We start from the raw sequence: 63,306 nt of genomic DNA, 5'->3' as shown, positions 1-63,306 counted from the left end.
GCCCCCCCCCCCCCCCCCCCGATGAGCAGAGAGCCCGACGCGGGACTTGATCCCAGGACCCCGGGTCATGACCTGAGCCGAAGGCAGACGCTTCACCACTTCACCAGCTGAGCCCCCCAGGCGCCCCCAAACCATGTTCTTACAGCAGGAGGGAGAGCGGGTCGGCAGCCTGACGGGTCCCCATGGGTCCACGCCGTCTGGCCTCCCGCATGGCCTGTCAAAGGCGCAGCTCACAGCCAGCTGCTCCCAGATCGCACACCCCTCTCCCACGTGCTACGCCCTGAAACCTGAGAGGTTTTTGCTTAATTCCAACATACACTTCAGGAGCGAGTCCTGTTGGTTTTACCTAGAAAATTCCCTCTGTCTGACCCCTGTTAGCGTCTGCACTGCTGTTTCCCTGGTCGGTGCCGTCTGCGTCTCCGCCCTGTCTGCGGAAGGAAATGGTGGCCTTCCTGCGGGGCCTCAGATTTGCCCGGCCCCTTCCTCCCACCGCCTGCTCCCTCGGCCTCAAACGAGGGGCCTCCACGGCGCGGCATAAAGATCCCCTGCTCAGGGAGTCGTCTCCCTAAACAGGGTTGGGAACACGCGCCCCGGCCCCCGCACTATACCCTCTTCCCTGCTTTGCTTGCTCTCCTCAGAGGAAGCTCAGTATCTTTCATTACACCTAGAACGTTCTCTGGAATAGTGACTGTCTCCATCAGAAGAGGGTGTTCCTTGGGGGCAGAAGCTCCCACGGGAACACAGCGGCACCGAGGTGTGGTCAGCATAGAGTAAATGCTTCGCACAGTTTCTGAACGGCCGGAGAGTGACCGCGGAGGGTGGAGAAGGTGGGTGGCCGGGTCCCTCAGGAAGGCTGAAGGGATCATTCATGGAGATAAAGCTATTTTAGGGAACAGATGGAATCTTTCCAAAGCAACTGCTGGTCACACCACCGACTTCCAGAAACTGGCCATTCGCACGGGGAACCATCCACGGTGCGGAAGCGAGGCCGCCACCCATCAGCAGGTCACGGGACAGGCTCGCGTGGGACTCCTGCCGCCCGGGCCTCGGGAGCTGCGCACACATCTCCCGCTACCCCAGAAGCTCACGCTGTTTGTCGTTGCTCTACAGGCCGGGGATGTTCTAAGGACAAACAAATGGCTACTTCTGCAGACGTGCTTTCTTCCCCTCCCACTGCAGATGATCTAAAATGGATTTATAGGTTACATTTCTCAATGGTCTCCGCAAATGTTTTCTTACCGAGTTGCTCTGGTCTTTCTCCCGGCTCGTCTCTCCTCCCACTCTTCCCGGGACAACACACTGTGCTGCGGAACAGATGTTTACTTTCCTCCCCAACCTTTTGAAGTGATGCCCTGAATTAAAGGAGAGGACGCACGGTGGAGAGATGAAGGACGTGTGCGTTACATGAAGCCTCATTCGGAGCCGGGACATTCACTGATTTCCTGGGATAACTACTCACTAGCAGTCTTCCCGGGTCTGTTCTTAGTTCAATGACGAGTGTGTAGGTGGCGGGAGCAAGGACCGTGGCATTATGGGTACAGCAGGACGGGCTTTCGTCCGGTCATGCCCACAAGCCCCTTGGGGTTGGGGATGGCATCAAGGACAGGCTCAGCAGAGGGACGTGATTTATTGGTTTATAGGGGCGACAGACAGAAAATCTTTGGGACTGTCCTCTGCTCTGTATGAGAATCTAAAATTCCAACCTGCTGACCCGCACCGCGCGCTTCTCCTCAAGCGGCGCTCACTCCCACGGGCGATTTTAGCTGTGAGTATTCACAGCCCCCGCCCCCATCATCGTCTATGAGGGAAATGGCTGAAGGCAAGAAGAAGACGACACCGGATAATGCAGAAACGAAAGCACTTGAAGGTGCTGGGATAACTGAAAAACGTATCGAGCAGAAAACCTGCGTAGTCCGTTTGCCACGTGTCCCCCGAGAGGGCGGTCTGAGGCGATTCCAAATGACCACGTGGAAGAGAAGCGAGGACCGGCCGGAGCCGGGTCTGCCGTTTCACAGCAGGCTAAGTGGAAGCGAGTTTGGGGCCAGCCACGGAACACTCAGGGCAGAGCTGCTGGGGAAGCGCCCCCTGGGTGGGTGCCCTTGTCCTTAGCAGCCCCCCGGGGGCTTTCCCAGAGCTTCCATGTGGGGCTGCCCAGAAATAGTCACCCCCGGGGTTAACAGGACAATGACCGATGTCACCGGAAATAAAACTCTGTTCTGCTTACTTGCGACCCCAAGAAGAGCAGTTGAACTACACCGTGTCCGACTGTGACTGAACAACGTGTTTGCCCTCAGTCACTCTGAAGCCAGGTGACGAAGAGATGTTTTAAATTATTTGGACACAAACCTGTTTCAGGCGAGCACAGAAATGTTCCAAGTGAGTTCTAACACAAACACAGTCCGTGGAGAGCCTGCCTTTCCAGAACACAGACAGCAGTGTCTGGGAGCCAGAAGTTCTCTTACTCAAGAAAGGAATAATACTGGGACGCCTGGGTGGCTCAGTTGGTTAAGCGCCTACCTTCGGCTCAGGTCATGATCCTGGAGTCCCAGGATCGAGTCCTGCATCAGGCTCCCTGCTCGGTGGGGAGTCCGCTTCTCCCTCTGACCCTCCCTCTCCTCATGCTCTCTTTCTCTTTTAAATAAAAAAAAAAAAAAAAAGATAAAAGGGGTGCCAGGGTGGCTCAGTGGGTTAAAGCCTCTGCCTTCAGCTTGGATCATGGTCTCAGGGTCCTGGGATCGAGCCCCACGTTGGGCTCTCTGCTCAGCGGGGAGCCTGCTTCCTCCTCTCTCTCTGCCGGCCTCTCTGCCTACTTGTGATCTCTGTCTGTCAAATAAATAAATAAAATCTTTTTTTTTAAAGAAAATTTTAAGAATTATTCTTGGGGGGAAGGGAGATAGCAACAGTCAGTACATTATTTTTGGAGTTTGGAAAGGAAAATTTCAGGCCACGGGTTACCAAGCCTCGTGACGCCGTACAATGTCTTCAGTTATCTCGAGGGACATATACAAATTCTCCAAAGTGTCTCAAAGCACACTTATTTCTAATGGCTTCCACACAGCAATTACAGAGCCCCTCTAGAGCACCTGTCACTGTCTAAGGGCTTTGTAATATTTTGACTTAATGTACTTAAGCCTTTACATATCTCTAGGACGTAAGGATATTCCATTCTAATCTTAGGAAAGAAGAAAACGACACTGAGATTGAGGCTAAAATAACAGATCTGGGTTGAAGGCAGTCAGACCTCAGAGCCCATGATCTTTTGTGCCCAGCAACACTCGTTTATTTAGGGAAGGGTCTGCCCGGTGCATGTCCCCAGGGGAGCCCCGGGCAGCGGCAGGACCTGTGGCTGGTGGGGCTCGGCCCCGGATGTCTTCAGGCTAACGCATCCCTGCTGTGGGTCCCTGCCCCAGCCGGCCAGGGCGCCCTGCAGAGACCACCTCGTAACCTGGAGCTCCTTGCTTATGGTCATTATGAGGACAATAGGTTTACTGAGAGGCAGTTCACATCGGATGTATCCCCTCAAAATGTACAATTCAATGGCTTTCCGTGTGCTCACAGAGCCGTGCGACCCTCACCATCACCACTTCTAGAACATTTTCATCACCCCACAAAGAAACCCCGACGCCTAGCCTAGGTCACCCTCCGTCGCCCCTCCCCCAACTCCTGGCAAGCACGTGTCCGCTTTCCGTGTCTGTGATTTTCTTCTTCCGAACATCTCGTAGGAACAGAATCCTAGAGCCGGTGGCCTTGTGTGCCTGGTTTCTCAGTGTACTGCGTTCAGACTTATCCACACCGGAGCGGGTCCGTCAGCCTCACGGGTGTGCGCCCAGGAGTGGAATCGCTCGCTGGTGGCTAACTCTGTGTTGAGCCTTCGGGGAGCGGCCAGGCGGCCTCGACCCCTTGCCCCTTGCCGTCGTGCTCTCCTCCTCCGCTGGCTGTTTTGCAAACGCAACTTTGCTTCCTCAATAAGGCAGGCGCTCTAGACGTTGTCTTCAGCTGTCAGAGACTCAACATCTGCTTGGCTATCAATGGCCACTTTCAGTAACAACCACCGAGTGGGAGGCTGGGAGTCGCCTCCAGGAACGGCCCCGGCCCTTCTTCGCCCCGTGACACCAGTTCGGTCAGTGAAGGGGATGGTCACAGCGAACGTGTCGAGCACTGGGCTGTTCCAGACGGCCTGGGGAGTGTGCTAAATGTATTCACCCCTAACTTTAGACTCAGTCTTCAGAATCCTTGCGTTCTAGAGGGTGAGGTTAAAAGAGGTCACAAGGAGGACAAACAGCTGTGTTTTCCCTGAACTGATGAGTAGGTAAGAAAGAGAAAAGGTTTAGCTTGAAGTAAGAAAAACTAAAGAGAGAGCCTCCCCCAGATGGAAAACCCCTGCCAAGAGGCGCCCTTGGACGGGGTGAAGGCGGCTCACGGGGGTGTTGTACTGCCGGGAAGCCAGCAGAGGAGCGAGCGACTGTCGCTTCTCCTGGGGCTGCTCACAGTTCTGAGCTTCCGCAAGGTACAAAGGGGGTTGCCAAACAAAGTGTGATGGAAGCTAGTCAATATTAACTGAAAAGAGAAATGAGGAACTGTTCTTAGACAACATTTTTATTGGCTTTTGTTAAAAGATTTCTTCTCGCCAAGTGTCCATCTCTTGCCTAGCGTGAAAACTCATTCGAATAGGTTTGCCCTCTACGACCTACTTCAAAGGCCAGTGATTGCACGGAGCTCGTTCTCCAATGACGAGAAATAAGACTCACATGGTATTTTGTTTGTGCCGGGTTCAAGGTACAGATGGACAAATGTCTACTTATCACAACGAATGCAGGGGCCGCAAACGCCACTGCTGGTAAGGAGTAATGATCATTTGTACGGCAATGACGTTTCCTGTTAAAGAGAGTTATAATATGTGTCAGGGAATCCACAAATATGCTTCTTCTTGGAAATAAAAACCAAATTTATCAATTTGCTTCCGTATATTAGGTAAGGAGAGAAAAGGCGGTGGGTGTCTAGTGGAAGACAGCATGGTTTCAATTCTGATTTTACGTGACGCTGACCCTAGAGAAATTGTCCATTTAGATTAGAATTATGAATCTGCAACCATGAAAAACTTGAGAAGCGTAATGATTTCCAATGAAGTCTAAGCGCCCTCAGGATCGAAGGCTGCGGGAAGACCCCGATCCTACATTCTGCCTCAGTCCTTGCGGTCCCGGGACCAGCTGCTGGTGGTCGTGCTCACTCCCCAGAAAACACGAGACCTTCCTGTTTAGCAGCCGATCCAGGAGCTGGATTTCAGCACACTGACCACGTCCTCCTTCTCTGTATCATACTTGTATGCTTTGGGTCCTGAAAAGAAGTAAATGTAGCCTAAAAGAGACAAGGTTGAAAATGTCGTTACTGAAAATGACTGGCAGAGCCACAAAGGGAGGGTTTGGAGGCAGCCCCAGATGGGGGCTTGGGACGCACCAGGGGCAGCTGCCGTCCGGCGCCGTTTCTCCTGGAGCCCTCGGACCCAGCGCTTCTGGTCTGTCTGGCCCCGCTCACCGTTCTCCCAGGGGCACTTACCCAGCAGGTGGGTCTCAGCCGTGTTGGTGCCTCCACTCACCTCCAGGGAACCCCTCCTCTCCTCTCCCTACCCAAACCTCTAGCCAGTCCCTAAAACTCCGCTGACGTCCCGTCGTGCAAACTCCGAGTGCAGATGTGGGTTCTCATCTTCCCTTTCTCCGCTCGCCTCTCGCAGTCGCTGCGAGGTCCGCACTCAGTACCGAGTCACTGACCCCCCGGTTTCCTCGCACTGGTGTCTGTGAGGCGCGGCATTTCCCGGGGTTGGACCTCTCTCTGGGTTTCTGACCAGAGCCCAGCCCTGTGCTCCAGACTCGGAAGGTGCCGACTGGTCTGCGAGATTCAGCCGCGTTTCCTCAACCCTGTGCGGTTCAGATCGGCTGCCCTGCTCCATTCTAAATTGCAGGATGGGGTAAGGGGGTGGGGAAAGGCCCTGGGAAGGTCGACAGGATGTGCATTTTCAAGAGGAAAGAGGCAGTTTTGACTGGGTGGGCTTGGAGGCGTACCCGACTTACGGACGAAGCCATCCATCTAGAACTTTCTATCTACAAACAGAGAGTCTTGGTGGCGGACATTCTGTACTCTTTCTCTACGTCGGTCTGGTCAGCTAGACTGGTAAGGGACTCTGGACCAAGGACTCCCATGCGGAAGCCTGTTTTTCCTCATGTCAGGGCAGAGCCCACATCTCCCACTACCTGTTTCCTCTGAGAGCGCCCTTGGCGGAGATGCTCACCGTTCAGTTCCACAGCAGCGTCGATTTGGCCGTTGACCCCCGAGAATTCCTCCTCCGTGTTCTTCGGGTAGTCCTTCTCCATCTTCCGTTTTCGCTCATCGTAGCTGGAGGAAGCGTCATTCCACAAAACATGTCAGTAAGCGGTCTTTACTGCGGGGAGGGGGCACGGCGCTCGTCGGTCGTCGTGAGCCAGGCCCGACTGAGGACTCACTCTAGATGCATGTCTGTGCCTCTCTGAGCCTCTCTTCGCCACACACGTCCGCACACACACACACAGACACACAGACACACTACCTCATTGCTCTCCCAAGTTCCTTAGATTCTAGGATGGCTCGTTTGCTCTAGTCTGTAAATAGATATATTCTTAGAACTAGTCTTAGAATTATTCCATATATTGTAGCAACATGTTCCTATAATTAAAAAAAGAAATGTTGGGCGCCTGGGTGGCTCAGTGGGTTAAGCCTCTGCCTTCGGCTCAGGTCACGATCTCAGGGTCCTGGGATCAAGCCCCACATCAGGGTCTCTGCTCAGCAGGGAGCCTGCTTCTCCCTCCCTCTCTGCCTGCGTCTCTGCCTACTTGTGATCTCTGTCAAATAAATAAATAAAATCTTAAAAAAAAAGAATTAAGGAAAGAAAATCATTATTAAAAAATAGGTATGTTGCCTTCCCAAAGGAACTCAGCATGTACTGTTACTGCGTTATTTACTGACGCAACGACCCCCCACCCCACTCCGTGTAAGAATTTCTGGGCTTGGATTCTTGTCCAAGAATCAGTTGAAAGCCCTTCCTGGGGGCTTTTATTCACGGGCCCCTTTGCTCCGTGTCTGTGGAGGAGCGACCGGACCAACGGCGCACAGCGAGTGAACAAACACATGGGCAGTCACCAGGTGACATTCAGGAGCAAGAAAATCTCGGATAACTGAGCCTCTGCCTTGAAACCAGGTGAACGGCATTAAATTGCTTTTGTTTCCTGGAGACATTACACACGGACCAAATACTAGATTAGGCTTCTCTTGCCGGGTCAGTAGCCACGGCGCAGTGACTGCTCGGAAGAATGTCTCATGCCCGTCTTTGTGACCCACGCCGCCCCTCGAACAGAAGATGGGGACTTGTGTGAATCAGCCTGCCTGGTAAGGGCTGACCGCATAGGCAGTCAGGCGGCCCTTGTCTCCACGGTGAGACAGTTCCTTCTTCTCGGCACAGAGCCCCCAGCGGGGACATTCCCAGGTGGACGCCCCACTCGTTTCCCACCGAAAGGTCAGCCACTTTCTGCTGGTGCCTGGAGCGCTGAGCCGTGTCCTGCAGCCACAGACACCCACCACCTCTCACACGGCTGTGACCGCACCGGCTGGGGGCAGATCCCTCTTGACCCTCAGCAGGACTGCACGTTGGCCAAGACTTACTCAGGCCTGCGTGACTAGCGGGTTGAGCTGTTTGGGGGTGTGTGGCGGACAGGAGTGGACGCTGACTGTCCCAGATGCCCTTTTCGGGAGGGTCATCAGAACCTCCCAGTGGGGCGAGGGGAAAACCGGGCTCTGTGAGTCACTGTGGCAGAGACAGAGATGGAAATCATTTCCTGTGTTTTACTGTCATCAGAAATGCCAGTGCGGCCTGTGGGATGGGCCCCTGGTCATCCGGGGACTGTGAGGTCTCAGGACTGGAGTCGGGAAAAACGGGTCGGAAAAAAAAAGGAACAGCCCGGGCACAGTGGGTGCTCCGTGGCCCGAGTCTCTCATGCTCGCCTCCTCCCAGCGTCTGAAATCTGGAGCCCCTTATTAAGGACTGTTTACACATGAACCTTTGATGGCTAGACTGCTTTCTTCTCTCACCTCCCGGAGACACTGTGGAGAGGAAACGGTGCTTTGGCGGGAGAGAGTGAGGACGATAATTCTGAAGCTTCAGTATTTGGGGAGGGACGCAGGGGAGAGGGCAGAGCGACGGTGGGATTGCAGGCATGGAGGACAGCGCGGAGGGAGAGGCTGGAGCCCGGGCTCAGGGAGTGTGGACGTCCAGCTTCCAGGTGTCCATCCTCCTCTGTCTGCTCTGAAGCTGAGCTTTTAAACCAAGGCTGTGCCTTGCCTTTGTGCATGGTAAGCAAACATCTGGGAGGGATTCTGAGAATGTAACCACCATTTATACTGTTTTATGGCAAAATGTGTTCTCAGTTCCGAGTGAGTGACTGATTAGAGATGCTCTGTAGGGAGACTATTCCAAGTGGGGGTCTGCAGTCTTCTCCTTGAATTAGATGGGGCGGACTGGAAAGGATCAAAGGACAGAGCAAATCTCTTTTTCTCAAGAACAGAGCAACAGTTTAGACTGTTTTAAAGAGAGAAGAGTGACTCTTAATCCAATAGGAAGATATGGAAGAAAGGTCTTTCTCTTTTATCTGTCTGCATAGGTCACTAAGGTGGGAGGTAACACCCAAAATGTTATATGTACCTCTTTAGAGGATAACAGAGGTAAAAATATTATATATACAAAATGCTTCAAGGGGCGCCTGGGTGGCCCAGTCAGTCAAGCCCTGGACTTGCAGTCATGACCTCAGGGTCTTGAGATCGAGCCCTGAGTCGGGCTCCGTGCTGGTGGGACCCGTGCTGGGGAGTTTCTCCCTCTGCCCCTCCCCCAACTCATGCTCTCTCTCTAAAATAAAATAAATAAAATTAAAAAAAAATTTTTTTTCAGGAGAACTTTTAGAGACGTTCTAAATGTTGAGCTGGGAATTTAAATTCACAATCACATTTACAAAAACCCAGGCAAAATGCTTGGGGATATTATGAAATCACTGTTTCTTTCCCCTGCTCCTACCACTTAACGTGTTTAACAGACCCATGCCCTGTGGGCTTGATCCTCTGCCTTTTGCTTATCCAGTAACTGCTTTCTAAAGAGCGTTACTCTTAACACAGTCGTTTCAAAATACCGGCCTGAAACACAAATCACCATTGTGGGCTTGGCTGATAACATGTAAATATTTCATCTGGACCCTTCTGGTAGACGTTAAGTGGATGGGACCTACAAAGTTACCATAGAGTTCCCTACTTTTCATGGTACCAAGTAAGGACATTACCATCAAGTCATCAAAAAAAAAAATAACCACCTATTTTCATTATCATTTCACAAAGGAAAGAAACTTTAACACCAAAGAGGCAGAAAGGACATAATCTCAGCCTAAAAGATGGTTCTTGCCAATAACGTGTCTTTATACTGACCCACACCATACCCTCTCCATTTACAATATTGCTCTGTTCTTGTTTTGCTGTGGATTGGTGGGAACTTTGTGATGATCTAGCCCTCGTTTGTGGACAGATATGTGAGGATTTCTGTTGTAGAGGAAAGAGTATACCATCAGACAGCCTGGGACCAGGGAAAAGTGCTCCCAGCTCCCGTTTCCTTATCTGGAAAACGGTGGCGAGAGGGTGAATGAATTTACACACATGCAAACACACACACGGCACACAGACACACCCAGGGGCCCAAGAACCATTGACAGACTGGCCAGCATGAGTGTGAGTAAAGCTCGTGATGTGATCTGAGCTCTTCAGTCATCGAGAAGTTGAATCTTCACCTAATCTTCCAACACCGCCTCTGGAGACCATTCTGTAATAGAGGCGAGGCTGAGACGAGGTGGGGAGAGAAGACGGCGTGGACGGAGTCCAGAGACGCAGCCAGGAAGGAATTAGGCTTGAGAAGGTCTACCGTTCTGTTGCAGATTTTGCAGAAAATCACAGAAAAGGAAGTTTGAAGACAGAGTGAGAATCACGAGTGTGAGTATCTGATGGGCAGGAAAACGAGGTGAAGAGAAGGAAGAAGATGGCACGGTGGATAGCGAGGGCTCCGGGTGCAGACCCGGTGTGAAACGCAGCTGCAGGGGGACCACGGAGGTCACTGGGGGACCCGAGCTAACGACATAGCTCTCTGAGATGCAACGTTTCTGTTTCACGGAGATGGGAATGCCTGCTCTTCCAGACCGCCGACCGGGCAGATGGGAGGACGAGAGAACGTGAGCAGATTCCCAGCACGTGATCATCCGACTGCGTGATAAGCCATGAACATAGACGAGCTGGATTGCAAGGTTAAGGAAAGACATGCATTTTCCTTGTGCACCTACTGTGTACTAGCGACCTGCGGAAGTCACTGCACACGTTTTCTCATGGCCGAGGCCTTGTTTGTGAAGCCCAAATACCAAGTAAACATGATTGACCTGTAACTGTTTCCTTTGTGGGCTGTTTCCCCATTGCCGATTAATGGGCATAGATACCACAGAAATCACCCCTGGCCGTGACCCTGCACTGGCGACGTCACGGACCCATAGATGTGGCGTGTTTTTTCAACTATATTATCCTACTCTCTGCCTTGGTCATCTGAATGTTTGGGGACAGTTTTGGTAAAGTGCCTGCATGTTGTGTAATCTTATGCTTTGAATTTCGATTTGTTAGGAATTTCTGACGATTTCCAGCATACATCCGTGCCAAAACTGACCCTGCCCTGCGACCTCTGAAGTAGCGAGTGGGGAGTTGTGTCTGCGGAAGGATGCTTATGGAAAATGTGAGCAAGGGTGGCCAAAAGGGGAATTTATGGATAAGGTGTCTAAAATACAGGTTTTCAGGAAGTCTCTTCAAGGAGGCCTTTCTAGGTAAATGGAAACCCAGAATCCTCTTTGAAAGTCATTCTCCATGCCCAGCTAGGAATGACAAGGCTTTCGGGGAGGACAGGGACTCTGTGATCTACACTAGAGAAGCAGAATGGTCAAGGATGGAGAGGAGAGGGAGAAGCGGCCACGGACCATCCCAGATGTGGGGTAGGGACTCTGCCTGCGAGGATTTAGAATCAAGACTATGTAACCACGCTGGAAAATAGCGACGGCCTCAGTCAACCCCAGACTCTTTGAGGAAGTGCACGTCTGCATTACTAGCCTGAATTCTGAGTTCAAGCCCTGTACACGGAAGGCTCTTCTGGACACTTCCGTTCTTGTGTTTCACCAGCGTGTCAGACTGCATGTGTACAAATCTCCTGTGTGTTCCTTATGTCTTCTCTTCCCTTCTTTTGTTCTTTCCCCATTGAGCGGCCCTAGCGTCCTTGTCAGCAACCAGCTGAGCATAGATCTGTGGGTCTATTTCTGCGCTGACAGTTTTGTTCCAGCGGTCTGTACGTCTATCCTCATGCTCGTGTCATGCTGTCTTGATTATTCTTGCTTTGTAGTGAGTTTTGAAATTGGGAATTCTGACTCCTCCAAATTGGTCTCCTCCTTTTTCAAGATATTTTGGTTATTCTGGGTCCTATGAGTTTCCATATGAATTTGAGATCAGTGTGTCATTTTCTACAAAGAAACCAGTGATATTCTGATAGGGATTATGTTAAGTCCTGCAGATCAATTTGGGGAGTGTTGTCATTTAAAAAATATTAAGTCTTGGGGCACCTGGGTGGCTCGGTCAGGTAAGTGTCTGCCTTCGGCTCAGGTCATGATCCCAGGGTTCTGGAACTGAGCCCTGCATCGGACTCCCTGCTCAGTGGGAGTCTGCTTCTCCCTTTCCGTCTGCTGCTCCCCATGTTCATGCTCTCTCTCTCTCAAATAAATTTTAAAAAAATTAAGGTTTGTAATCCATGGACAAGGGATCTTTCCCTTTAGATTGTTTAATTTTCATGCTATAAGTTTTCTACTTCTTATGTTAAATTTATTTCAAAATATTAATTTCTATTATTTATAATATATAATTATTAAAATTATCATTTCTTTGGATATTGTTGTAAGTGGAATTGTTTTCTTCGTTTTTGGATTATTCATTGGAAAGGATGAAAACCTGTCTGGAGCTCCCGTTGGATTTTGCACGCTGAACTCCACCCTGCGCACCTGCTGAACTTAGTTCTAACAGGTGTTTTGGGAGGATTCCTAAGGCTTTTCTATATAAAAGATCACAAGACATAGAAATAGTTGTTCTTCCTTTCCACTCTGAATGCCCTTTATCTTATTCATTCTTGCTCAATTGTCCCGGCTGGAACCTCTAGTACAATGTTGAAAAGAAGTGGTGAGAGTGAAAACTTTCGTCTTGTTCCCGGTGTTAGGGGGAAGACATCCAGGCTTCCTCCACGGAGCCTGAGGTCAGCTGTGGGCTCTCACAGACACCTTTTGTCAGGCTGAGAAACTGTCCTGTTTCTGGTTCGCAGAGTAGTTTTTATTTTGCAACAGGGTTGGATTTTGTCAAATGCTTTTTCTGCCTTTGGTGAGGTGATCATAGGGCTTTTGTTTTTTATTCTAGTGATATGGTGTATTACATTAATAGGTTTTCAGAAGTTAAACCAACCTTGCATTCCTGGGAAAAAAATCCCACTTGGTCATGGTGTGTAATTCTTTTTATAGGCTGCTGGATTTGGTTTGCTATTTTTGGAGGATTTTTGTATCCATATTCACAAAAGATACTGATCTGAAGTTTTATTTCCTTGTGATGCCTTCGTCCGGTTTTGGTATCAGGGTAATCCTGCCCTTGTACAATGAGCTGGGGAACGACCCCTCCTCTTCTATTTTTTAGAGGAGTTCATGAAAAGTTGGCATTGATTCCTCTTTAAATGTTTTGGTAGAATTCACTACTGACACATGTAGTCCTGGGCTTTTCTTTGTGGATAATCTTTTGATTATGAATTAAATCTCTTCAATTGTTACAGGTTAATTCAGGCTATTTCTTCTTGACTCAGCTTCTTCATTTTGCATCTTTCCCAGAATTTGTCACTGCAGCTCAGTTATCAAATTTACTAGCATACAGTTATTCATAGGGGTCCTTTATCATCCATTTACTTTCTGTAAGATTGGTAGTCGTGTTCCCTTTTTCATTTCTGATTTTAGTAATTTGAGTCTTCTCTTTTGAATGAGGCCAGTCCAGGGAGAAATCTGTCACTTTTGTGGATCTTTTCAAAGATCCACAAACTTAGGTTTGTTGATTTCCTCAAATTGCTTGTAACATTCTCTACTTATTTCCACCATAGTCCTTATCATTTCCTTCTTTCCACTTGCTTTAGGTTCCATTTGCTTTCTTTACCCAGTGTCTTAGGTGGAAATTTAGGTTATTGATTGAGATCCTTTTTTTAACGGCCTTCAGAAACAGAAATTTCCCATGAGTACTGCTTTCACTGCCTGCGTATGGTCTCAAACGCCCGGTTTTTGTTTTCATTCATCTTTAAGTATTTTCTAATGTCTCTTGTGAGTTCCTCTTTGGCACTTCGATTGTTTTAGAGTATGTTCATTTCCACATGTTTGTAAATTTTCAAGTTTTCCCTGATATTGATTTGTAGCTTGTTTCACTGTGATCAGAAAAGGCATTTTGTATGATTTCAGTGGTTTTAAATTGGCCTAGCATGTCACCTCTTCTGGGCAGTGCTCCATAAGCCCTGGAGAAGAGAGTGTGTTCTGCTTTTGTGTGAAGTGTTCTACAGACACCTGTTAGACCTCATTGGCTTATCGCGCTCCTGACGGCTTCTGTTCCCTATAGATCTCCTTGTCTACTTGTTCTATTCGTTACTGAAGGTGAGGTACTGGCGTTCCTAAGTTCTATTATTCAGTTGTTGTCTTCTCCCTTCATTTTTGTCAGGGTTTTTTGGGGGGCGGCTTCATGTGTCTTGGGAGTCTGTTGTTGGGTTGTTTTACCTTCTTGGTAGACTGATGTTTTCATCACTGTAGAATGTTCCTCTGAATCCCTAGTAATCCTTTTTATTTTAAAGTCTGTCTTGCCTGATATTAGCATAGCCACTACTCTGGCTTTCTTATGGTTTCTGTTTGCATGATAGAGATTTTTTTCCATCCTTTTACTTACAATCTATCTGTATCTTTGCATATGAAATGTGTCTTCTACCAATAGGATATAGTTGGGTCTTGTTTTTTTTAATCCCATTTAATAATATCTGTCATTTGATTATATTGTTTAATCCATTCACATTTAATATTATTGATATAACTGGATTTATATCAGTCACTTTAGTTTTTGTTTTCCACATGTGTCATGTCTTTTTGGTTCCTTTTTCCCTCCTTAATGCTTTCTTTTGCATTAGTGAAAATTTTCCAATGTACTGTTTTAGTTTCTTTCATGATTTTGTTACTACATTTTAAAAAGTTATTGCCTTAGTGGTTGCTAGGGAGCATATCATAAATAATTTAACTTACCATACACTGCTTCAGATTTTTATTAGCTAAATTCCAGGGAGACTCACAAATATCACTCCAGAAAGTCTGTTCCTTGTCCCTTCCTTTGATGGTCTTGTTTTTGTACATCTTACATCAGTTTATGTCACAAACCCCCAGTGGACATTGCTCTAATTACTATTTTATACAATTTAATGTCTTCTTAAGAAGCTGATAGAAAAGAGAGAAAGTATATATTTATAGTTTTTGATATATTAGCCTCCTTACTTAACATGTCTGTTTTCTTTTGTTTCTCCTGTGAATTTGAGTTAGTATTTGATATCATTTCCCTAGCTTCGTACAGTTTTCCCCACACCTGGTGCTTTGTGCTGTTATTGACAAATAGGTTATGTTTCTGAATGTTATAGGCCTAACAATACAGTTTTATATATATGAATAATAAATAAATGAATATATATACATATATATATATGCAGTTTTAAGCAGTTAATTTTAAAATCAATTAAGAGAAGAAAAGGAAGGAAATATACCTTTAGACTATCTTTCAGTTACATTTACTGCTCCTTTTTTTTTTAACGTGGATTCAAATTACTGTCCAGGGTCACTTCCCCTCCTCCGGAAGCTCTTTCTGTAGTATTGCTTGCAAGGCAGGTGTGCCAGCAACAGATTCTCCCAGTTTCTGTCTATCTGGGAATGTCCTCTTTGGTCTCCATCTTGGAGACAATGTAGCTGCATGTGGGATTCTTGGTTGAGAGTTCTTCCCTGGGGCACTTTGCAGGGGTTGCCCGTGACTTTCTGGCTCCCTGGTTTCACCAACTCCCATCTTGTCCCCTCTGCTCCGGTCACACTGCTGCCAGAGTGGTATTTGTATAATACAACGCTTCCTGGGTTAATCGTTTATTTAGAACACTTAAAGATATCCCTCTTTTTCTATAAATTCACACTGGTCTCCTCGGAAAGGCATAGGCCCTCCATCATTGACACCCTGCTTCTCCTTGGGCCACATCTCTCATTCCAGCCCACAAGGCTATTATGCTGAACTGCTTGAGGTTTCCGCCACATACACAGGTGATTTCATGCCCCAGTGCCTTTGCTTCTACTGCTGTCTCTGCCTGGAAGCCACGCTGCCCTCCTGCCTCCTCCCTGGGAAACTCCAACTCCCTTCTCAAGATGAAGGGCAGTGCTCACTTCCTCTGAGGGTACTTTCCGGATGCCTTTACTAGCATTGGCCATTTCCTCTTTGTTTTGCCCCACTGATCTCCATCCAGTCTTCTCTCAGGGCACCTGTCACACTTGGACTGCTCTTCATTATTTCCCTGTGTATGTGCTCTCAACTGTAGGCCTTCCTGAACACGGATAGCCCTCAACGTGAACGTTCATTGTATGGTGGCATCTCACAGTTTCCTTATCCATTCCCATGAATGAAGCAGATGTTATTTCCACCTCCCTTTTGAAGATGATTAAACCCAAACAGAAAGGCAATCCAGATTGCCCCATGATGGCTGTGAGGGCTGAGGTGAGCACTCTGTTACTCGGGTCCACTCTCTCAGGTGGCAAACTCTGTGCTCTGAGTGTTAAGGTCCTCGTACAGAGCCTGACGTATAATCATGCCCAATATATGTAGATTGAAAGTGGTAGTTTGGTAATGCAGTTCAAAAAATTTATGATTAAAAAAGAAGATTTTGAACTCTACCCATCTTTCTTACTTTTATTACTCACCTATTTTCCTCTATGGTGACTAACTATAAAATCCTAAATAAACACTCAATTTTAAGTATACCTGGGGCATCCAGGAGGGAGAGAATGTGTCCTACTTTGCATCAATCATGTCTCAGTCTGTCTGCACAGAGAGATTGACTTAGGGATAGAAAGGGGCTGGGGCCCATAGATTTGCACGTCACTTTACACAAAATTCAGAAAACACTGACTGCCTCCAAGGACGATGGAGTGGACGGCAGCCCCAGACCCTAGGAGCTCTCTGGTGTAGCCACTGGTCTGCTCCTGGTAAGCAAGAGAGAATATCTACAGGGAGAAATGAGCCAAAGGTAATGGAAATCGTGTAAAGACGGAAAAACTGGGTCATTTGGCTGGGTCATTTGGGCCTGCCTAGAAGAAGGAAAGAAGCTGTAAAAGCAAAGGGATGAGTGGGGAGGGAGCTCTCCTTGAAGTTTAAGCAGCACATCAGTGGCATGCGGTGGCACTGGCGTGGTAGAGCCCCCTTTTGGGTTCCACCTTGTAGTTCCCTGTGGCTGTGCCCCTGTGAGTTCCTACTGCACGGACACATGAGCCCTCACTCCCAGAGCCTGAGCTGACCTGGCCCCAAGCCAACCCTCCATCCTCAGTGGGCGCAGTTCTTCAGTAGTGTTCTCATGGCCCGTCATTCCCTAAACCGGCTCCACCCAGGAGTTCTCGGAGGCTCTCCCTGACAACAAGCCTATCCAGAGACTTCTCTCCCCTCGACACATCGTTTCTGTCACAGACGGACCTAGCGTCAGGACCAAAGAAGGTCATGAGGAACGACTAACGGAAATAAATCCTAGCACGCTGTCCACCCCATTCTTGGTCTTGAACTCGGTCTGTGGCTCTGGCCTTGTGTGTTTTGAATACGACCTCCTGCTTTACTGAGAGAAAATCTGTCCCCTTTGGCTTTTCCTCCTATTTCCTCCTTCTTCCTGTTTAGAACAGGATGTAGTGACCAGACTTCATGGGCCGCTGGAGTCTTAGGCAAGCGCGAGATGGGGACCTCCATGTTAACAGTGGAGCAAGGTGTTAGAAGGAACTCAGGTCTCTGGTGACTGTGGACTCTCCGTGTCCTCCCAGGTCTGTTAAACTTCAGACGTGTTACGTAGATGAGAAAAACAGTCCTTGATGTGTTTCAGCCCCAATTCCTTCTGGGTCTCTTAACAGCCGCTGAACATGACTTCTCACCAAGACGGGGCTTCCCGCGACAGTGAGGTGTCCTGCAGGGGAGGCTTTGCTCAACGCGGGTGCGGGGTCTGGGGGAGAAGGTTCGTTAGTGGAGTGGCTCGCGGCAGCTCTTCTGAACTCGAAAGCTGTAGGTCAAGGCTGTTTGCTTTATTCTTTAGTGCAGAAGCCGGTGTGCTGCAGCACGTATGACAGAGGACCTCGTGGTGGAAGGACGGTCTATGCTTTGCCAAAAGCAGGAGTTTCAGTGCAATGTTGGGCCTTCAGTCTCTCCAAAAGAAATTCACTTTGAGCTGCTCTATAACTGGATTGTGCTCAGAGAACTCCTGAGCTTTAAACGGCTATTTGTTAATTATCTCAACTTCTGAAGCACGTATCTGCTGATTACCACATGGGCTCCTGTAACGTCTGAACAGTCACTGTATTTGAGCACCTACTACGTGCTGGGCTCTGTGCTCGCATCTACCTGTGTTACTATTCACTTAATGCTCTCAAGAGCCTTGGAAGGTTAGTTTTAAAAGAGCCTTCTGGGGTTTCCTTCCCTCAACATCAAAATGAGTCTTTGATATTGGAGTTAATCCCTTAGACCAACTTTTTAATGAATCTGTTTTATCCAGATTATTAAGACTTTTCCTGAATAGACACTCACAGAAACTTAGTTGGAAAGGTGCATTGTGATTCCCTCAGGGGGGAGTTAGGCCTCGTTACAATCGGAGACCCTGTCCCTCTCCAAGCTTGCATTTACAGAGAATTAAAAACCTCTCGTCAAGCCTCCTCTGTTAGCTGCTAACCTCACTGCTGCCTGGCTGGAGGCATGTGCTTTGTGGTGGCTGGTACATGAGTCCAAAGACCCGGTGGGGAACAGGAACGGAGAGCTGAAACAATGGGAAAGTGGATAATCCCTGCAGCGGGAGTCGGGCAGTGAGCAGTCTTCGAGGCATTAACTGAATCATCATAACCGGAAAGCCACACCCACACACACACACCCTCACACCCACACACATGCTTCTGTGGGCATCTCAGTCTCATTCTCTGAAAATCCGTAATGGGAGTTGGGTTTCTCCGTGCCTATCATCCTGTGTGTCAGGTGTCAGGTGTCAGGCACCTTATCTTAAAGAAAGACTTGGGGGATCTGCCCAGCAGACCTTAGGGCTTAATAAATGAATTACCATCAGGAATGCAGAAAGGAAGTTCTGGAGGAAAAATAACTGGCTTAGTGGTTTAATCATTGGACTGGAAGGAATAAGTCAGGACACCCCATGGTGCTCTGAGCCATGCTCCCAGAACTCTGAGCTCCCAGAGCTCTCAGTGGGCTGGGGTCAGCAGGGTCTGCATGTGTCCTTCATTCCTAGAAAATACATATTCCTCTTCACAAGATAGATCTGTTATTTGGTCTTCTCAGTCGCAGACGGGAGAAGCTATTAGTCAGGTGGAGGAAGGTCACGTGTACTTATTTATAAATTTCTTTCATGCCGTAGAAATGGTGACTGAAAACAGGTGATATGCCAGTAAAGCTATGATTCAGAACAGAAGGAGAGTTGAAGAGTTTCTCAGACAACAGCTGCAGGAGTTCGTGACCACTAAACCAGCCAGCAAGAAAGATCAGAGGGGCCTCTTTGGGCAGAAAGGAGAGACCAAAAGTGACAACATCAAGGCAGAAAATACAAAAGCAGTAAAAATGAATATTTTTTAAACTGTCAGCCAAGGACCTCACAAAGAAGGGATATAAAATACAGTAACACACCTAAAGTGTGGAGAGGAGAGGAAAAAAGAATGGGTTCAAACTTGGATGGCCATTCACCCAATACAGACTGCTTTATGCTAAAGGGATTATATGCAAACCTAATGGTAACCACAAATCACCAATAAACATGAAGAATAAAGAGGATGAAACCCAAATACATCACTAAGGAAATCAGCAAAACATGAAAGTGACAAAGATAAGAAAGGATCAGAGAAAAGCTCAGAAACAACCAGCAGAAAATAAGGAAACAATGGCTTCGAATGACACACTGGACCAGGTGGACATCACAGACATATTCAGAACGTTCCATCCTAAAACCGCGGAATATACATTCTTCTCGAGTGCACACGGGACATCCTCCAGAACAGATCACATCCTGGGTCACAAATCCGGCCTCAACAAGTACAGAAAGACCAAGATCATACCTGCATACTATCAGACCACAACACTATGAAACTTGAAGTTGATCACAAGAAAAAAAATGGGAAAGACCACAGATACATGGAGATTAAAGAACACAGTACTGAACAATGAATGTGCGGGGAGGGAGAAGATGGCAGAGGAGTAGCAGACTGAAACGACATCAGGTCCCAGGAGTTCAGCTAGATAGTTATCAAACCATTCCAAACACCTACAAACTCAACAGGAGATCGAAGAGGAGAAGAACAGCAATTCTAGGAACAGAAAATTGACCACTTTCTGGAAGGTGGGATGTGTGGAGAAGTGAATCCCAAGCCACGCTAAGAGAGACTGTGGGGGGAGGGGCCGGGTCCCGGCAAGTAGCGGAGCAGCGGAGCACAAAATCGGAACTTCTACAAGTCTGCTCCACGGCGGGACAGCACTCCAGAGGCCAAGCGGGAGTGGAGCCCTCGTGGGGACAGTGTGGTCTCAGGACCCGCAGGGTCACAGAAAGACCAGGGGTGTCTGAGTGTGGCAGAGCTGCCAGGTATCAGAGCGGGGAAGCTGACTATAGAGATGCAGCTGAGGAGGGAGCTCTCAGCTCGGGCTTACCGTAAACCATGATCCGAGGCACAGACCACTGCTCTTTGAGCAGGGACCCCACAAGTGGCAGATCCGGGGAGACTCACCTTCCTTCTCTGGGAGGAACAGCGTGGCAGGAATGTGCTGGGTTTGGAGACTCCAGACAGGGCCGTGTGCCAGAGACAGAAATGATCGTTCACAGGCCGGGCGAGCTCACGGTGCGGCCGGCGACCAGGGAGACGGGAGGGACTGACAGCTTTTCCGTGAGGGCACACTGAGGAGGGGGGCCCCAGCTCTCGGCTCCTACGTGGCCGGACACTGGGCGGCCGCCATCTTCATTCCCGTCCTCCAAAGCAGTACGGAAAGCGATCAGGGAACAAAAGCTCCCGAGCGCGAACCTGGGCAGATTACTTAGCCTGGAGCAATTCCACCTCCGGCAAAGGCATGTGAGAATCTCAGCAAGAGGCCCCTGACCCAGAAGATCAGCAAGAGCATCCAGCCAAGACCAAGCTCACTGGTCAACAAGAACCACGGAAATCCAGAGGAGGGGAAAGCAACACACAGAATTCATGGCTTTTCCCGTTATTCTTTAGTCTTGCAAAGTTAAATTTTTAAAATTTTCTTTCTTTTAAAATTTTTCCTCTTTCCTATTTTAACCAACATCTTATCAATACCTTTTAAAAAAATCTTTCTTAATTTTCATTTTTATAGTCATATTCTATCCCATCATTGTATTTAACATTATTTTTTTGTATATTATACACACACACACACACACACACACACACACACACACGTTTTTCTTTCTTTAAAATTTTGGGAGGCAGTTTCTTCTAACAGACCAAAACACACCCCAAATCCAGTGTGTAGCTCTGCTTATTCACCAGACTGATCATATTCTTTTTTTTTTTTTCCTTTCTTTCCCCCACCTGGTTGGGGGGTCTTTTCTGATTTGTTTAGTGTATAATTTTCTGGGGTCATTGCTACCGTTTCAGCATTTTTTTCTCTCATTCATCTATTCTTCTCCAGACAAAATGACAAAACAGAAACCTCACCTCAAAAAAAAAAAAAAAAGAGCAAGAGGCAGTATTGACTGCCAGGAACGTAATCAATATGGACATTTGTAAGATGTTGGAACTAGAGTTCAGAATGATGATTATAAAGATAGTAGCTGGGCTCGAAAAAAGCATAGAAGATACTAGAGAATCCCTTTCTGCAGGAAAAAAGAACTAAAATCTAACCCAGTTGAAATAAAAAAAGCTATTAATGAGGTTCAATAAAAAAATGGAGGCTCTTACTGCTAGGATAAATGAGGCAGAAGAGAGAATTAGTGATATGGAAGACCAAATGATGGAGAATAAAGAGCTGAGCAAAAGAGACAAACAGCTACTGGACCAGGAGGGGAGAATTAGAGAGATAAGAGATACCATAAGACGAAACAGTATTAAAGTGTATAACAATACAGGCCTACCTCCTGAAGCAAGAAAATCTCAAATAAACAACCTAATCTTACTCCTAAAGGAGCTGGAGGAAGAACAAGAAGTCTAAAGCCAGCAGGAGGAGGGAGATAATAAAGATCAGAGCAGAAGTAAATGATAGAGACACTAAAAAAACAATAGAACAGATGCATGAAACCAGGAGCTCGTTCTTTGAAAAAATGAATAAAATTAATAAATCTCTAGACAGACTTACCAAAAAGAAAAGAGAAAGAACCCAAATAAATAGAATCACAAGTGAGAGAGGAGAGATCACATCCAGCGCCACAGAAATACAAACGATTCTAAGAGAGTATTATGAAAAAAAAAAAAAAAAACACGCCAACACACTGGACAGCCTGGAAGAAATGGATAAACTCCGAGAAACACATAAATTACCAAAACTGAAACAGGAAGAAAGGAAACTTGACCAGATAGATAGCCAGCTAAGAAACAGAATCGGTCATCAAAAATCCCCCAACAATCAGTCCAGGACTAGACGGCTTCACAGAGGCATTCTATGAAACATTCAAAGAAGAGTTAATACCTATGCTTCTCAAACTGCTCTAAAAAGTAGAAAAGGAAGGAAACCTCCCAGATTCATTCTATGAGGCCAGTGTTGCCAATACCAAATCAGGTAAAGATCCCACCAAGGAAGAAAACTATGGTAAATATCCCTGGTGAACATGGATGCCAAAATTCTCAATAAAATACCAGCAAGTCAAGTCCAACAGCACATTAAAATAATCATTCATCACATGGGGTTTGTTCTTGGGCTGCAAAGATGGCTCGGTATTCTCAAACCAGTCAGTGCGACAAACTCTATTAATAAGAGAAAGGATAGGGGTCCCAGGGGGGCTCAGTGGGTTGAGTCTCTGCCTTCGGCTCAGGTCATGATCTCAGGGTCTTGGGATTGAGTCCCGCATCAGGCTCTTTCCTCAGCGGGGAGCCTGCTTCCCCCTCTCTCTGCCTGCCTCTCTGCCTACTTGTGATCTCTGTCTGTTAAATAAATAAATAAAATCTTTCAAAAAATAAAAGACAGGATAAGAACTATATGATCCTCTTAAAATTTGCAGAAGAAGCATTTTACAAAGTACAAGATCCATTTATGAGGAAATCCTCAACAAATTAGGGATAGAGGGAACCATACAACAAAATCCTAAAGCCCACATATGAAGAACCCACAGCTAATAGCATCCTCAAGAGGGAAAAACAGAGAGCTTTTTTCCTATAGTCAGAAACAAGACAGGGATGTTCACTCTTACTGCTGTTATTTTTTATTATTATTAAAGATTTTATTTATTTATTTTAGAGGAGAGGGAAGATGGAGAGGGGGAGAGGATCTTGAGCAGACCCCCTGTTGAGCAGGGAGCCCAATGTGGGGATCAACCTCATGATTCTGAGATCATGACCTGAGCCAAAAATCAAGAGTTGGGTGTTTAACTCACTGAGACACCCAGGTGCCCCTCACCACTGTGTGTAACATAGCACTGGAAGTCCTAGCCTCAGCAATTAGACAACAACAACAACAACAACAACAACAAATAAAATTCATCCAGATTTGCGAGGAAGAAGTCAAACTGTCACTATTTGTAGATAACGTGATATATATAGAAAACCCAGAAGACTCCACCAAGTGCTAGAACTGATAAATGAATTCAGTAAAGTCACAGAATGCAAAATCGGTGTACAGAAATCTGTTGCATTTCTATACACCAATAATGAAGCAGCAGAAAGAGAAATTAAGGAACCTGTCTCATTTTCAATAGCACTAAAACCAGTAAGACACGTCGGAATCTACCTAACCAAGAAGTTGAAAGCCCTGTGCTCTGAAAACCATGAAACACCGATGAAAGAACTTGAAGATGACACAAGGAAATGAAAAGACACTCCATGCTCATGGATTAGAAGAGCAAACATTGTTAAAATGTCTACACGACTGAAAGCAATCTACATTAATGCAATCCCTATCCAAATACAGACAGCTTTTTTTTTTTTTAACAGAACTAGAATGAACAATCCTGAAGTGTTTATGGAAGCGAAAAAGACCTCGAATAGCCAAAGCAACCTTGAAGAAGGAAAAAAAAAAAAGGAAAGCTGGAGGTGTCATCGTTCAGGACTTCAAGTTGTATTACAAAGCCGTAATAACCAAGACAGTATGGTACTGGCACAAAAATAGACACAGATCAGTAGAACAGAATGGAGAACCCAGAAACGAACCCACAACTCTTTATCAACTAGTCTTTGACAAAGCAGGAAAGAATGTCCAACGGGAAAAAGACAGTCTCTTCAACAGATGGTGCTGGGAACACGGGACAGCCACATGCAAAAGAATGAAACCGGACCATTTCCTTACACCACACACAAGAATAAATTCACAATGGATGAAAAACCTAAATGTGAGACAGGGATCCATCAAAATCCTAGTGGAGAATGTAGACAGAACCTTTTTGACATCAGAGGTGGCAACTTCTTACTAGACATGTCTTCTGAGAAAAAGGAAATTAAAGCAAAAATAAACTATTGGGACATCATCAAAATTAAAAGCTTCTGCACAGAGAAGGAAACAATCAACAAAACTAAAAGGTAACCTACGGAATGGGAGAAGGTATTTGCAAATACAGACAAAGGATTAGTATCCAAAATATATAAAGAACTTATTAAACTCAATACCTGAAAAATGAATAATCCAATGAAAAAATGGGAAGAAGACATGAATAGACATTTTTCCAGAAAAGGCGTCCAGATGTCTAACAGACACATGAAAAGACGCTCATTGTCGCTCATCATCAGGGAGACGCAAATCAAACCCATGATGAGACGCCACCTCACAGCTCTCAGACTGGCTAAAACTAACAACGCGTGTTGGAGAGGATGCAGAGAAAGGGGAACCCTCTTACACGGTTGGTGGGAATGGAAAATGGTGCAGCCACTGTGGAAAATAGTAAGAAGGTTCCTCAAGAAGTTAAAAATAGGGGCGCCTGGGTGGCTCAGGGGGTTAAGCCTCTGCCTTTGGCTCAGGTCATGATCTTAGGGTCCTGGGATTGAGCTGCACGTTGGGCTCTCTGCTCAGTGGGGAGCCTGCTTCTCCCTCTGTGCTCTCTCTTTCAAACAAATAAACACATACATAAAATCTGGGAAAAATTGAACTATTTGGCATGGTCAACTGCTTAGAATGTATTGCTTTTACTTCTCCCTGCTGAGGTTCAGGTGAGCAAGCCCATGGACGTGAGAGCTGGGGGGGTGCAGACATGGGGGCTGCTCACCCTTCACAGGAGTCAGTTAATGCTAGAAACCCAGTGGGGGGCATGAGGGTGACCCTGTGCACAGTGGCTGGATGACAGACGGCTGCTTCCTGAGATCTGCAAGACGGGCAGGACAGCTCTGGGTGGGGAGAGAGTTTATCCAACGTTCCGGGTTGGATAAAAGGATTCAGCAAGAGGGGCTTTTCCTTACAGCAGGAAAAGACCTTTCCTTCAAAGAGCCCCACAGTCATAACCACCTCCATGTTGCACAGAACCACAGAGTGTTCTGGATGCACTGGTACCCGCATAACAGGGAGTCAGTTCCATCCCCTGCCCCGGCATTCGCTGTGGCTGGCAATGTATTTGGGGATGCTCTGTCTACTCGTGTACGCCACTGGCAGTCCAGTTAGTAGATGCATGAAGGATTAGGCTGTTCACGTGCGAGAGAACCAACAGTGGGACTCACGAATGAATGCTTCACTTACTTGGCTGGTTTCCTATCTTAGAGACCATGTCCACCATGAGTAAATGGCAGCCCAGGGGCCCAGAGGAGTCAATGGGCCTATTGCCAAGGTGATTTGCATTCTTTTCTGCAAAAGGACTTTTTCTTCCCACTGAATACATCTGGACAATCGAAAGGAGAAAAGCCATACCTGTAGTATTCATCTCCCACAAAGAAAAGGGTCTTCTGCACGTCCTTGAGGTAGACGGCGGCATCTATCCGCTGCACATACCTCGGGAAGCCAAAATCATAAATAGTTCGAGGAGGACCCTGAATTTGGAAGCCTCTCGTTATCCAGTAGTGGGGGCCTGAAGACAGAAAGTAAAGTTCACAAACACTCAGTACCACTCGGCAATGTACTTCACTCCTGAGGACTTCTACGCAGGGTCCCACATGGGAATAGTTTATGGGATGGTTGCCATGGTCATAAGCTGATATATAAGCTTGGATTCAGTTCAAACTACTCTGCAGGCAAGCATCTCTTAGTGATGTCCTAGCAAAACAGTAATTTTGATACGCTTGTATCTTAAATCTCACACATTAATTTTTTCAAGATACTTTTCTTGTGTGTAACCTCATTTCAGTCTCATCCAGATGCACAGGAAAGAAGGGGCCTGTGAGAGAGAAATGCTGTGGGTTGTCAGCAAGCACTGGCCTTGTAGCTTCCTCCCCCAGCTTCCAGAAAAAGAAGCTAAACTTGACAGGGGCCACCTACTGGGTAACCCCCATTGGCCAGCCGTTGTCACATCTCTGAGCTATTATTATAACCCCTTATCAGCCCAGGAAGAAACAAAGGCTCAGAGCAGTTAGGTAATTCCCCAGAGTCACTCTGACGGTAAAGGGCTGGGGCCAGAGACTGATGACATTGTGCCCACCTCCCAGAGTCACAGGTTAGGGTCCTGCTTCTGAGCAGGACATGGCAGCAAGGGCATCGTTCTCCTAACTGGGGTGCCATGTTGGATTTGCTGACTAGAGGCTCTCAGTGGGCTACACCATGTCACCCTGAGGGGTGGGGACAAAGTCTGTAGCCCCCTGGGCACTGTCACTTTGCACGGTGTCTCTCTAAGGTAGAGCATTGGCTCTGAGAATATTGTGACAGTCATTGTCCTTCCTGCCACTGCTATAGAACAACAGAGTGGCATTTCGTGGCTAAGCTGAGGAGGAGTGACCAGCGCATGTCCCACCATCCCTGACCAAATGCTACCAGCACTAGAGGCTCCCCCACATTCCCGGCCGATCCTGTCCCTCACGGATGTGTAAGGTACCTTTGAAGAAGTAAGCGGTGCCCCTGTCGGCCACTTCGTAAGCTGCGTCCACGTTGGACATAAGCTGAGGGAAGGAGCTGGTAATGGTGCTGGGCCGGATCCCCGCCATCACGTGAACTTGCCGGCGCCAGAAGATCCTGTTGGGCAACCCACAAGACCAACGGTTGATTTAGATCTTGAACCGGACGTGGACCCGCGTATCTACAAACCACAGTTCAGGGGCTGTTCCTCAATGCCTCATGCCCCTAACTTGTTTTCATAAGGAGAGCATAGGTTTTTGACCTTACTAAATAGTTCTTTTCCCTTTTCATTCTTTGAGCCTCCTTGGAATCCCCTTTCCTTCGTTTACTTAAGGACGTGCCCGACACGGAAGGACGCAGCAAGGAGAAAACCCGGTGTTTCACACATTTCACCCATGCCCCTTCCCAGTCCAGGTATCCCTTGATATAAATGTCCTTTTCCTTTCTACTCTTTTAAAAACTAAAATCTCATAACGATAAAACACAATCCTTGTGAATGTTTTGAATATTACAATTAAACCAAACCTTTGTGGTTGGGAGTGCGAGTTATTCCCAGTAAAGCCAGCAAGAACACTCACAATCGTCAGTTATATTGGAAGTTACCTACTGAATACTTACCTCTTGAGAGTGCTTCTATTCCTGAAATCAATGGCTAGTTAACAGAAAATCTGGTACCCACCAGTTAACTCCAGTTTTGGCAACTCATCCATCCATGCACCCAAAACTATTCCCATCAATCTGTGGCAATACCACGAGGGTATTGGGCTGAAACACTCACTATAAATGGGGCCCATTTTGAATTGTGGAGGTGAAACTCATTTTTGTGAAATATGAGTTTACTTGACTCTGTAGAAAGCAGAATCTATACATACAATTATTTGTGGGCAGGGAAACTGTAATAAATTTTGACATTTAATTTTCTGGGTAGTTCGTGTAGGAACTCCTGATCTAACGCTGAGTTTTCCAGTTCAGATAATTTAACAAATATTTACAGTGTGCCTGTCAGCTGGGACGGTGGTAGACATCAAAGACGGGACATTGAAGAAGACCCAGGTCCTGCCTCAGGGAGCTGAGTGTCCAGGAGCACAGACAGGTACATGATTAGGCTGTTTGGATCATAATCAGACGGTTAGGACTCATCCTACACAGTCAAGTTTAGGAGGCTGACACAGAGCATACCCCACAGGAGGGAAAGTCCGCTGCATTCGGGGCTTTGGTGAAGGCGTCACGGGGGGGCAGTGTAAGCTGACAGTGAATTTAAAAGAGCTTCACTAAGAGAGACATGGCTTCGTTTCCCATGTGGCATTGGGATGCAGAAGGACAAGCACACCGTGCTTCCGGAGATGTAGTCTTGAGTTCTAACTCTGACCGGCTTCTCCGAGCTCAGTCTTGTCATCTCATAGATGCAAACAGTACTTGCCGTGTCTCCTGAAGTCATTCTGAGGATCCAAGGAGAGAAGCGCAGGAAAGTGATCCTAAACCATAAAGGGCCCTAGAGCTAGACATTGTCCGTTCTAAACATTATGATTTGCCTAGGCCTCACCCACCCGCTAACATGACACACGGGGTGGCAGGCCCCGTGGCAGGTGCGCTGGCTCGCCCCACTCCCTACACGTCATAGCCTGTTCTAACACCGGTATTAACAGGTGACACACAGGGGCTCAGGAAGACTCGTGGGCCCAGGGGTCCCCTGTTGCTTGGGACAGACAGAGTGGCTGTCCGGATATTCCTGTCTACCCGTCTGACCTCCTTGCTCCTTCCCAGCCTTGCGATCTTTGCTTTCCTGTGTTTGTAACTGGACGCCCGTCCAGTCAGATCTAGGCTTTCCTGAAGGCACAAGCGACCGCCTTCCCCTTCTCCTTCCTCTCTGCCACCACCATGCAAGCATGGGTTTGGGGAGTCCCACAGATTTGGGTCACGACAACAGATAAATGCATCGTGTCCACAGCCTGTCATCTGATTCTTGATAATGACACAGTGATTGGGAAACTGAGGAGAAATCCGTAAAATGAGGGCTTTTCACTGAATTCGGTACTTGGTTATGAAATGCTGACTCTGGTCACATCTCCATGCTGGATGCTCACCCAGGCACTGAGGTGCGTTTCGGGGTTCTGCCGTGGTGGGGACGAGGAGGTGGTGGCGGGCAGGGGAGGCTCTCTCTGCATCACGTCTCTGAGGAGCGCGTGGACTCCCGGGCACTTCCTCCTCGGGCTCCTAACGCGGGGAAACACTTGCTCTCATTTTTCCTTTAAAAATGGGCGGCGGCGCTAGGCACCCGGAAACCTTATCTTTCCTGGGACGTTTGGGCTCAGCTGCCCCGAGTGACTCAGGAGGAGAGGTCATGGAATGTGGAGTGCCCGCAGACCCACAGGGTGCTTTGGGGACTTCTCTCACGTGGTAGAATGTAAAAGTCCTTTCCAGATCAGCCCTGACTGACACGGCAGGAATCGTGGGGACTCAGGGGAAGTGGACTGGTCACGCTCAACCAAGGGCGATTTTGAGCGCCCAGAGACCCTGGGCCGTGTTTGCTGACAGTCGTGCGTGTCACCACTGGGGGAGGTCGGGGCTGTTGGCTCCAGCGGGAGGCCGGTCAGGGAAGGCCCGCAGCGCGCCCCTCACCCAGCAAGGACCGCTCGGCCTCAAAGTGCCGGCAGAGCCGAAGGCAAGGAGCCCGGGCTTAGATAGCGGTACAATGCACAAGCTACGCACGTAAGGTAGAAATAGTTACTATCCATCACTTAGGAGAAGTTGCACAAATTCCAGAAGAAACTGTGATCCTGAACCTTCTGACACCAACAGTGGGTAGTGGAACGTGGGGCGCACAGCCGGAGGGCTTACAGACTCGGAGCGGAGATGACACACGTAAATGGGCTACGATGGACTCAAACCCTGAGGAGAGCAAGACCCTCTTCATGCGTCTGCACGTGGGTTTGAAACATAAACGAAAAGAGAACTGATCTGCGACCTCGCCGGCGACTTCGCCGGGAAGGAGCAGCTCCAGGGTGTGGGCGAACTGGTCTCGGAAGGAGGCGGAGGCTTTATCAGCGGTCTGTCACCTGATCTTGATAAGGAGGACGGAACAATGGCAATCATTGACAGTAGATGCCCGTGGATGGTGTATTTAGCGGTGTGGTTTATCTCAGGCTTGCAGGAGCCAACGCTGTGCCTGGTACACAGTCAGAGCTCAATAAATACTTGTTGGCTAAGTGAATGGGTGCCAGGGAGTGAGAGGAACTCATGAGATCACCGATATTCACAGCCTCTGCAATTTTCATTCCCTTTTCTCAAAGAACAGCAGCTAATTCAACTTGGAGATGAGCTCGCTGGTAGCCTTCACCGGGGGCAGGGTCCTCATGATCTGTCTTTCTGTCCTCTGGCTTACGGGGCACCTGGCACACCTGGGGACGGGACCCTCAGTTGCCGAACTTCTGTTCTTCCTGTGTGGGGCCCGACCCACTTCACCCCGACCTGGGTAAGGAGCCTGTCACCTCCTCGTTGCTGGACCGTCGGGGGATTCAGCAGGAGCTGAGTGGGGACCTTCCTCATTCATCGTCTTCAACCCTTGACTCTCCTTGACTTGTTTCAGGGGGAGGAGGGATCTCCTTCTGCTTTTGATGTTTGCAATGGAATTGCTGCTTCTCTCCCACTGAGAGCTTGAAACCTGGTTTTATCATTGGGTGTGTGACCTCGTGTGAGTCACTCAATTTTTCAGACTCAGTTTCCTTCCATCACATAAAAGCGAGAATTCTAATAACACGGATGCCAATCCTTCAAAGGATGAATTGTGACAATGTACCTGAGGGTGTCTTGTAAGCTCTCAGTCCTCTCAACAGTAACTGGTAGACACTGTAGAAACACACATGTTTTCCCTCTACAGATGTATCGATTGGTGATGGATACATCTTAGAGTTTATCAGGGGAACAAAGTTTCTTTCTGAATTTGCTTCGCTGACATGAAGTTCTCATCACTAGAAACTCTGAAGTACACTCACATCCTTGGCTGAAACGGCCTCGTCCTGGGGCTCCACTCACCAGGTCTGCTACATCAGAAGGCTTTGGAGGCTGAGAAATCAAGCATGTACCGTTCACCTCACTGAGCCCCGGAAGAACACGGCTTATAGAATCAAAGACCCATGTGTAGACGGCGCTTAAAAGTCGTCAGAGCCTCGTGTGCCACATTGTTCATCCCACGGGAGGAGCCTGTGGGTGCCCATGCCAGCAAGCCATGATCTGGAAAGGGCCCCAGCCCAGCCAGGGAGTCCAGAGGAGGTGACAGCAGAGCAGGGCTGGTGACACGCCTCCTGCCTCTTGGTCTGAGTTCTCATACATAACCTGGACTCAGGCTAAGTAAGCACCGTGCCGCTTGCTGACTTCACGACGCAGTCTCACAACCAGAAGAGACACGTCCCCGGGAGACTGAAGGAGCATGACGGCCCCCTCAGTTGTGCGGGCTCTGCTCAAACCCGTGGACCCCGCAGAACTGTCCTGTCCGGGAGAAGGAGGGGCTGATGTCCTGTCCCTCCTTCCGCAGACCCCCCGCATTTCTGTTTCTCCACCAGCTCCTACTCCTGTCTCCCAACAGGTCTGGGTAGTTTCCAGGCTTGGAAACTCCTCCCAGACACGGCTGCCCGTGCCAGCTGTGGTCTTTGCGGACCTTGCTGTTACTAACACGACTGCCAGGTCAGCGGTCTGCATCACCATTTCCTCCCGCACCCTCCTCCTGCTCTCGGGCTGTTTCACTCCCCAGGCCCTGGACCCCTCCTCACGACTCCTCTGGAAGGACACACGTAAATCATCCTGGCCGGGCTGTCCCTTTGCTTCAGGCCTCGGTCTGAGGGTCCCAGAGTCCCTCTCCCCTATGGATCACTTTGAAGATTCATTTGTTTCTTTGAGAGAGAGAGAGCGAGAGAGCGAGAGCATGAGCAGGGGGAGGGGCAAAGGGAGAGGGAGAACCTCAAGGTTCTCCACACGGAGCCTGGAGCCCGATGCGGGGCTCCATCCCATGACCCTGAGATCACGACCTGAGCCGAAATGAGGAGACGCACACCCACCGACGGAGCCACCCCAGTGCCCTGCACTACTGATCACTTTGGAAGAAAATCCTCTCTTCCTTGACTTGTGTGGGGCTCTGTTAGGGCACTCTGTCTCCGATGTCAAGGGGGTTAAAACCGCAGCTGGGGGAAGTGGCGCTGGATTAGAGGAGCGCCAGGAGAACGCTGAGCACAGCACACAGCACGCCGTGGGGGATCATGAAACGTCGGTTATTACTATGAGAGCCCATTCCCAGATCTTTCCCCCCGGTTCCATTGCCCGCGAAGCCTCCAGCCGTAAGCGCCCCCCCTGAGTACCAGCGGCTTCCACAGAACCTGCTAGAATTGTCCTCGGCTTGAATGCCACGCATCTAAGCCTGAGATTTCCCGTCTGTGTCCGGCAAACCTCCTGGACTTCTCATCTGCTGCTGTGACTCTTCCTCTCACTGTCTCCAGCACTAAATCTTCCAAGTCCTACTGGCGACTCCCCAGGGCCCTTTCCGGCCCCGTCCTCCTTTCCTACCCGAGTAGCCTGACGGATGCTTTCCTCCGCCTGCTGATCGGAGGTACGGAGCGGCTTCAAGACGGGGCCGGGAGCGGCTGACAGATACTCTGAGAAGAAAACAGAAGGGGGCCAGCCTAGCCAACAGGTCCAAGATGCCTCCACGCTCTAGGAACGTTCTTCTCCTTGTGGCTGTTCACCTGACCGGCAGGAGAGGGTCTGGAGCACAGGACCTGCCGTCCCTTGCCTTCCCCACAAACTCAAATGCATACCAGAGGCCTGAGTTCTTTCAAGTCAAAATGCCCCTCTTGTCTTGGGCGTCCCAGGGCGGGCGAGCTGTTCTGCATGGGTGACGGGATCGGCTCTGGACCCATAGGCTGTGTATGCTAATTCCACGTGCGAAACGCTGTTACACCTCGGAGGTCTACTGCGGACAGTGATGTTCTTGATTTTGTGGGTAAAATTCAACTGGGTAAAACCCATGAGCATCTGAGAGGGGCTATGTGCTTCCCATCTTCCCTAAGGGCCTGAGGAGTGTGGGGCGGCTGTGCTATCCTCCATCTGCTGAAAAGAATGAACGTCTGTGCCTTCAACCCACGGATCCAGGTCCCTGTCATCGGTAGATACCTGCCATTTTCAACCTGGCGTGGCGACCCCCATTTGTCCTCAAACACAAGCCTGGAACGCATCCATGTGCCGTTCCGGGCAGCAGACAGCGGCCGTGGTCTCACGGGGACCGGGAGAGGCGCCGCACCCCATCCTGCTGTGTAAACTCCCTGCGGAGATGACGCCCACACCTGGGAATGTCTCCTCCACAGGCTGTTGCTGGGAACTCCGGGCCGGACCCCAAGCTCCCCCAGCCGTCTGCGGGTTGCTCTGTCGCTATGGCTTGAAAGAAAGCTTTGTTCTCCGGCCAGACTCCGCAAGCACTTTGGGAATTTTCGGTGTCCGCCGAAAATGAGATGAGAGCTCTGGAGCGTGTCCTTGTGCAAAGGGAGCAGGAAATCCTGCCCCACGGAGTCCTCATGAGGGTGTGATAACCACGTGCTCCCAGGGAAGCCCGGGGACATCAGAGCCCCTCAGTGCAGAGAAAAGGAAGAGGGGCTCGTGGGCCCGTGGGGATTGGGTGGCTCCCCCGACTCCCTGCCTCCTGCCCGCTGCCAGGGTCGGGCCACGCGAGAAGGTGCAGCCTGAACACACTCACGTCACTGTGTCCCTCCCTCCCGACCTCTCCTGTCTGCGTCTCCTGTCCCTGGTGGCTCCGTTCCTGCTTTTACCTTCCATGACGTTAGCCATTGTTCATACTTGGATAATAGGGTTGTTTTTTTTTTTTAAACATTTTTTTCGTTTTTTAAAGAAAACAGATAGAGGGGCGCCTGGGTGGCTCAGTGGGTTAAGCCTCTGCCTTCGGCTCAGGTCATGATCTCAGGGTCCTGGGATCGAGTCCTGCATCGGGCTCTCTGCTTGGCAGGGAGCCTGCTTCCCCCTCTCTCTGCCTGCCTCTCTGCCTACGTGTGATCTCTGTCTGTCAAATAAATAAATAAAATCTTTAAAAAAAAAAAAAAAAAGAAAAGAAAACAGATATAGTTGTTCATGGGGTGTCACATCTTTGACTTCTTGGTCTCCTCTGGGTCTTTTCAACCAAGAGTAAGCTCTGTGCTGCACGGTGGCACCTGGTGTCTTCTCAGGGAAGGAGCGCTCCCCGGGCTGGCCTGGGCCGTGGGACAGGTGACAGCCCCACCCCTTGCATCGTGCTCCCGGCTCTGCGCCTTGCCTGTCGCGGCTGGTCAATGCCTACCAATTCTGTTCTGCTTCACTTTTTGGTAATAATAGAAAGGAAGACAATAATCAGAAAGTCTCCATAAAAATCCTTAAAAACAAACAATGGTAAGAAACACTTCAAGCTGTTTCTAAACCATGATCTGCTGTTGGGATTGTCCCATTCTCAGCCCTCAATACAGTGTCTGCTGCTCACCGAGCCCTCGCTGTGTGCTCAGCCCAGCATCCGCTTGGGGTCCCCTGCTCAGTAGGAAGCGCGGCTGAAATTAAACCTCCTGAGCCTGATGCTGAAACCTGGGTTCTGGGCTCTGCTCTAGTCCGTTTTGGAAAAACAGATGCCAGACCACTGTTAAGATTGAGTTCAAGTTCAAGCAGATGCTCAAAACTATGGGATTGGTTGACTACGTGATGATGTATCTACTCATGGCATAATATATGCATTTGTACAATGAATGACAAATAAAACTCACCGGCATGGAAAAATGAGCTGTTGCTGAGCAAAGAGAGTTTATAAATCAGCGCATCTAGTAAAATCCCATTTTTGTGGACATCCCTCATCCCGTCCTGGACTTAGACTATGTCTGTCTACACAGGAGAAAAATCTGGAAGGAAATACGTGTTGAAAAATGTGATGACTCTGTTATGGCCTGAATGCCTGTGTCCTCACCCAATTCGTATGCTGAAGCCCTACCCCCCGGAGGGATGGGAGGGTGACATTCAGGTGGGACCAGTGGGGTGTAACCAGGGTTAGAAGAGACCCTGGCCATGGGTCTCTGGTCTCATGTGATTAGCATCCTTCTAAGAAGAGAGCCCTGAGAGCTTGCTCTCTCTTCCCTTGTGCACAGAGAGGTTGTGTGAGCACACAGGATGATGGCCGTGTGTTTGAACATCTTACTCCCTTAGGTAACTGAGGTGTGCAAAGGCGAGGTGAGTGTTTCTTCTTTGTATCTCCAGCCCTACAGTGGGGCTGGGCCCTCCATATGGGCCCCATGACCACTCTTCCAATGAAGAAAAAGGAGTAAAAAGTATTCAGACATGCTGTTCCTGACCTACATCTGTCTGTTCTGGTGCGAACGAATTCTGCCCCCGGTCGAGGGAGGAACGGGAATGAGTGCTGGTGCGCCTTTTCCTCCAAGAAAAGAAGTGATTCCAGCAGTCAGCCATGGGCATAGCCCCCTGCTCCCTGAGAGCCAGGGGCTCGGAGAGAAGGGGTGATCTAATGCAAATGCACAAGGTCTCCAACAAATCTGCACATGTGACCTTGACCGTGACCTCATTCCACTAAGAGTATTTGTCTCAGTGCAGCTGGGAAACCTGTCCAACTTGGCTTTCACCCATGACCTCCCTTTGTCACCGAAGACCCAAAGTCAGTCTCTGCTTTCCTTCATTCAAATACAATAGTTGTAGCAGGTGTCTTTCTATTAAGTCCCTTCTACCCAGCGACAGGAAAAAATACTCGTCCAACATCAACACTCAGTCTAGCTGCTGGACCAGGCTGGTTAGGGCGATTTGCACTCTCATCCAAAATGACTTCGGAAAGATTGTCGCCTTCTTTCCCGCAAGCTGGTTGGTCCTAACAATGGTTACTGATGATACTAACCGCCGCACCCCGCATCCCTCACTTCCGCTCACGGGCATGTTTTAAATCCATGTTATTCATACACCGTGGGTCTGTTGTTGATCATTTAAATGATGAACAAGACATCCGAAAACGAGGCAGCTTAAAACTTTATCCTTTCCTACAACCTCATTACTGGAAGACCAGCCTTTTCTTACAGACTTCTACTCCACAGGCTTCATTATCAAAACTGTCAACATATCTGTGATATTGGGGTTTATAACAGGAAATACACATTTGGTCTTCCTCCTGGTTTCTGGCACAGAGCCCGCTAAAAGCTTGGGAATTTCCGGTGATGAGAGAATCAAGGTATTCTTTGTTATGTTAACAAGGTCACTTTCGGAAAGTACCTGGTAGGGGGGCGCTGGTTACCCCAGGGCACAACCAGGTAATTAGAGAGTTGGTCCCAACACCCACCTCTCCCCCTTCAGGGAGGGAAGAGGGGATGGAGGTTGGATCAGTTGCCGAAGGACAGTGATTTAATCGGTCATGCCTCTGTGACGAAGCCTCCATAAAAACCCCAAAGAAGGGGCTTCTGGGTGTTTTCTGGGTTGCTGAACACAAGTGGATGGGCAGATGTCGGGGGGTTGGTTTGCACCTGGGGAGGGCATGGAAGCTTCGAGCCCTTTCTCCAGACACTGTTCTGGGCGTCTCTCTGCCTCTGGCCGTTTCTGAGTTACATCCTTTTCTCATGCACTTTAATCTCATGAGTAAACTGGTTTCCTGAGTTGGTCTGCTGCGCTCGTAAAGCAGTCAAACCTAAGGAGTTCATGGGAACGTGATTTACAGCTGGTTGGTTAGAACTGGCACCTGAAGCGGAGGGTGGTCCTGTAGGATGGAGCCCTGAACCCACGGGGTCAACTGATGGTTATCTCCGGGTGGATGCCGTCAGCAGTGAGTGGAGTCGTAGGACCCCCAGCTGGAGTCTGAGAATTGCTTGGTGTTGGGAGAACCCGACCTCAGGGCTGGTGAGCAGAGCTGTCCTGTCTGGGTGGGCGCCCAGCCCTGCGAAGTCTGCTTCCCAGCGGCCGTCTGCGGTCCCACAATTACTCTCTTCCCACCGCTAGGACAACCTTGCTAGTTGACACGAGTTCTAACAGTGCAAATACCGCCCCCCGAAATGCTCTAGGAAGTGTCTTGTAACCGGAAGAATTTTTGCTGGATTTTTATTCCCACAACATGACCCCAACCACCGATCCTCACGCAAGGATGCGTGCGACCTGAAGCGAGCGGTCTGCCCTCACGTTCCACTCTCATTCCAGCACTTGAACGTGACCTCAGTGCCCAAAACACAGACTTTCATGCTCCTTCACCCCTTTATGAATTTTCCACACTCCTTGGGTTTTCCCCAACGACTACTCAGGGCCTCTCACCATTCCTCAGTTGTTCAGCCCACAAAAAACTAACATCGTTGTTAGTTGACGTACCCCAATGAGAAAACATTGTCACCAAACACCATTTCCTGTCCTCTCATGAAAACTTCCCCATTGGGGCGCCTGGGTGGCTCACTGGGTTGAGCCTCTGCCTTCGGCTCAGGTCATGGTCCCAGAGTCCTGGGATCGAGCCCCGCATTGGGCTCTCTGCTCAGCGGGGAGCCTGCTTCCTCCTCTCTCTCTCTGCTGCCTCTCTGCCTACTGTGATCTCTCTCTGTCTGTCAAATAAATAAATAAAATCTTAAAAAAAAAACAAACTTCCCCATTAATTTCAAACCTGAGAGGCTTAATAAAATTATATTTCCTCTTTCCTTATTAAACTAATCTTAAATTTACTTCTTTTTGATTTCCCTGAGTGATGACCATGACCATAAACATACTAATAAAGATCAACCAGGGGGCGCTTGGGTGGCTCAGTGGGTTAAGCCTCTGCCTTTGGCTCAGGTCATGATCTCAGGGTCCTGGATCCAGCCCCGCATGGAGCTCTCTGCTCAGCAGGGAGCCTGCTTCCCCCTCTCTCTCTGCCTGCCTCTCTGCCTACTTGTGACCTCTGTCTGTCAAATAAATAAATAAAATCTAATAAAAAAAGAATAAAAATAACTATAAAAAAAGAAAGATCAACCAGTTCTTCTGCTGATCAGCTCACACAGCTGTAAACACAGCCATTCTGCCAGCACCATCCCTAAAGATCCCAGCTTCTCTGGCATCATGAGTTAGTCAATCTCCTCTGCCATTCAATATATTTTTTAATTTTTTAAATTTAATTTTTAATTTTTCTAGAAAGAGAGCATGAGTGGGGGAAGGGGCAGAGAGAGAGGGAGAGAGAGGATCTCAAGCAGACTTCCTGCTGAAGATGGAGCCTTCCGTGGGGTTTCCCAGGACCCTGAGATCATGACCTGAGCTGAAACCAAGAGTCAGACACTTGACCCCCTGTGCCACCCAGGCGTTCCTCCTATGCCATTAAATTTAAGTATCAATTCCACCTCACCGGCCTTTACAACTCCTAGAACTATGAAAACTTCTATTAATCAGTTCAAAAGAAACATTCTTAAAACAACAGAACTAGATCCTCAAACCTCAGGATGTTCTTCAGGTGCTGTAGCTACAGAAGAACCAAAACCCGTTGGTATTCCTCCCCTGCCCGGGCGGGCTGACAGCCTGCTGACAGCTGAAAAGTCAAGGGGCCTTGAGAAAGAGGGGTTTCAGCAGAGCGATGACTTTGGAATTCCCTACCCATCCATCCATCTCTCTGATCATCCATCCATCCATCCATCCATCCATCCATCCATCCATCCATCTATCCCTCTGATCAACTATCCACCCACCCAGCCACCCATCCATCCATCCCTCTGACCATCTCTCCATCCATCCATCTATCCATCCATCCATCCACCCAGCGAGCCAGCCATCCATTCCTCTGTCTGACCATCCATCCATCCATCCCTCTGACCACCCATCCATCCACCCACATGTCTGTCCATCTATCTATCTATCTATCTAACCTGTTGACGAGTATTTACTGACCATATACTGTGTGCTCTCACTAGGGATACAGTGATAGACAAAATAGGCTTCAGATAAATCTGGGCTGATGTTGTAACTCAGCCACTCAAGGGAACTGCTACCTCAGGAGAGTACCTTATTCTCTCTGAGCTTCTTTCTGCATCTGTAAATTCTCCTTCACGGTGAAAAGGGTTAGAAGAAGTACCTCACATATATGGAAAACACTCTGTCCAGTGCCAAGAGTGTGGTAGCTGCCCCACAAATGGCGGTTTGGGCGGTTCTGTGTCTCCCTGGAGACCCGCGCCTCCCATCCTGGTGCTACACAGGATGGCATCTCTGCACGGTCCTCAAACGTGGCGGCAACAGGACCCCTAGCGGGCTGCGTGCATCCAGGTGGGAGAGATGTGGTACCGTGTCTGAGGCTTACCGGTCCCGGAAGAGCAGGAGCTCCTTTCCCAGCATCGTCACGGCATCAAAGGAGGAGCTGGAGTCGCAGAGGTCGGGGATGGATGGACTTTGAGGGGGTGCGTGGGGCACGGTGGGCTTTCCCAGGAATGTCTTCCGGGGTCCTAGGATTCAAAGTGACTTGGTCAAAATGGTACCAGGAATCTAGCACATCCCCTTCTGCTCCAGAGACCCCCTTGGTCTGTGTGGCAGGTGATAAGGCGCGTGGCTGTCTATGGCAGGTGGACCTGCATTTGAATCCCAGCTGCACTAGTTGTAGGGTTGTCTGATAAACGGGCACATCCGGGAGCCTCTCTGAGCCACCGTCTCTTCCTCAGTAAATGGGAGGGGGGAGGACAGGAGCTGCCTTGGTGGGCTTTGTGAGAACTCCTGTCTGTGAAGCCCTCGGGAGAGCAAGTGGCCCATACTGACTGTCAGAGCAATCGTGTCCTTTATTCCGTCACACCTAACTTCTCTGACAGCTGCGGATGCTCCAAACCAGAGATGGTTTTTAATAGTTGCCACTTTTTTTTATTCTTTTTTTTTAAAAAAAGATTTTTTAAATATATTTGACAGAGAGAGAGAGCACAAGCAAGGGAAGCAACAGAGGGAGAAGCAGGCTCCCCGCTGAGCAGGGACCCCCCCGATGCGGGACTCGATCCATGGACCCTGGGATCATGACCTGAGCCGAAGGCAGAGGCTTAACCCTCTGAGCCACCCAGGCATCCCTTAACTTTTTTATTCTTTAAAAGTTGCCACTTCTTTTTTTTTTTTTTTTTAATTATTATTTCTTGGTAGTTAAATTCTTTGTTCTCAATAAGATAACTTCCCCGTGTGTTTTCCTATAATTTTCCTCTACTTCCGGGCACCCTGCACGATAAGCCTTTTATCAGGCGCCCAGGAAAGGCTGAGTCGTCCTTATGGCAAGAAGGTCCCCCAGAGTGGCGTGCTGGCTCAGGGCACCTTCTGCTAGATCCTTCCATAAAGTGGGGGCCTGTGGCTTAGGGAGAGCTGCTGGGGGCTTTGTCCCACTCCGTGCTCTTGGAGACAATATGTCTTCTGCAGGAGGGGAGCTGGGGCTGGCTGAGCTGTTGGCGCTGGTGGCTCCCTGCCCTTGAGCAAGTCCCCATGGTGCGCAGAGGGACTGAGGCACAGGGAAGGACCCGTGAGAGAGAGATGGGTAAGCCCTGGGGTGGCACAGGGTCAGCAATGGGGTGAGGCTTTGGGAAAGGATCAGAAACTGGAAGGCGGCCAGGTCAGGAATGTGCTGCCAGTCTTTGAACACTCCCTATGAGCCAAGCCACCTGCTAAAGGGCCAGAGGTGGCAGGGTGGCCCTGGGTGGGGGACATGTCTGCTCCCCGGCCACATCACACCATGCTCATGCATTCTGGTCACCTGTACAGAAATGGCCACGTCAAAACAAATGCTTCTGTCCCCTGACTCTGTGACCATGGCCTTCAGCACGGTGGTGACCTTCTGTGTGGAAGGATCTGGAAGGGGCACGCAGGCTCTGGGGTTCGGTCCCTCTCAGTGGCCCACGGGGATTGCTTCGCCTTGGAACCCAGCCACCCTTTCTCTGGAGCCAAGTCTGCACAATGGAGGCATTCACAACCTTTGTTTCCGTCACTCAGAGGAGGGACGGAGCTGCCATGGACCCTGTCTCTGAGGTGGGTAGAGCCGGCTGAACACTTCCCTGGATGACACAGGTCTCCCATGGCTCAGGAGCTGTCTGCAGAGGTGTGTGCCCGTCCCCAGGCAGGCTGGCCAAGCTCAGGAAGATGGGCCAGCCCGGTTCTCCGCATCCCTTCCTGGGCTGAGAGGATGCCGAGAGCCTCTGACAGGCAAAGGCAGAGGAACCAGCCTCTGAGGCTAAGGGAAAGGTCTGCTTCCTAGAGCCGTCTGCCTTTGATCCGTGAAAGCAAAAGCGTCAAGGTCTAAGAGCACTCCGGGATTCCCTCTCAGGACTTCGTGGGTCTGTCTTTGTGGTGAGGAAGGCAGGGTCTAGAGCTCCTAATACCTCTTTATCACCTCGGGAAGAATGCTAACTCCTGAGAGCATCTGGACTATCTGGGACGCTTCTGTGTTTGAGCCTCAACTCTCCCAGCTGTCCCGGGGGGAAACACGGGGTGAGACAGTGAATCCCATGGCGCCGTGTGGCAAGGCGCAGGCTGCCTATGCGGCCGGCAGTCTGGGTCTTAGCATAGCCCTTGCAGTTTTTAGGAAGATAAGGTCAATGATCTGCAGATGGGCAAGAACCATATGTAGGAACTACGAAACACACCCATCTTCTCCCACTACCTAAATCTGGACCCTCGCTCAACAAAACAAAACAAAACAAAAGCCCCCAAAACCCGGACAGATGATGGCATTTTCTTTGGCACTTGAGGAACCAATGTGCTGTATTCCCTTCTGGAAATCAGCTCTTCCTAAAAGGGCACAGGTGCGGCTATGGTCCTGAGCTTGACCTCTACCTGTGCAGGTGACTCCCGGGAACGGACACTTTCTCTAAGTGGGAGACTGAGTGCCTGTGGCTCTCACGGTGAGCAGCTGAGGGAGGGCGTGCGCATACCGTACAAGGCCTGGATCCCTTTCACGTCGTCCTTGGGCAGGTGGAATCCGTAGGGATGCTGGTACTTATATGTCGGGTACATTAGTGCTGACGGATCTGTGGAGTGGGCCAGGCCCAGGGCATGGCCGAATTCGTGGGCAGCCACGGTGAATAAGTTGAAACCTACAGGAGAGGAGACAGAGAAAGACAACCTCCACTCGGGGTTTTGTTTTCAGTGTCTTCCGTCTTCACAGGAGAACGGATGCCCCAATCACAGTGAACTTGTTTTCTTTTCCTGACCAGATTCTTCAGAGGCTGGTGGGTTATTCTGGTGCTGAGGATTCCCTGGTGCTCCCCACCTCATCTAGAAGGGGCTTCGGAGTGGGGAAGGCTGGAAATGTCAACCAATCCATTTCGTTCCTTGTCAGCAGCCCGGGATCCAAAAGGGCCTGATTACAGCCACCAGGGGCTGTGAGACATGGATCAGACGGGCATGAGATCCTGGGACTTTAAAACCCATTCCCGTCACACTGCTCTGGAGAGCACAGATTCCCCCCAGTCATCTTGGAACAGAGCCCACTTCCAAGTACAAGTAAGAGACAGTAAATGCTACAGAAAGAAAAAGAGAGCCGTGCCGGGGAGGGCTCGGTCCTCCTCGAGATCGCAGGCAGGAACCAGAGCTCAGACAAGTGTATGGCACATGGGAGGGGGGTCTTTTCCCTTATGGTGTTCCCTTTTGGATTTTTGGCTTACTTGTTTTCCTAGCCAGCCTCCCTAGTTAAAGAGTGGCTTGGGACGTTGAACCTCAGGGTTTCATGGTGGAGGCCCAGAAGAAGGTACAGTATTTTCCAGGTTATGGTGAATTGTGCATATATACCATTCATTCCCATAGTCCACTTCTCAGCATTGTCGAAATGGGTATCGCCTCCCAGACCTTCCCCAGGTGCAAACGCGTGGGCAAGAGTCCCCCGAGGGCCATCGAACGGATAGGAATCCCCGTGATCTAAACGGGTGGAGAGAGACACCAACAGCAGTCAGTCCTCCTGGCAATTTTGGGGGCTTCACATTACAGGGAAGGGACACATTTTTTCTTTTCTTTTTTTTTTTTAAATAGCGTTGACACTTCTCATTCAAGATTTACTTTCCAATACTCATTTTTTATAAGAAGCTCACATGTCAACCAGTAATCATCCACTGAAAAATTAGGAGGAGGGCGCCTGGGTGGCTCAGAGGGTTAAGACTCTGCCTTCAGCTCAGGTCCTGATCCCAGGGTCATGGGATCGAGCCCCGCATCGGGCTCTCTGCTCAGCGGGGAGCCTGCTTCCCCGTCTCTCTCTCTCTGCCTCTCTGCCTGCTTGTGATCTCCGTCAAATAAATAAAAATAAAAATCCTTAAAAAAAAAAAAGAAAAATTAGGAGGGATATTGGGCCTTTCAAAGATCATTAGCATTAAAAATAGAAAAAATGCTCTTTTGTGACTGTTTTCATTGCAATGTCTACGTCCTGCAGACGTCTTACAGAAGGAGTGGGAAGCAGCCCGACAGGCTGGGATGTGCACGTGCGGGCGGGCTGCGTGCTCGAGTCCGGAGCAGCTAAGAGAGTGACAAGCAGTGAATGGGGCAAACGTGTTCCCTCCGTTTCTACTGGGCAAGACGATGCAGGGAGGTTTCCAGGAGAAGTTTCCTTGGGCATTTCGATATGCTTTCCTGTATCAGCTCATGCAAGCAGTAAAGGTGTCCCTAAAATCCTAACCTGTAGAGATTTCCATGTTTCTGTTTTCACTTATATTTAACTAACGGCTTATTAGATATTTGATAGAGGAGGAGAGAGAACATAATGAGGCATGTTGTAGAAGCCTTGCGGGGAAGAGAACCCGACACGGGCCAGGTCACACGCAGGGCCACCCTGAAGCGTTCACACCCAGGACCTGCATCACCTTCCCTCCCTTGCCCCCCCCACCCCCAACATGTACGTCCCAGGACCTGAGACTCCCTGAAGGTCGAGACCTGAAGGAACAGGGACCCTTGGCCACGGTGTCTGTGGAGGGAGGAGGCGGGCGTGCTCGCTCACCTTGGCTACTTGGAAGCTGAGAAGAGCTGAGCTGAGCTCCCTGGACAGGCTGCTCTGAAAGAGGCTCAGAGCCCACCCCCACACCCTGTGCCCAGTTAGGCCTCCACGCCTTACCAGGGCGAGGATGGGTGCAGAGGTGGGGGAGGTGGGGGAGGCCTGGGGACTCCAGAGGGTGTGGACGAGACAGCAACGCTGATCTCTTGACCCCTGCCACGGGGGGAATGTGGCCAGGGCCACTGTGGCGTGGACTTCCTCTGGTGGGGGCTCCTGGTGGATACGGAAGGGGGTGTGCGGCAGGGAGCGGTGCCATGGGGATGAGGTCCGCTGGCCTCCTAGCCAACAGGGAAGCTAAATGGGACGACTTTGTCTCTGAAGGGACAGCACAGTGAGAGCAGAGCCCCTCTCCTGCCCCATCCAGCACAGTGGGACATGCTGAGAACTTCCCAGGGTCCTGTGTCCAGGCCGGACATACCCATGACCTTGCCATGACCTTGGCCTCCACCCATCACTCTGTGTGGAAGAGGATCCTGGGGACTGCTCGCATTAAAGGCTGTAGAAGGAAACACGTCAGGGCTTGTCTCCTGTGGGTCAGGACAAAAGTCCGAGAATGGCCCCCGTACCTCCAGTTTCAAACGATATCATGATATCGGCCTCGCCTGCGTTCACCCTGACGAAACTCAGCGGCACGGCGCTGCTCCAGGCCTGCAAGGCCATCTCCACGGCTTTGTCCACCTCCGCCGAGGGCATGGAAGGTGTGTATTTGGATATTCTGCGGAAACAGAAGGACGCGGTTTCCTCTCAGTGAGCGCTGGGCCCGAAGGCGTCCCGGCCCTGAGGTGGTGGGACGCGCGGCAGGGGAGCGGGGGTCTACCATGCGGGCATTTTTCTCCCCAACGGTCATGTTGTTTTGCTTTCGTATTTGCTCCTGGGAATCACCTGCCACTGAAACAGGTTGATTCTCCTTGTTGTGGTACTAACCCCGGATTTTAACCTTCCTGGGCGCAGCAGAGTGATGACCCTGTTCAGAGCCTGCCGCCTTAGGGACTCAGGCCGGTTGCCGCCCAAGCAGGGCGGAGAGGAGCCCCCGGCGCTCTGCTCCGGGGCTGTGGACCCTCGCTGGACTGACCGCGGGGACTCGGGACCCCCCCACCCTGCTGAGCTGGGACCTTGTAAGGACAGGGTCTGTGGCCAAAACTTCTCAAGTGAGGGCTTTGTAATTCCCACACTGTAAGCGCTCTCACGGGGGAAAATTTCAAGCCACCCACCGCCCCCCCCCCGTGGGGACAGCTGGGAAGACATGAGCAGCAGCACAGGGCCCCCCACCGTAGCATGAAATGCAAACGGCCTCATGAACACAGATCCCAGGTACGTGTGCGACAGTGACGGAAGCAACGTTGGATGGCCGTTTATTTTTAATTCCATATAACATCCAGAATGTAATATGTAATAACTGGTGTATAAATATAATTTGTTTAATTGCAGGTATGTAGAGCTTAATTTTTAATAATGGCTCTGTTCAGCCACCAGCCTGTAGGGGTCTGGGGCGGTTGACAACTGGGTGCAAAATCCCAGACAGGTGGAGGCCGCCTTCTGGGAGCGGGAGGAGTGAGCTCCAGCACCGCCCTGTGGGGACTGCGGGAACAGCCCCGCCTCACCCCGGCCCCCGGTCTCGGCCCCATGTGGTCATCCGAAGAACAGACTCTGGCCCCACGCCGGGCCTGGCTCTCAGCTGCCCTGGGCAGCACCTGCCCACTGGGCCAGCCCGCGGCACACCTGGACTCGTCTTGCCCTGGGAGAATCCTTGCTGTTAGCCAGGCCCGGGGCAAAAATGCAGGTGCAGGCTGCCCGTTTGCGAGGCCACATCTGTCCAGCAGGTGCGAGGCCCAGGTGTGCAGCCTGCCTCCAAGCCGACCCGCAGGTGGACGGGGGCCCCCAGGAAGGAGGCCAGCTGGCTCAGCAGTGGTTCCCTGCGCCCCCTCTGGGTGCGACGACAGTTCTCTGCTTGGACCGGCAGACTCACACCTGTCATGGGAGCTGCAAAGATCTGTTTGCTTGTGTGTCTCCCAAAAAGGGCCGTGAGGGTCAGGGAATGGGATTGACTCACCTTTGTATCTCCAAACTCGAATGTCTAGAGTAGGCATTTAATAAATCGTCAAAAAATTATTTTTGGAATTGATAAAACAATTGCTTTTTAATAGGTGAGCTTTCTTGTTTCCTTCTGATTGAGGACCTTGTTTTAAGGAAACTGGCCGGTGTTGTCAGGTCAGTATCTAAACTCGGTTATTCTTCTTTAAGACAAATGTGTTGCCTCTAATTGATAAAATTACTTGTTGTGCCCGAAATGGCCAGCCGTTGGAAAAACCCTGAGATATTTTGTAACGAGTCCTCCAATGTCCCCGTCTAAAGCTTAGCCCTAAAAAGTCTTCCTCACGGTGGTGATGAGTCAGGATTTTTATACGGATCGAAGGAGGATATTTCTAAAGGAAGAGAAAAGGAGAGAGGGTGTTTCTCTCTGACTTTGGAAAGACTCCATCTCATTACCTGTATGTCAAAGAATTTTTTTTCCATTTGGGTTCACCTGGGAAGAGGCGATAGTTTGCCACGTCGGGAACTCCGCAGCGAGGCCTCTTGATGACGTCCATCGTGGGCCGGTCCAGCTTCCCGGTGACGCGGAGGCCGAAGAAGGCTTGCAGCTCCTTGATCTTCTTGACCAGGGCTCTGCCTCCTGCTGCCCCCATCTCGCCGACCTGGGGCCCTGCCTCCCTGGTGTAATACTTGTCAAGATAGTCCTGGAATGGAGAGGCAGGCTGACACAACTGCGAGAGACCCGCGCTCACCTAACAAGCTACAAAGAGCCGGGACCGCATATCCCCATCTTTGAAAAAAATTAGATCTACTTGGCTCAGGAAAGCTTCGAAAGAGACATTCAGCGTTACCGACAATGGTTATGTCTGGGTGGTGGGGATTGTATGGTTTCTTTTTTTTTACTCATTTGCATTTTATAGCTTTCCTAAAAGGACTGGTTATTCTAAGAGGAAAAAGTAATGGAAGGAAATTAATGTGAACACTTTCCCCACAGAGCGTTTGTCATTGAAACCTTGACCCAATTTGCAAAACCAAGACTCGTGTATCTCCCAAGAAGACAGTCACCGGTACCATGTTTTCCCTGTACATTATGCAGGGTGGATAGGATTTTAACGCTCAGAGCCCCACTGTTGCCGCCTCTCATCTTATCCAAAGGCAGACAGCCCATTCCGCTCCCTGCTGGCTTTCCATCGCTCAGTGAGCGGACTGTGGGCTTGAGCCTGCCTTCCCAGGGCAGATTCCGTGGCTGGCCCTTTGTCCCCCCGAGGCAAATAAAATTACCCATAGATTATAAGCTTTTCACATGCACATTAAGGCTTCAAACCTCTAAATTTATCATTCAAGACACTTTTCTAGGACTTCCTGGGTGGGGTGAGAGCCAGTGCCTGCTGCTGGCCAGGGGACTTCCACCGTCCGCCGTATTTCAGGGAAACACGGAACAGCTGAAGAATTGTATGTATGTTTTATTTTACGTAAAATTTTATATTTATATATTATACATGAGGCATTTACTTAGTGCGCGTAAATGTTCATCTATCACAGGAACTGTATATTTAGTTATTTTCTATATAAATTATGTGTAGGATTTCTGCTCTATGTGCATATTTACATACATAAATCATAAAGCACTGACAGCTCCCTGTCTAACCGTAGCAGATTTGTTGGGTATATCATTACATATTCATATGAAGCAACACTAGGCCTCTAAGATCCCATTTTTGAAGAATATTTAATGGCATGGAAAAACACACTCAGTAGAATGACAATATAGAGGTAAAGTCTTTGTACAGATTATAAGCATAATTCCAAAAAAAAATGAAACACTATAATGTGTACGTATTAAACTCCTGTTTGTTACACATGTATGCAAATATAAGGTTAATATGCAAATTAACATTGAAATTGATGTCAATTGATCTACTGATAATAAACATATGCATGGAATTTGTATGAACACGAGTAACATCGGTAATGGAAAGGAAAAGAAATAGGTCCGTACCAGACCTGTTTACCTCTGGGCTGTCATACTATGGGTGACGACTTACTTTTCGTCCTTTCCTAGATCCCAAAGTTTTCTGCTGTGAACATGGACTGTAGTTGTTCAGGAAGCAATGAAAGGAGTGAGGTGCGCTGGCTTGTTTGGACAAGGTGCTCCTGGGGGGGATGTCAGCTTATCCTCACCCTCCGCCCCGCTGGCTGGGGAAACTCACTTCCCTGGTGGTGGTTCCTTGCAAGAATCTTTTTTTATTTTTTAAGATTTTATTTTTCATTTATTTTATTTTATTTATTTACTTTTACTATGTTCAGTTAGCCACTGTATAGTTCCTAATTACTCCTTGATGCAGCGTTCAGTGATTCGGTACTTACGTATGACATCCAGTGCTCATCACAGCACGTGCCCTCCTCAATACCCATCACCACGTTACCCTCTCCACCCTCCGGTCTCCCCTCTGAAACCCCCACATTGTTTCTCGGGGTCTATAGTTTCTCATGGCTCCCCTCCCTCTCTGATTTCTCCCCCTTTGAATTTCCTTTCCTTCCCCTATGGTCCTCCTTGCAATCACTTACAATCCACATATGAGTGGGACCATATGATAATTATCTTTCTTTGCTTGGCTTATTTCATTCAGCATAAGCCCCTCCAGTTCTATCCATCTTGATGCAAACGGTGGGTATTCATCCTTTCTGATGGAGGCATCATACTCCACTGTACATATGAACCACATCTTCTTTATCCATTCGTCTGTTGAAGGACATTTAGGCGTTTCCACAGTTTGGCAATTGCAGCCATTGCTGCTATGAACACTGGGGTGCAGGTGGCCCTTCTTTTCACTACATCACCATCTTTGGGGTAAATACCCAGTAGTGCAATTGCAGGGTCATAGGGAAGCTCTAGCTTAACGTCCTAAGGAATCTCCACACTGTTTCCCACAGTGGCCACACCAGCTTGCGTTCCCACCAACAGTGTAGGAGGTTCCCCTTTCTCTGCATCCTCACCAATACTGGTTGTTTCTTGTCTTGTTAATTTTAGCCATTCTGACTGGTCTGAGGTGGTATTACATTATGGTTTTGATTTGAATCTCCCTGATGGCTAGTGATTTTGAACATTTTTTCATGTGTCTGATAGCCATTTGTATGTCTTTTTTAGAGAAGTGTCTGTTCATGTCTTCTGCCCATTTTTTGACATGATTATCTGTTTTGTGTGTCTTGAGTTTGAGGAGTTCTTTATGGATCTTGGATATCAGCCCTTTGTCTGTAGTGTCACTTGTGAATATCTTCTCCTATTCCACGGATTGCCTCTTTGTTTTGTTGACTGTTTCCGTTGCTGTGCAGAAGCTTTTGATCTTGATGAAGTCCCAAAAGTTCATTTTCGCTTTTGTTTCACTTGCCTTTGGTGAACCTAAAGACACCTCCAGACTGACAGTGAAGGGCTGGAGAACCAGTTTTCATGCTAATGTGCCTCAAAAGAAAGCTGGATAACAATTCTCATGTTGGGCAAACTAGAATTTAAAACGAGGACTTCAATAACAGATCCAGAGGGACACTGTTTTATTCTTAAAGGGTCTGTCCACCAAGAAGACCTAACAATTGTAAATATCTACGCCCCAACACGGGAGCAGCCACCTACATAAGCCAGCTGCTAACCGAAATAAAGAATCAGACAAGAATACATTAACATTAGGAGATTTTAACGCTCCTCTCTCAGCACTGGACAGATCAACTAAATAGAAGATCAACAACACAAAAACAAGAGCTCTGAACGACACATTGGACTTTGTAGATACTCACAGAACATTCCACCCTAAAACAACAGAATACTCATTCTTCTCGAGTGCACATGGAACTTTTCCCAAAATAGACCACATACTGTGTCACAAATACCAAATCAGGTCTCAGCCAATATCAAAAGACAGATTATTCCCTGCACGGTATCAGACGACAATGCCTCGAAACTAGAACTCGATCGAAAGACCAAATTTGGAAGGAACTCAAACGCTTGGAAGTTAAAAAGCATCCTGCTAAAGAAAGTTTGGATCAACCAGGAAATCAAAGAAGAATTTAAACAATTCATGGAAACCAATGAGAACGAAAACACTTCAGTTCAAAACCCATGGGATATGGCAAAGTTGGTCCTAAGGGGGAAATACATAGGCACCCAAGCCTACCTCAAAAAGTAGAAAAATCCTGAATGGACAAGCTAGACTTGCACCTACAGGAACTAAAGAAAACCACAATGGAACCAAAGTGGAGCAGAAGAGAAACCACTCAAGGCAGATGGTGGTGGCTGCTGAATTCCTATAAACCACGGGGTGGGACGAGAATTCTTTCTTGTCACTGGGACCCACTCTAGCTGTTTGCTCAGATCATGCTAGCTTGCTCAAGGGGATGCCTTTTTCCTGCCCGGGGCTGGTGACTGGGGCTGCTGCGGGAGAAGATGCAGTTTGCCAAGCTCCCCTGGTCCTCAGAGCAGGGTCTTTCTGAGCAGGTTGTAAGGGAGCCCGAGGAGAGTGGACTTAGTTTGGAGCAGAAGTCGTCAGGGACCCCCAGCATCCCAAGGCCACTTCAGGCTTTCCAAACGCTGCTAGCAAGCCTATCTTTCCCGAGACTTTCTGTCTCTTTCCTGCATAGACTGCTCAGGGCTCAGCTACTTTTTGCTGTGAAGGGCGCTCGTAAGTATTTTCAGTTCCGCCATCCTCCGCCTCTGCGGTGTAGACACAGCTGATATATGGACGAGAATGCGAGGCCGGTTTGACCCTGTGACTGTGGTTTGTCTGGACCCGGACAGGAATCACAGTCTCTGACGCCCTCATGTGGGTCACGGCCTCAGCATCACCCTCCTTCCGGAGGTCCCAGCGACTCTAGCCTCTGAGTCAGAGCGGCGTGACGCCAGGTGAGGGAAAATTACACTTCAGGAGAAGGGACCCAGAGCTACAGGGTACCCACAAAAGTCACAGTTTGAAGTAGACCCCGAATTCTGAGATATGTTACCGCGAATTTAGTTTGCCTGGCAGTGGGCTGTAGTCAGAAGGTCAGGTTCAGAGCTCTGCTCTTGGCATCCGCTACCTCGTTCATAAGCAGGGCCGATTCGAAATGTTTAATGACTGGTGGGGGGGTGCCGACTAATGAGCGTGGATGGGTGTGCAAGTAGTCGGTGTGTGCGTGTGCACCGGTGGAGCGTGCCGGGCAGGAAAGCCTGCGGCACAGTCGACAGACAGCCGTTAGGTCCCAGCCCAAACACGTCTCACCCAAACACGTCTCACCCGCACACATCCCCGAACATTGGGAGTTCCATGGTCAGACGCTTTCCCCCAGATTTTAATGTAACCCTATACCCAACACGGGGCTTGAGCCCCCAGCCCTGAGATCAAGAGTCACACGCTCTGCTGACAGAGCAGGCTGGGCGTCCCTGGGGAGGTTTCTTTAGATGACATTGTCACCTTCCCTTAAACGCCACAAACGCTTGGAAGCAAATAAACATTGAATCACGTGGAGTCACATAATTGTTGCAAAAACTCTAACGTGAATTATTTGTATCACATCCTTCCCAACCAGTTCAGAGAGACCTTCAGAGAGGAACATACAGAAAGTGGCCATGAGTAAGGTCCTTGGGAACATGTCTAGAGAGGAATGGCTCTTGGGCAGAGCGGGTAGGCGCCTGGGACAAACGGTTCACGTTGGACTGGGATCGAGCTGGCGCTGAACGCTGGGGCCGTTTTCCAACGTGTGAACCCAGGACCTCTCTCTGGTGGCCGCCAGACACTTAATGTCTCACTGACGACCCGCCTTGCAAGGGTGGGACTTACGCCTCGGGGGCTGTTTTCCTGCCCTGGTTCCCGCCGACACTTGCCGTCTGATACTTGGTGTTTCTGCCTTGCATGGGTTTTGCAAGTTGCTTCAGTTTCAGTAGGAAACTCGCTACCTGGAGGCTGGTTTATTCTGTTGCCTCGTGCACCCCCACATGCACCTGACACGGGTCCTAGCTGTCTGGGGGTGCAGTCTCTCCTCAGCTCCAGGCCTCTCAGAGGGGTCTCAAAACAGTAACGGATTTTTCCTTGTTTTCTCATTATACCCTTGTAGGTTTTCCGGCCCGGGCGGAGGAATTGTGTAAAAACTCACAAACCTGTGCAAGGTGGTAGTTGTTCCGTGAGGTCCTGGGGGTGGCTGCAGACAGGGAGGGGGCGGTGGCAGACAGCTCGAGGGCCGTGAGGAGCAGCAGAGCCAGGCCCGGTGCGGGGAGCACCTTCATCTCCTCGGGGCAGCTCGGGGATGCGATCAGCCCGGGCGAGGCCGACCGACCGTGTGCGTCTGCCCTTGGCCCTCGAGCTGCTTTTATAGCCTCCTGCAGGTCTGGGCCCCTGGAGCAAGGATGACTCATGTCTCAAAAGGTAATTACACAGCTCGCTTCTCCGCCTGGTGACGGGTAACAGCAGGGTGCACAGGAGTCGGGGGAAAAGCTTCATTCCTTGCGATTTACCAAGTCCCCAGAGCAGAAAAACACTGAGTTTTCGTGAGGTTGGTCAGCTGCTTACACAGATTGGGGTGAACTTGATTATTTTTAACCCAATCCGATGGGAACGTTGGTGAGTCTCGGTGTGGGGCTTTCTTCCACTCTGAGCACATAAGAGGTCCGTGATTAGAATACGGTTTAATTCCTCCCTGGCAATCCGGTCCCTTCCCCCCAAATTCAGTGGACCGCGGGAATCTGCTGCGTCCTCTCGGGTGTTCCTCAGCTTCGAGCAGGATCCTGAATCATCCGGGAAACATTGCCTTAGCCTATGTGGACTCAGGGTGGGACGTAGGCTCCCAGCTGTCAGAAGAGCCTAGAACAAGCTAACGCACGAGATGCATCGCAGTCAACTGGAAGGGAGCACTCTGGTTTCCTGGGCTCCCCGTCTGCCCCGGCTCTGATTAAGACAGGTCTCCATATAGAGAGAGCGCGGAGAAATGGTTTTTACAGTGGGAAAAGCACTTTGGCACCAAAGGCAGATGCAGTTTTAAGAACTTCCTCACTCTGTGACTTTGGGCAGGTCACGTAACCTCTCTGAACATGGGTTTTGTGTGTAGGTGCGTGTGTTTCAATCTACAATGACGGACAGCAGTCGGGCGTGTGAGCTCCTCAGTGCTGTGGCACAAGCCGGGCGTGCCGCGCGGTGTCTGATGACCACTTGGCATCTAGCAGACATATTCAAATCCCCGTTCTGACATCTGTCCCCAGGACTCGGGGCAGGTTACTTGGTCTCTTTTGGCTGTGGTATTTTCATCTGTAAAATGGGGGAAGATACCTGCTCGGTTTGATTTTCATAAAGGAGTACATCAGGTCAGAAGAGAGCCCCGAGCACGGGGCTCAGCGGACTCCCGCTCCTACGGGACGATGTTGGACTGAGCTCCTGACTTCGGTCCCCAGCAGGTCTGAAGAAATGCCCTTTGAGTGGATAAAGGGTTGACTCGATCAGGGGTTCCCAGAGTGTGGTTCCTGCACCCGCAGCATCAGCGTTCCCTGAGGACGTCTTGGAAAAGCTCATTCTCAGCCCCACCCGGACTTACTGAAGGCGGCGCAGCGGTCTGTGTTTTCACGAGCCTTCCGGGTAACGCTGGTGCACGGCGAAGCTGGAAAACACTGCACCGGCTGAGCAAGTGGCATCGTGAGGGCCGGGACGAGCGAAACAGTGTACAAACAGTGCCGGGAATATTCCAGACGCAGAAAGCACTCAGTACCGCCCTGCCATCCGGAGCCGCGGTATTTAGTGGTGACACACTGTGTGTTTGAACGTCATTTGTGAAGTTTGTTGCAAACAATTTATTACTAATACTTGTTAAGCCATGAAAATGTGTAAATGACTTGCCTTCTCACTTAGACTCGATTCGAGGTTATTCCTGTAGTGACCTCTCTCTCCCGGTCTCTCCCTGTCTCTCTCCTCAATCGCAGTGTGCGGAAACTGCAGAGGCTGGCGACGGACAACTCAGACGTCACTTACACATTAGTGGGAGCGAGTTTCACCGCAAGGCCGGTGTGAAGCAACATCCTTGAGCTTTCAAAACAGAATGACAAGCCCCGGCTGATAATTTCCCACTAGGTGTTTCCTTTTCCCGATTCTCTTCTTCTTTACAAGGAAGCAAAGTCTGCTTTCTTTCTGTCTTTCTTATATTAAATCTAAATTTAAATCCAGATGGTTCCAACCCGCAGAGATCCTATCAAAGCCAGTCCGGGACTGGAAGGATGTGAAATGAGAGGCTCTATCACAGAAGACAGCAGAGTGAGTCGTATCTGCAGAAAAATAGTCCACACGGGACAGGAGGTGGGGAGCCTCCAAGCAGAGGCTCCTGCAGACTTTCCAGAAGTTTCCACGTGCTACTAAGACACAGGAAGAAAGGTTTTAAATGACAGGATTAAGTGCTCCACGCAGAGCTACTTCTTGCCAAGTCCCCGCTGATTCAGTCCCATGTTTTTGTTTCTGAGACGGTGCTGAGGTGCCCGTGATGGGCTGAGGATGACCGCCTACTTGTCTTACTTCAACGAGATGCACAGACTGTATTTACACAGACCTAGAATCAAACATTGACCCGACCTTTCTAGATGTGTTAGCTGTTGGCGTTTTGAGCTGTGAAATGCAGTTTTGGCTAATTTAAAAGAAACCTTTTTCCCCCCCAGTTTTATTTATTTGAGTGAGAGAGAAGGAGCAGGAGGAGGAACAATGGGAGAGAGGGAAGCAGGCTCCCCACTGAGCAGGGAGCCCGACGTGGACTCGATCCCAGGACCCTGAGATCATGACCTGAGCTGAAGACAGATGCTTCACTGAGCCCCCCAGGTGCCCCTTTTTGGAAAAAAAAAAAATGAGGTAGCCCAGACAGCACCAGGCTGGGAGAACCAGTGGGACCAAGGGTGGTAGAAACCAAAACCAAGAGAGATGTTTCTGGGGCCCCGGCTTCTTATCACTGGAGTTTTCCCACTGAGCGGCTCAGGCCACTGCAGCCGGGCTCCTGGTTCTCACAGTCTTTGCCTCATTCCCTTGGCGCTCTGGGAGTATCTCCCAGAGAAGGAATCTGTGCTGGGCGACCAAAGAACACATCAAAACTCAACCGGAAAATGTCCCCCACAATCTGGGAAGCCTCCCGAAATGCCTCCTGCTTCGACACATGCAGGACGAAACCTATCTCAGAAGGATGTTGAGAAGTTTCAAGGAGCTCATGGGTGCTCAGCACTCAGTTCAGGTCACAGACGGGAAACTCCAGAATTACTTTTGGCCACGAATTGCAAAACTGTCCCAGAAATATTGTGATGTGTTAATAAAAAATGAATATAAGACATTTTCTTACTTCTAAGATACTATTGTTCATCGAACTGAGCATTGATTAAGATAACCATTGTGGAAAAAGTAGAGCATTAGGTCATTAAATGTGTGTGTCGGCATACTGTAGGTTTAGGCGCCTGTTGTCTGTCCTTTACCGCTAGGATGAGATTTCCGTGAGGATCAGGGTCTGTTCTGTCCGCTGCATTATCCCTAGTACTTAGGACAGAGTCTGGCACAAAACAGGTGCTCCCAGCGCTTGTGCATGGATGAATGCCTGAATGAGTGACTGAATGACAAAATCAGGAAGAAGAGAAACAAGACTGTCCTCAGAGGATACGTTTCAAATCAGCCCATATAAGGAATTAAATAGAGGGGTGTAGCCCTCCCCTAAGGGGTCAGAACTTTTATTAAACCCATATTATATGCCAGACATGGAATCAACCACCAACAACTTTAAAATATCTCATTTTTCTTTCTTTCTTTTTTTTTTTTTAAAGATTTTATTTATTTATTTATTTGTCAGAGAGAGAGAGAGAACGTGTGCATAAGTGGACAGAGAGGCAGGCAGTGTCGGAGAGAGAAGCAGGCTCCCCACTGAGCAAGGAGCCCGATGTGGGACTTGATCCCAGGACCCTGGAATCATGACCTGAGCCGAAGGCAGCGGCTTTACCGACTGAGCCGCCCAGGTGTCCAAGATATCTCACTTTTCAACTGAAGTGTTGTCTCCAGGATTTTCACCCAGACCTGCTGGAGCTCAAAGCCTGTGCCCTTGCCCTCAGGGGCTGGCCAGCAGCCTGCTGGGCCCCCTAGGGCTCCTGTGGAGTCTTGTTTGCCCCACAGAACATGAGCAAGCAGACCCAGCGCTCTGACTGGTGATGCTCTTTCTCATTGCAAACAATCCAATTGTTTTTCTGGTTTTTATATTTCATTCTCTAATAATCTAGCTTTCCCAAGGAATTAAATTTATGGATTTCCAAGGAGTTCAGTCCCAGCCTGGAAGACTGCCCCACGGGGGGGCCAGTGTCCAGCAATTGGCCCCCAGCTGGCCTCAGCCCCTTTTTGGAAAAGCCTCCATCCTTTCTTCAGACGCCTCCAGTAAATACAGCCCACTTTGAACCCCGGATTTCTAAAAATTGATTTAACTTGTCATTCATGTAGTATTTTATAATTATATTATAATTTTTTAAAGCTTAGAAATTTTTGTTAGGGTGAGAGAAAAATCTTATTTCAGCAGTAGATAAGGGGGAGTGGAGGGGAGAGGGGAAGGGGCAGTGGGGAGGGGTGGGAAGAAAACAGACCTACCTATGCCATAGATGAGTTTGGTTAGAGAGATGGACACAACCTTTTGATCTAGCCATTGCTAGTTTTAAAGTGAGCCATGACGTAGTGAAAAGAAGGGCCATCTGTACCCCAATGTTTACAGCAGCAATGGCCACAGTCGCCAAACTGTGGAGAGAACCAAGATGCCCTTCAACGGACGAATGGATAAGGAAGATGTGGTCCATATACACTATGGAGTATGATGCCTCCATCAGAAAGGATGAATACCCAACTTTTGTAGCAACATGGACGGGACTGGAAGAGATTATGCTGAGTGAAATAAGTCAAGCGGAGACAGTCAATTATCATATGGTATCACTTATTTGTGGAGCATAACAAGTAACATGGAGGACAAGGGGAGATGGAGAGGAGAAGGGAGTTGAGGGAAATTGGAAGGGGAGGTGAACCATGAGAGACTGTGGACTCTGAAAAACAATCTGAGGGTTTGAAGGGGCGGGGGTGGGAGGTTGGGGGAACCAGGTGGTGGGTATTAGAGAGGGCACGGACTGCATGGAGCACTGGGTGTGGTGCATAAACAATGAATACTGTTACACTGAAAAGAAATAAAAAAATTAAAAAAATAATAATAAAAAAAATAAAATGCGCTATGAAAGGAGTTTGTGGAGTTGCTCCCAAAAGTCTTTGACTGCAGGATAGAGATGCTTGAGCAGGTGTTGAATTACAGGAGGTTCCGCCTGTCGGCTTGGGTTCAGGGTGCATGAGGACAAGTTAGATTAGACGATTCTTTCGTATGTATGTGTATATACCCTTGTAAGTACATATACATAAACACAAATAAAAGCACATGTGAACCATGGATGTGTTCACTATATTCAATATACCTTCAATGCATTTTTTTCAATAGACTCATATTCAAGTCCATTCATTCATGTCCACTTACTTCATTTAGTTCGTATCAATTCATCCGTTCACCCTCACTTACTTTTTAGCATTTGAGGCAGGTCTATGTGCTGGAGCTCAGAGCTCCTGTGATGCGGCTGGACCTGGACCTGGAGTAAGATCTTAGAAAACTATGGACCATCTCTTTGTGACAAAAACGTGCCTTCACCTTGGAAGTGGGTAGGATCCTTCTAAAAAGCATTTAGGCCATGCAGACCAAGAGCTATACAAAGGATTACAGTATGTGGGTCACATTCTACCCCTAAGAAAGTCATCTAAAGGACTAGAAACAGAAATGTTTATTTTGTGTCTAATCCTGGAGCAAAAACTTGGAAGCCTCCTCAACGTCTGAAAATAGGCAAGTGGTTAAGTGGTTACAGGAGTTATGGCAACTCAATATTATATAATTCAGTCATCAGAAATAAAATAACAATGTGTAAAATATTAAAAGAGGGGCGCCTGGGTGGCTCAGTGGGTTAAGCCTCTGCCTTCAGCTTGGGTCATGAACTCAGGGTCCTGGGATCGAGCCCCACATCGGGCTCTCTGTTCAGCGGGGAGCCTGCTTCCTCCTCTCTCTCTGCCTGCCTCTCTGCCTACTTGTGATCTCTGTCAAATAAATAAATTAAATAAATAAATACAAATTTAAAAAAATATATTAAAAGAATGATTGTAGCCAAAAGAACGGACTACGGAACTGGACAAACTTGGCGCTATGTTTGCAAAAGAAAAGCACAAACATCAGGCAGAAAAGTGGGACGGACACAAACGGTGCTGGGAACAGTGGTGTGTGGGTGGTAAGGCTCTATGCTTAACCATTCTTGTAAATTTTCCTTAATGCCGCCCAACATTTTTAAAAAGAGGAAGCGAAATTTTGAACGACTGTATTGATGGGCTTTTAAGTTAGGTTTGCATCTAGAAATGGAAGAGCTGTACAATCGGCTCTGTGGCTCGCTTTGCTTCTAATTTATCTGTTCTTCCTGTGTACACTCAGTCAAAAACTTCTGCGTTCATTCTGTATGCTGGTACCGGACTTAGTGCTGGAGGCACAGGAGGTAAACAGAAACGTGTCCCTGCCTGCCAGGGTCTTAGAGCCTCCAGGGAGAGACTCAGGTGTAAGCTCAAAGAATCCTACAGTGTAATTAGTGGGATAATAGGGGTCTTGAAAGGTCCAAAGAAGAGCAGAGGAAAGAAAGTCTGTTTGTGCCTGGACTGCTGAGAGTGGGAGAGGGGAAAAGAGGGGTCAGCGTGGGCTTCCCACAGGATGGGGTTTCATCTCCATTACAGACCCCCAGCAGGGTGGGTCAGGGGAGTAGGAGGGATGGTGAGGGTGAGCAGGGAGAGAGGAGGTCCGAGCTGAAGGGACCACGGGCTGCAGAGAGGTCAAGGAGCACCTACTCTAGGAAATAGAAGGTATTTTCATGCACAAGGGGGTTTCATGCATCAGGAGATGGGGCCGAAACGCTGGGCAGAGACCTGTCTGTTGGAGGACACCCCTCACCCATGGTTCTGAGGATGAGAACAGAAGGTTCTAGAGTCATCTCAAGGTGCAGAATGGAAACAAGAAAATGATGAGCACATTGGGAGATTGATCTACCGTCCCCATGCTCGGTGACCGTGGCCTCGCCCAGCATTCAGCCGTGTTCTCTGGGCTCCTGTTGAGTGTCCGTAATTGGACTCTGTTTCCTTTGCCACCTCTGAAACGCTAGTTCTCATGTTGGGGTTCATCTGTAACCTTCTCATTTGAGTGTTCATGCCTGTATACTCTGTGCATCATCTCTGGGTCACCATCCCAGGAAACAGGCTCCCATTTTCCCGGCCACCTTGAACTGGTCCAGAAGGGGCCCATCGGGGACCCCATGGAAATAATGAGACTGTTTTCCAGGATTACTGAATTCAGGATGAGAGACTGAGCTCTTTCTGGCAATGGGGTTGTGAGGTTCTGGGGTCCTTTGTGGCCATGTTTCCCACAGGGTGGAAATGCCGGGGTGCATAGGGGAAAATGAAGCAGAGGCACACCCATGTGTGTGTGTGTGTGCGTGTGTGTGTGTGTAAGACAGAGACTGAGACCTACAGGGCTGGCATGTGGCCTGCACACACAGGGAGACAGGTCACAGCTGTGCACCACAACATGACAGTAGGTATGTCTTTACCGTATCACCCAGGCCAACATCTACCCAAATCAGGAGCTTAGCCTGGATTCCTGTTTCCCTCCACCTCTGTGTTTCCTTGTCTTTTTACTTTTGAAAATTCCTTACTTACATAATTTTCCCTATATTTTATCCTTTTTGGTTTGAGATCATCTCAGGCTTACAGAAAAGTGGCAAGAAAGAGTACAAAGATTCAGCTGTACGCTTCCTCCAGATTCTCCAAATGTGAGCATACTGCGCACCCTCAGGGGAGTGCCAGTATCAGGAAACCGACTCTGGTACACAACCATCATGTCGTCTGGTGGTTGTCACAGCACTTCTGCCCCAAGAAGAGAAAAAATGAGATACTGAAATTCTGCAAATGCTGTCACTTTAAAACCTTCAGAGAGAGGATTCTAGTAGAATCAAGAAGTCACCAGATACGAGGATCTGTGTTTTAGAGAAGGAAAGTGGTAGATGATGTCCAGTATGAGTAGTAGTGACTGCAAAGAAGTAGGAATAAACAAAGCCTCGCAGTCCTAAACCACATCGACGTAGGGGTCACGAGCCCAGGCCTTCCTGTGCAGCGCCCACAGCAATTACACGTGTGTGCTGTGTTCCTCCAATGCTCAAATAATTTTAATCTCTGAGAACAGAGATACAGATCTCTCCACTCTGTAACCCCAAAGTTCTTCCATCAAGAAACGGTTTCTCAAGACCCAGAGAATGGTTAAACAAAATCTCAGTTTTGCTTTAGAAGCCCTTTCCCTAATAATTTGGGACAAATTCGAAGGAAACAATTCCCTAGTTACAATGCACTTACAATTAGCCAGATTCTAGATGGGGGCAACATTCCACTGGGGGATGGAATTGTTGGTCTGTTTGAGACACGGGTGGTGTTTTTGTAAGAACACAGTAGTCTTGACAAGCTCTTCTGGAGACCTGCTGTTTGGACCTGTCTGTTTCTGTGTAGTGGTGGGAAGTTTCAGTTAACAAGTGTAGATTTCTCTATTTAGATATATGCAAGGTAACGAGGCCCCGTGGTGGTGTGGTCTTGGGCAAGTTAGCCTTCCTAAGCTTTCCTTTCTTCGTGAAGTGAGGACAGGGAGACTTTCTCCCTTGAGCTGCCGCAGTGGAAGGAGAGGGTGTGTGTAGACACTTGGCACGGTGCCTAGCCTACAGAAAGTGCCGGGTCGTGTTTGCTGTTATGATACAGCATTACGTACATATTACAGGCCGTATGCATTAAGTTCACATACAACCTACAGTTACAACTTAATATCATAGATAATAATTACTATAATCATAAGATATAATTTATCTGCAAAAGCCTCCCAATTTCACTCCCTTTTGACTTGGATCCCTTCGAACCTCTTGGAACTGCTGACTGAGGCGTACGGAGTAATGAGTGGCTATACGAATATTCTGCTTCCCTTCTCTTTTTTCTCTCATTTTTCCTTCCCTATCTTTTAAACATACCCTAAATTCATCTTCCCTTCCTCCACCCACCAACTCCACAGTTAAGAAGCATTCTCTGGGAGGGCGAGGGGCTCATGTTTCTTTCTTTTCCCGTGGTCCTTCCTACCGTCCCAGGAGCACTGCTCACGAGGTTTCTGCCGGCAAACGGTGAACGAGCCCAGTGACGTCGGCAGGCACCCCAGTTCCTCATGCACTTGACCAAGGGCCACCTGCCTGGCCCCAGCAATGTGGTGGCAAACAGGTGCCACGCAGCTCAGTGGCTGGTCCAAGAGATAGTCTTACAAAAGGGCGATCCTAAAACAGGACTCCAGGGCAGAGAGGGGATGTCAGGGCTGTGGGGTTATTGCGGAGTCGGGGAAACCTCACTGTGTGTTGGGATGGGCAGCCGTGAACCAGCCAAAGGAGCAGACAGTGTGACGTGGTCGGGCTGGACCTGGTTGGTCGGGGTGCGAGAACGTGACAAGCCAGAATTCCTGAGTCCAAAAGGGCGAGCAGAAGGGCAGGATGTGGGCAGAAGAGGCTGGAGGGCCAATCCCGGGGAGGCTCATGCACCCCACCCAGAGCTTGACCTCTGCCTCGGAGGTGAGGGGTCAACACGGAGGGGTTTTAACCCGGACAACGCTTTCAACTCAACTGCTTTCCTTTCCTGTTTGCACACACCTTCTTTTGTTTCTAGTAACAAGAACAGAATCTGGGCTCTGGGGGAGCTGGGAGCCCATGGGAGGGAAGGAGGCTGTGTGTGTGCTTATCACCTCTCACCTCCAGGTCGGGGTGCCTCGCGCCTGGCCGGGCTGACCCCCAGACCATCGTCATGACCCCGGAGTCACCCTGCACAACCACACGCCAGCCTGAGATGGGGGCAGACTGCCTGTCAGGACATCGGCTCTTCCCTGATGCTCGTTGTCACCTGATTTCATCCGAATGAAGCGGTGTTGGAAGGAGGGAGCGGAGCCTCCTTCCAGGGCTCTTTCTGGGTATTTTGTGCCTTGTAGCCCCATCTGACTCCTCGAACGGGGAAGCCACACTTGGGCTTCCTCTGCAAATAGCCTGACTACCAGGCGCGTCACCTTCGTGGAGTGATGCTCAACTTCTGGTCTGGAGTCGTCGTCTTCTCGGGAGCCATCGTCTGCTGGCATGGTTTTGTCATTTCTCTCCACAGGCTGTGGCTGTAGCGGTCATGTTTGAGGACAAGGAGAACAGGATACAGCAGCCCCAGAAGAAAAGGCTTACGATTTGCCGTGCATGTATTTTCCCCACGTCTTCAGCACACCTTTCCTATAAGGCAGCATTTCCACATAACTCTATTTCAGTACGTAGCTCCTTTCATTTGGGTGATTTGTCGTATTTCCATCCCCCAGACTAGATTCTGAGTTCACTGAGTCCCATTCCACTCACCTCCGATTTCCCATCGCCACGAGAGCGATACTCACCGCAGAGCACGGGGGCAAGGGCTCAGTCTATCAGATTCGAGCAACAGCGAGCATACCAGTGGGAGCCAGAGTCATGGTCCGAATTCGGAAATCTTAAGTGCCCCCCCCCCCACCCCGAGCACCCAGGATCTTTTCTAAAGTGCTAATTTGCAGTTTGAAGCAGTTTAGGTGAAAAATATAAGCAGCAGCAGCAGCGACGAAGCAGCACTTCTGCAGGTTGTAACCAGACGCAGCGCTCGCTCTCATTACAGCTCTCGGACTGTGCCCGTGCTCACGGCTCCGTGCAGTGCCACGGGCTCTCAGGACTCAGACGGTCTCAAAAAGGCTCCACAGAGGCAGGAGTTTAAACGTCTACCAGCGATCGCTGACCCTAGAGTTTTCTTTTAAAATATCCAGGAAAGGAAGGACACATAGAGGCAATTTTTTTTTTTTTTTGAATAACATTTTTTCTTTTAAAAAAACTGAAGTGTAACTAACACAGAAACTTGTATTAGTTTTGGGTGGATGGCATAGTAATCTGACATTCCCACGCATCGCTCAGGGCTCACCACGATGAGGGCAGTTGCCCTGGGTCCCTGTGCAACATCGTTACAATGTTATCGACCCCATTCCCTGTGCTGCCTGGATTGAGAAGTACAAATTTCCAGGTATGAAGTCATGAATAAATATATTTTACTAGTCTTTGTGGGTTAGGGTTTAGCCATCTGCTACCTTCATTCTCCTTGGTTCTTCCTTCTCTTGCTGGTTCTCGGGGTGCCCTGAAACCCTCTCTTTTTTGAAGGGCACTTGAAACCCCCCACTTCTCTACGGTACGAAACAACGTCACCAGCAGTCCTTGTTTCTGGAGCCCAAGCCTGCAGGCCGTTCCCAGCTTTGGTTAAGATGTTTATTTCGGGACAAAAGCAGCGTTTTCCCAAACAGGGATTTTGGGGACTGAGATTTTTTTCTTCATCTCATTACCTTTCCATGCACTCCTCCAAAGAGATGAATGCGTTCCTTCACTCTTTCAACATACTGCTTCCGTTCCAGAAATAGGGCACAGGCCTGTTTCCTCTCTCTTTGGTCCCCGCTCGGGTCAACACCCATCATCTGGCTGTGGACCCGGAGCTGATGACAGGGTACTAAAAAAGGCCAGGCCCCTCCAGATTGCAGCATTCATGGGCGGCTGGAAGTGCTGGTGACTCAGT

General features: G+C 49.2%; 1 protein-coding gene across 1 annotated transcript; it reads right to left on the bottom strand.

Moving 5' to 3' along the window:
• Positions 1 to 5,209: 5,209 nt before the first annotated feature.
• On the bottom strand, positions 5,210 to 51,821 carry LOC111153920 (matrix metallopeptidase 20). The gene is made up of 10 exons (XM_022513233.1): positions 51,696 to 51,821; positions 46,031 to 46,278; positions 44,110 to 44,258; positions 42,298 to 42,423; positions 41,442 to 41,603; positions 38,855 to 38,996; positions 26,543 to 26,679; positions 25,429 to 25,585; positions 6,284 to 6,387; positions 5,210 to 5,355 (listed from the first exon to the last, which is right to left on the bottom strand). The coding sequence occupies exons 1-10, from the start codon at positions 51,819 to 51,821 to the stop codon at positions 5,255 to 5,257; spliced, it is 1,452 nt and encodes a 483-aa protein (XP_022368941.1). The 3' UTR covers positions 5,210 to 5,254.
• Positions 51,822 to 63,306: the final 11,485 nt, after the last annotated feature.

Source organism: Enhydra lutris, unplaced genomic scaffold (genome assembly GCF_002288905.1).
Source record: "Enhydra lutris kenyoni isolate GAN:26980312 unplaced genomic scaffold, ASM228890v2 scaffoldscaffold34, whole genome shotgun sequence".
NCBI classification, from domain to species: Eukaryota; Metazoa; Chordata; class Mammalia; order Carnivora; family Mustelidae; genus Enhydra; species Enhydra lutris.
Note: the sequence above shows the minus strand (reverse complement) of the source record. Positions and strands in the feature narration are given on the sequence as shown.

Bases quoted from the DNA above. Each gene is read 5' to 3' on its own strand.
- LOC111153920 (XM_022513233.1), bottom strand. From the start codon at position 51,821: ATGAAGGTGCTCCCCGCACCGGGCCTGGCTCTGCTGCTCCTCACGGCC. The intron at 44,259-46,030 runs GTAATGAGATGG...CTGTTTCCGCAG, and splicing joins AAAAATTCTTTGACATACAG to AATATCCAAATACACACCTT. The intron at 41,604-42,297 runs GTATATATGCAC...CCTCTCCTGTAG, and splicing joins GTGGACTATGGGAATGAATG to GTTTCAACTTATTCACCGTG.